Here is a 72,089-nt window from a genome sequence, read left to right as displayed (position 1 = left end):
CGTCGAATCTGCCGGCCAGTCTCAGAGCACCCCTTGTTATAGGTCGACCCCTCTTTGATGTCCGGACTCTGTGCAGGCAGGGGTCTTGTCACCTGGGGGTCGCTTGTCGGGGTTTCCGGCCATTGTCTTTTGATCCTTTCAGGGCCGGGGCGGGAGGAGTCCCAGACACCCAGCAGGCGTGGAGCCAGCCCTTAGGGAGGCTGGAGGGCCGATCGAAACCCATCGTCCCAGGGGAGTCCAGAGGTGCGATAGAAACTGCTCCTCCCTCTCTCATCCCCTGGAAGCGTGATGTCCTCCAGCCGGAGTGGCGCCTCTAGGCCCGGGTCGCGCTGGGGCCGGGCGGCCATCTTGGTGCATGAAGTGGGCACGCGGGCCCGGGGTGGCCGATAGGAGAGAGGCCATGGGCGAGGATGTCCGGGTCGGGTGCGTGTGTTCTGGGGGGAAGGATCGGCTAGGCCGGGGGCTTGGGGCTGCAGGTACCAGGTTAGGTGGTGCGGGGACAAGTAGAGCCACGCTACGAGGCTGGGTCCAACAGTGACCACACTGGATATTCTCAGAAAACAAGCTTTATCAAATAGGTATCACTGCAAATATGTACAAGGTGAGCACGGGCTCAAGAGTCTCGGGAAGGTAGGGGGTAGCGGGACAGTCTCAGGTAACGGTTCAAAGCAGGGACGTATCCGGCGCACAGCTCACAATCCTCGAGCTGGGGGATACGTGGTCGGAGTCGGGGTCCGGCGGGACCGTGAGAGTCTGGGGGGGAGCCGCGAGTCACTCAGCGGGCTCAGGTACAGGTTCGGAGGTCTTACGATCTTCAAGGAGCCGCGAGTCACTCAGCAGGCTTCGGCACAAGTTCGGAGGTGTTACGATCTTCAAGGAGCCGCGAGTCACTCAGCAGGCTTCGGCACAAGTTCGGAGGTGTTACGATCTTCAAGGGGCCGCGAGTCACTCAGCAGGGCCAGGCACAAGTTCGGAGGTCTTACGATCTTCAGGAAGCCGCGAGTCACTCAGCAGGCTTAGGTGTGTTCAGTTCCAGGAGCCACGCACACGTTGCAGGCTCTCGTTGTTCCAGCGTCGAATCTGCCGGACAGTCTCAGAGCACCCCTTGTTATAGGTCGACCCCTCTTTGATGTCCGGAGTCTGTGCAGGCAGGGGTCTCGTCACCTGGGGGCCGCTGGTCGGGGTTTCCTGCTATTGTCTTTTGATCCTTTCAGGGCCGGGTCGGGAGGAGTCCCAGACACCCAGCAGGTATGGAGCCAGCCCGCAGGGGGGCCGGAGGGCCGATCGAAACCCATCGTCCCAAGGGAGTTCAGAGGTGCGATAGAAACTGCTCCTCCCTCTCTCATCCCCTGGAAGCGTGATGTCCTCCAGCCGGAGTGGCGCCTCGAGGCCCGGGTCGCGCTGGGGCCGGGCGGCCATCTTGTTGCATGGAGTGGGCACGCGGGCCCGGGGTGGCCGAAAGGAGAGAGGCCATGGACGGGGATGTCCGGGGTTGGTGCGGTTGTCCTGGTGGGAAGGGTAGGCTGGGCCGTGTGCTGGGGCTGCAGGCACCAGGTTTCGGGGGTGCGGGGGCACGGAGGGCCATTCTACGAGGCCGGGTCCAACAAATACCAGCAGTGGACAGAGACATGTGATGGGTAGGTGCAGAGGAATACCAGCAGTGGACAGAGACATGTGAGGGGTGGGTGCAGAGGAACACCAGCAGTGGACAGAGACATGTGAGGGGTGGGTGCAGAGGAATAGCAGCAGTGGACAGAGACATGTGAGGGGTGGGTGCCTATCACTCCCAGCAGTGGACAGATACATGTGAGTGGTAGGTGCAGAGGAATACCAGCAGTGGACAGAGACATGTGAGGGGTGGGTGCCTATCACTCCCAGCAGTGGACAGAGACATGTGAGGGGTAGGTGCAGAGGAACACCAGCAGTGGACAGAGACATGTGAGGGGTGAGTGCAGAGGAATACCAGCAGTGGACAGAGACATGTGAGGGGTGAGTGCAGAGGAACACCAGTAGTGGACAGAGACATGTGAGGAGTGGGTTCAGAGGAATACCAGCAGTGGACAGAGACATGTGAGGGGTGGGTGCCTATCACTCCCAGCAGTGGACAGAGACATGTGAAGGGTAGGTGCAGAGGAACACCAGCAGTGGACAGAGACATGTGAGGGGTGGGTGCAGAGGAATACCAGCAGTGGACAGAGACATGTGAGGGGTGGGTGCAGAGGAACACCAGCAGTGGACAGGGACATGTGAGGGGCGGGTGCAGAGGAATACCAGCAGTGGGCAGAGACATGTGAGGGGTGTGTACCTATCACTCCCAGAAGTGGACAGAGACATGTGAGGGGTGGGTGCAGAGGAATACCAGCAGTGGACAGAGACATGTGAGGGGTGGGTGCAGAGGAATTACAGCCGTGGACAGAGACATTTGAGGGGTGGGTGCAGAGGAACACCAGCAGTGAACAGAGACATGTGAGGGGTGGGTGCAGAGGAATACCAGCGGTGGGCAGAGACATGTGAGGGGTGGGTGCCTATCACTCCCAGCAGTAGACAGAGACATGTGAGGGGTAGGTACAGAGGAATACCAGCAGTGGACAGAGACATGTGAGGGGTGGGTGCAGAGGAATACCAGCAGTGGACAGAGACATGTGAGGGGTGGGTGCAGAGGAATACCAGCAGTGGACAGAGACATGTGAGGGGTGGGTGCAGAGGAATACCAGCAGTGGCCAGAGTCATGTGAGGGGTGGGTGCAGAGGAATACCAGCAGTGGACAGAGACATGTGAGGGGTGGGTGCCTATCACTCCCAGCAGTGGACAGAGACATGTGAGGGGTAGGTGCAGAGGAATACCAGCAGTGGACAGAGTCATGTGAGGGGTGGGTGCCTATCACTCCCAGCAGTGGACAGAGACATGTGAGGGGTAGGTGCAGAGGAATACCAGCAGTGGACAGAGACATGTGAGGGGTAGGTGCAGAGGAATACCAGCAGTGGACAGAGACATGTGAGGGGTGGGTGCAGAGGAATACCAGCAGTGGACATACACATGTGAGGGGTAGGTGCAGAGGATTACCAGCAGTGGACAGAGACATGTGAGCGGTGGGTGCATATAACTCCCATCAGTGGACAGAGACATGTGAGGGGTTGGTGCAGAGGAATACCAGCAGTGGACAGAGACATGTGAGGGGTGGGCGCAGAGGAATACCAGCACTGGACAGAGACATATGAGGGGTGGGTGCAGAGGAATACTGTTAGACGGCGACCTCAGAGGAGCCCGGAAGGGGGTCCTGACTACCCTGAGACCCACCCTCGTAGTATCGTAGCCGGGCACTGGCGGGAGACTCCCCAGGGGGAGGAATCTCACAGCTAGGATCGTACTTCTGGCACCACACGACACAGAGTAACCACACTGGGTATTCTCAGAAAACAATCTTTATCAAGTAGGTTATCACGGCAAATATGTACAAGGTGAGCACGGGCTCAAGAGTCTCGGGAAGGTAGGGGGGTAGCGGGACAGTCTTTGGCAAAAGTTCAAGCAGGGACGTATCCGGCGCGCAGCTCACAATCCTCGAGCTGGGGGATACGTGGTCGTAGTCGGGGTCCGGCGGGACTGTGAGAGTCTGGGGGAGCCGCGAGTCACTCAGCGGGCTCAGGTACAAGTTCGGAGGTGTACGATCTTCAAGGAGCCGCGAGTCACTCAGCAGGCTTAGGCACAAGTTCGGAGGTGTTACGATCTTCCAGGAGCCGCGAGTCACTCAGCAGGCTTAGGCACAAGTTCGGAGGTGTTACGATCTTCCAGGAGCCGCGAGTCACTCAGCAGGCTTAGGCACAAGTTCGGAGGTGTTACGTTCTTCCAGGAGCCGCGAGTCACTCAGCAGGCTTAGGCACAAGTTCGGAGGTGTTACGATCTTCCAGGAGCCGCGAGTCACTCAGCAGGCTTTCGTTGTTCCAGCGTCGAATCTGCCGGACCGACCCGGAGCACCCCTTGTTATAGGTCGACCCCTCTTTGATGTCCGGAGTCGGTGGAGGCAGGGGTCTTGTCAGCTGGGGGTCGCTTGTCGGGGTTACTGCTATTGTCTTTTGATCTCGTTCAGGGCCGGGGCGGGAGGAGTCCCAGACACCCAGCAGGCGTGGAGCCAGCTCTCAGGGAGGCCGGAGGGCCGATCGAAACCCATCGTCCCAGGGGAGTCCAGAGGTGCGATAGAAACTACTCCTCCCTCTCTCATCCCCTGGAAGTGTGATGTCTTCCAGCCGGAGTGGCGCCTCTAGGTCAGGGTCGCGCTGGGGCCGGGCGGCCATCTTGACGCATGAAGTGGGCATGCGGGCCCGGGGTGGCCGAAAGGAGAGAGGCCATGGACGAGGATGTCCGGGCCGGGTGCGGGTGTTCTGGTAGGAAGGACCGGCTGGGCCGGGTGTTTGGGGCTGCAGGTACCAGGTTTCGGTGGTGCGGGTGCACGGAGGGCCATTCTATGAGGCCGGGTCCAACACGCGTCCCCCCCAGCTGAAAGCCAGAGAGAACTGCCCATCATCTTGGGGGGTTCTCTTCGCTGAGGCGGAAGAACCGGGAGAGGCCGTCAGCGTTGGCGTGGTCCGTACCAGGGCGGTGTTCTACGGTGAAATCCATCCCCTGGAGGGAGATTGACCACCGCAGTAGCTTGGGGTTTTCTCCTCGCATCTGCATGAGCCATCGCAAGGGCCGATGGTCAGTTTGGACTCTGAAGTGCGTGCCGAACAGGTAGGGTCGTAGCTTTTTGAGTGCCCAGACCACGGCAAAGGCTTCGCGCTCTATGGTGCTCCACCTCTGCTCTCGGGGCAGCAGCCGCCGACTGAGGAAGGCGACGGGCTGGTCTAGGCCTTGGTCATTCACTTGGGACAGGACGGCCCCAATGCCATGTTCGGAGGCATCGGTCTGGACTATGAACTCCTTGGCATAGTCGGGAGCCTGGAGGACGGGAGCAGTGCACATGGCCTTTTTTAGAGCATCGAAAGCCTCCTGGCAGGCAGCCGTCCACTGCACCTTCTTTGGCTGTTTTTTAGATGTGAGTTCGGTGAGAGGGCCGACCAGGCTGCCATACCCCCGAATGAATCGTCGGTAGTAGCCTGTGAGTCCCAGGAAGGCTCGGACCTCCGTCTGGGTGATGGGTGGTTCCCAGGCCAGGATGGCGTCGATCTTTGGCTGTAGAGGGGCTACCTGGCCGCTCCCGACCTGGTGCCCCAGGTAGACTACGGAGCCTTGCCCGATCTGGCACTTGCTGGCTTTTACTGTGAGGCCTGCCTGGCGCAGGGCGGTTAGCACCCTCCGGAGGTGCTGGAGGTGCTCACTCCACTCTGAACTGAAGACGGCGATATCGTCTAGATATGCCGCGCTGAACTGTTCCAACCCGGCCAGGACCCTATTCACCAGTCGCTGGAAAGTGGCCGGGGCATTTTTCATCCCGAAGGGCATTACGCGGAAGCGGTAGTGCCCGTCGGGGGTGGAGAAAGCGGACCGCTCCTTGGCCCCTTCGGTGAGCGCAATCTGCCAATATCCGCAGGTGAGGTCGAATGTGCTGAGGAACCGGGCTGCCCCTAGTCGGTCAATGAGTTCGTCGGCTCGTGGAATGGGGTGGGCATCGGCTCGGGTAACGTCATTGAGCCCCCGGTAATCCACGCAGAATCGGAGCTCGGGGGCGACACCGGGGGCCGCTGCCTTCGGGACCAGGACCACGGGGCTGGCCCAGGGACTGTCAGAGGGCTCAATCACCCCCAGGGTCAGCATCTTCGAGACTTCATCTTGAATGCAGGACCGGACCCGGTCAGGAACCCGGTAGGCTCGGTGTCTCACCGGCGGGCTGTCCCCGGTGTCCACGTCATGAACACACCAGTTGGTGACCCGGGGGGTCAGAGAGAAGAGGTCGGCAAATTGTCTTAGGAGCTGGCGGCAGTCCGCTTGTTGCTGGGCAGTGAGGGCTGGGGAGAGGTTCACTCCCTCCACGGAGCCATCCTGCTCCTTGACACACAGGAGGTCCGGGATGGGATCCGACTCATCTTCGGCCCCGTCATCGGTGGCTAGCAGGAGGCTCAGTTCTGGCCGTACGAAGTGAGGCTTGAGGCGGTTCACATGCAGGACCCGGAGGGGGTCCCGAGGCGACTGGACGTCCACCAAGTACGTAACTGGACTCTTCCGCTCAACCACCTTGTAGGGCCCAGTCCATCGGTCCTGGAGGGCGCCAGGCTTCACGGGGGCCATGACCCACACCTGCTGGCCCGGCTGGAACTCAACCAGAGTGGCATTCTGGTCGTACCAGCGTTTCATCTCTTCTTGACTCGCCTCCAGGTTGGCCTCGGCCAGTTCTCGGAACTTCCTGGTCTGGTTCCGGAGGGCCAGGACGTATTGGAACACATCTCGGGGGGTGGTCTGGGGTGCCGCCTCCCACCCTTCCTTAACCAAACTGAGGGGACCTCGGACGGGGTGCCCATAGAGTAACTCAAACGGGCTGAATCCTAGGGACTTCTGGGGGACCTCTCTATACGCGAACAATAGGCAAGGGAGCAGGACGTCCCACTTACGCCGGAGGGGTTCTTCTAGGCCCGCGATCATCCCTTTCAAAGTCCTATTAAACCTTTCTACTAGGCCGTTCCCTTGGGGATGGTACGGGGTTTGTGAACTTATAGGACACCCCACATTGTTGCCACAGGGACGTCATATACCTTGAGATAAAATTAGTGCCGCGATCGCTCACGACCTCGCGGGGAAACCCCACCCTGGAAAAGATCCCCATCAGGGCCCGGCCCACCACAGGGGCCGTAATGGTGCTCAGGGGGATAGCCTCCGGATAGCGGGTGGCGTGGTCCACTAGGACCAGGATAAAACGGTGGCCTTGGGAGGTGGGGGGGTCCAGTGGTCCCACGATGTCGATCCCGATTCGTTCGAAGGGGGTACTGACGACCGGGAAGGGTTGGAGGGGAGCCTTGAGTTTCCCTCCACTCTTTCCACTAGCCTGGCACGTGGGGCAGGACTTGCAATGGGCCTCTACCGCTGCTCTCATCTTAGGCCAATAAAAATGGGTCACAAGACGGTTGTAAGTCTTATCCTGTCCCAGGTGACCGGCGAGGGGGACGTCGTGGGCTAAACCCAGGAGGAAATCTCGGAAGCGGAGGGGTACCACCAGTACCCGTCCGGATCCCAGCTCCACCGCCTTCTGCTCACTGTACAGGATGCTATTCTCCCAATAGATTTGGTGCGTCCCGGTCTGGTCACCTGCGGCTTGGCTCTCGGCTTGGCGCCGCAGCCCGACCAGGGAAGGACAAGTGGCTTGCTCCCTGCAAAACTCTTCCCGGGTGGGTCCGCCCTCGTGGCGCCATTGGGCCAACTCGGGTAGATCGCCTAACTCGGGGACCGGGGCAGGGTCGGATGGTGCGGGTTCATCGCTAGCGACGGACCCTTCTGATGGGGGGACGGAAGGACCCTCGGCGGGGACTGTTCTGGTCTCTTCGATCGGGGTGCTCTCGACTTCCCTCTGGGGAGTGAGTCGGGCGGACATAGATCGGGTGGTGGCGCACACCCACTCGGGGAGTCCCATCATTCCCAGGTGGGCCTTACGCTCTACGTGCTTCCATGGGGAACTCTCTAGGTCGTTCCCTAAAAGGCAGTCGACCGGCTGGGAGGTTCTTACGGCCACCTTGAGTTTGCCTATCACCCCTCCCCACTCAAATGGCACCAGGGCTACCTGGCACAGGCTCTCTCTATTGTCTGCGGATATTACAGGGCAAAAGACGTTGGGGAGGATCTGCTCTTCGGGGACTAGGTGCCTGAGGACACCGGTGATACTGGCCCCGGTGTCTCGCAGGGCCTCTACCTGGTGGCCATTGATTTTGACAAGCTGCCCATACTTCTGGGTGTTGGAGGGGAGGAGGCTACCAGGGATCATCTCCCTATCTCCCAGGGATACTAGGGCCATTGCTGCGGGTTCCCACTCTTCGGCTTCCTCCACCCCCTCCCCCAGGGCTACGTTGGCTATCTGTCTCGTCGGGGGGACTTGGGTGGCCATGGGGCACTCTGGGTCGTTGGCGTAGTGCCCGGGTTTCTGGCAGCGGAAACATGTGATGGTCACCCGGTGTCCCCGTTTCCCAGGGGGCCCGGTCACTGGTGGAGGGGGTGCCGGAAAAGGTGGAGGTGGTGTCTTCGGGGGGCTAGGCTGGGACTCCCTCGGCCCTCCCTGGTTCCCTCCTCCTCTCTGGCGGGGTGGTCCCTGACTGGTTCGGGGGTACTCTCCTACCATGCCCCGGGAGACCCGGGTGTTGGTCCAGCGGTCGGCCTCCACAGCCAGCTTCCGGGGATCTGTGAGCTTGCTGTCCAGCAGATGCTGACGTAGTTCTATGAAGCAGTTCGCAGCTAGATGTTCCCACAACATGAGATCAGTGAGTTCGGCCAGGGTGGTGACCTTGCTGCCCTTGATCCACCCATCGAAGGCCCGACTGAAAAAGTTTACATATTCCACCCATGTGGTGCCCGGGATCTTCCTGCAGTCCCGGAACCGTTGACGGTACATTTCTGGGGTGAGGCCGTATCTTGTGAGTAGAGCCTCTTTCATGTGGCTGTAGGAGGTTTGCAGGGAGAGGGGTAGGTCGAGCAGGGTGTTCCTTCCTTCGCTCAGAAACCGCCCCCACAACCCCGCCCCCCAGTCCTTCTGCGGGATCCGATGGGAGGTCATGGCGACCTCGTAGGCCCGAAACCATTGCTGAATGTCATCGTTTTTATAATATTCCTTGACCACATCCTTCGGGATGTGGACCTTCTGTTCTGCTGGGGAGGCCGTCTCTCGGTTTCCTGAGGGCCTCCCTTCCTCATTTCTGGCCTTGAGCTCGAGTTCCTTCAAGCTGCGTTCGTGCTCCAGTTGGAGCTTCCTTCCTTCGTGCTCCCGTTGGAGCTTTTTCTCCTCCAGTTCGCCTTGTACACGCATTTGCTCTACTGCTAGCTTTTTTTCCGCTAACTTCAATTCGCCCTCAATTTTGAGTTTGGCCAGCTCTAGTTCATGATTGCGGCTTCTCTCTCTGTCCGCGAGTTCTTCTGGGGAATAGCCCCCGTCTGGTACGCCGCCTCCCACCTGATTGCTGCCGCTTTCACTTTGGGGAGGTTCGGTTTCATCGGGGCGCTCTCCCGTGCCTTCCGGGTGGGAGGCCCCGGTCTCCACCCACGTTTTCAGTGCTTTCTGCAAATCATCCTTCGTGTTGAGACCAGTGGTAGCGATTTTAAGTTCTTTGCAAAATTGCTTCAGCTCCTTGTGTGTATATTCTTCTAGATGCTCCACCTGGAACACCCTGTTGGCGTTGGTTTCTGCGGGGCTCATGGCGCTTCCTTCTGCCATCCTTGTCGGTAGTGCGTCCGTTGTTCACGGTACGATCTCTAGGTGATGGGCCCGAATCCCGTCGCTTGCCACCAATGTTAGACGGCGACCTCAGAGGAGCCCGGAAGGGGGTCCTGACTACCCTGAGACCCACCCTCGTAGTATCGTAGCCGGGCACTGGCGGGAGACTCCCCAGGGGGAGGAATCTCGCAGCTAGGATCGTACTTCTGGCACCACACGACACAGAGTAACCACACTGGGTATTCTCAGAAAACAATCTTTATCAAGTAGGTTATCACGGCAAGTATGTACAAGGTGAGCACGGGCTCAAGAGTCTCGGGAAGGTAGGGGGGTAGCGGGACAGTCTTTGGCAAAAGTTCAAGCAGGGACGTATCCGGCGCGCAGCTCACAATCCTCGAGCTGGGGGATACGTGGTCGTAGTCGGGGTCCGGCGGGACCGTGAGAGTCTGGGGGAGCCGCGAGTCACTCAGCGGGCTCAGGTACAAGTTCGGAGGTGTACGATCTTCAAGGAGCCGCGAGTCACTCAGCAGGCTTAGGCACAAGTTCGGAGGTGTTACGATCTTCCAGGAGCCGCGAGTCACTCAGCAGGCTTAGGCACAAGTTCGGAGGTGTTACGATCTTCCAGGAGCCGCGAGTCACTCAGCAGGCTTAGGCACAAGTTCGGAGGTGTTACGATCTTCCAGGAGCCGCGAGTCACTCAGCAGGCTTAGGCACAAGTTCGGAGGTGTTACGTTCTTCCAGGAGCCGCGAGTCACTCAGCAGGCTTTCGTTGTTCCAGCGTCGAATCTGCCGGACCGACCCGGAGCACCCCTTGTTATAGGTCGACCCCTCTTTGATGTCCGGAGTCGGTGGAGGCAGGGGTCTTGTCACCTGGGGGTCGCTTGTCGGGGTTCCTGCTATTGTCTTTTGATCTCGTTCAGGGCCGGGGCGGGAGGAGTCCCAGACACCCAGCAGGCGTGGAGCCAGCTCTCAGGGAGGCCGGAGGGCCGATCGAAACCCATCGTCCCAGGGGAGTCCAGAGGTGCGAAAGAAACTACTCCTCCCTCTCTCATCCCCTGGAAGTGTGATGTCTTCCAGCCGGAGTGGCGCCTCTAGGTCAGGGTCGCGCTGGGGCCGGGCGGCCATCTTGACGCATGAAGTGGGCATGCGGGCCCGGGGTGGCCGAAAGGAGAGAGGCCATGGACGAGGATGTCCGGGCCGGGTGCGGGTGTTCTGGTAGGAAGGACCGGCTGGGCCGGGTGTTTGGGGCTGCAGGTACCAGGTTTCGGTGGTGCGGGTGCACGGAGGGCCATTCTATGAGGCCGGGTCCAACACGCGTCCCCCCCAGCTGAAAGCCGGAGAGAACTGCCCATCATCTTGGGGGGTTCTCTTCGCTGAGGCGGAAGAACCGGGAGAGGCCGTCAGCGTTGGCGTGGTCCGTACCAGGGCGGTGTTCTACGGTGAAATCCATCCCCTGGAGGGAGATTGACCACCGCAGTAGCTTGGGGTTTTCTCCTCGCATCTGCATGAGCCATCGCAAGGGCCGATGGTCAGTTTGGACTCTGAAGTGCGTGCCGAACAGGTAGGGTCGTAGCTTTTTGAGTGCCCAGACCACGGCAAAGGCTTCGCGCTCTATGGTGCTCCACCTCTGCTCTCGGGGCAGCAGCCGCCGACTGAGGAAGGCGACGGGCTGGTCTAGGCCTTGGTCATTCACTTGGGACAGGACGGCCCCAATGCCATGTTCGGAGGCATCGGTCTGGACTATGAACTCCTTGGCATAGTCGGGAGCCTGGAGGACGGGAGCAGTGCACATGGCCTTTTTTAGAGCATCGAAAGCCTCCTGGCAGGCAGCCGTCCACTGCACCTTCTTTGGCTGTTTTTTAGATGTGAGTTCGGTGAGAGGGCCGACCAGGCTGCCATACCCCCGAATGAATCGTCGGTAGTAGCCTGTGAGTCCCAGGAAGGCTCGGACCTCCGTCTGGGTGATGGGTGGTTCCCAGGCCAGGATGGCGTCGATCTTTGGCTGTAGAGGGGCTACCTGGCCGCTCCCGACCTGGTGCCCCAGGTAGACTACGGAGCCTTGCCCGATCTGGCACTTGCTGGCTTTTACTGTGAGGCCTGCCTGGCGCAGGGCGGTTAGCACCCTCCGGAGGTGCTGGAGGTGCTCACTCCACTCTGAACTGAAGACGGCGATATCGTCTAGATATGCCGCGCTGAACTGTTCCAACCCGGCCAGGACCCTATTCACCAGTCGCTGGAAAGTGGCCGGGGCATTTTTCATCCCGAAGGGCATTACGCGGAAGCGGTAGTGCCCGTCGGGGGTGGAGAAAGCGGACCGCTCCTTGGCCCCTTCGGTGAGCGCAATCTGCCAATATCCGCAGGTGAGGTCGAATGTGCTGAGGAACCGGGCTGCCCCTAGTCGGTCAATGAGTTCGTCGGCTCGTGGAATGGGGTGGGCATCGGCTCGGGTAACGTCATTGAGCCCCCGGTAATCCACGCAGAATCGGAGCTCGGGGGCGACACCGGGGGCCGCTGCCTTCGGGACCAGGACCACGGGGCTGGCCCAGGGACTGTCAGAGGGCTCAATCACCCCCAGGGTCAGCATCTTCGAGACTTCATCTTGAATGCAGGACCGGACCCGGTCAGGAACCCGGTAGGCTCGGTGTCTCACCGGCGGGCTGTCCCCGGTGTCCACGTCATGAACACACCAGTTGGTGACCCGGGGGGTCAGAGAGAAGAGGTCGGCAAATTGTCTTAGGAGCTGGCGGCAGTCCGCTTGTTGCTGGGCAGTGAGGGCTGGGGAGAGGTTCACTCCCTCCACGGAGCCATCCTGCTCCTTGACACACAGGAGGTCCGGGATGGGATCCGACTCATCTTCGGCCCCGTCATCGGTGGCTAGCAGGAGGCTCAGTTCTGGCCGTACGAAGTGAGGCTTGAGGCGGTTCACATGCAGGACCCGGAGGGGGTCCCGAGGCGACTGGACGTCCACCAAGTACGTAACTGGACTCTTCCGCTCAACCACCTTGTAGGGCCCAGTCCATCGGTCCTGGAGGGCGCCAGGCTTCACGGGGGCCATGACCCACACCTGCTGGCCCGGCTGGAACTCAACCAGAGTGGCATTCTGGTCGTACCAGCGTTTCATCTCTTCTTGACTCGCCTCCAGGTTGGCCTCGGCCAGTTCTCGGAACTTCCTGGTCTGGTTCCGGAGGGCCAGGACGTATTGGAACACATCTCGGGGGGTGGTCTGGGGTGCCGCCTCCCACCCTTCCTTAACCAAACTGAGGGGACCTCGGACGGGGTGCCCATAGAGTAACTCAAACGGGCTGAATCCTAGGGACTTCTGGGGGACCTCTCTATACGCGAACAATAGGCAAGGGAGCAGGACGTCCCACTTACGCCGGAGGGGTTCTTCTAGGCCCGCGATCATCCCTTTCAAAGTCCTATTAAACCTTTCTACTAGGCCGTTCCCTTGGGGATGGTACGGGGTTTGTGAACTTATAGGACACCCCACATTGTTGCCACAGGGACGTCATATACCTTGAGATAAAATTAGTGCCGCGATCGCTCACGACCTCGCGGGGAAACCCCACCCTGGAAAAGATCCCCATCAGGGCCCGGCCCACCACAGGGGCCGTAATGGTGCTCAGGGGGATAGCCTCCGGATAGCGGGTGGCGTGGTCCACTAGGACCAGGATAAAACGGTGGCCTTGGGAGGTGGGGGGGTCCAGTGGTCCCACGATGTCGATCCCGATTCGTTCGAAGGGGGTACTGACGACCGGGAAGGGTTGGAGGGGAGCCTTGAGTTTCCCTCCACTCTTTCCACTAGCCTGGCACGTGGGGCAGGACTTGCAATGGGCCTCTACCGCTGCTCTCATCTTAGGCCAATAAAAATGGGTCACAAGACGGTTGTAAGTCTTATCCTGTCCCAGGTGACCGGCGAGGGGGACGTCGTGGGCTAAACCCAGGAGGAAATCTCGGAAGCGGAGGGGTACCACCAGTACCCGTCCGGATCCCAGCTCCACCGCCTTCTGCTCACTGTACAGGATGCTATTCTCCCAATAGATTTGGTGCGTCCCGGTCTGGTCACCTGCGGCTTGGCTCTCGGCTTGGCGCCGCAGCCCGACCAGGGAAGGACAAGTGGCTTGCTCCCTGCAAAACTCTTCCCGGGTGGGTCCGCCCTCGTGGCGCCATTGGGCCAACTCGGGTAGATCGCCTAACTCGGGGACCGGGGCAGGGTCGGATGGTGCGGGTTCATCGCTAGCGACGGACCCTTCTGATGGGGGGACGGAAGGACCCTCGGCGGGGACTGTTCTGGTCTCTTCGATCGGGGTGCTCTCGACTTCCCTCTGGGGAGTGAGTCGGGCGGACATAGATCGGGTGGTGGCGCACACCCACTCGGGGAGTCCCATCATTCCCAGGTGGGCCTTACGCTCTACGTGCTTCCATGGGGAACTCTCTAGGTCGTTCCCTAAAAGGCAGTCGACCGGCTGGGAGGTTCTTACGGCCACCTTGAGTTTGCCTATCACCCCTCCCCACTCAAATGGCACCAGGGCTACCTGGCACAGGCTCTCTCTATTGTCTGCGGATATTACAGGGCAAAAGACGTTGGGGAGGATCTGCTCTTCGGGGACTAGGTGCCTGAGGACACCGGTGATACTGGCCCCGGTGTCTCGCAGGGCCTCTACCTGGTGGCCATTGATTTTGACAAGCTGCCCATACTTCTGGGTGTTGGAGGGGAGGAGGCTACCAGGGATCATCTCCCTATCTCCCAGGGATACTAGGGCCATTGCTGCGGGTTCCCACTCTTCGGCTTCCTCCACCCCCTCCCCCAGGGCTACGTTGGCTATCTGTCTCGTCGGGGGGACTTGGGTGGCCATGGGGCACTCTGGGTCGTTGGCGTAGTGCCCGGGTTTCTGGCAGCGGAAACATGTGATGGTCACCCGGTGTCCCCGTTTCCCAGGGGGCCCGGTCACTGGTGGAGGGGGTGCCGGAAAAGGTGGAGGTGGTGTCTTCGGGGGGCTAGGCTGGGACTCCCTCGGCCCTCCCTGGTTCCCTCCTCCTCTCTGGCGGGGTGGTCCCTGACTGGTTCGGGGGTACTCTCCTACCATGCCCCGGGAGACCCGGGTGTTGGTCCAGCGGTCGGCCTCCACAGCCAGCTTCCGGGGATCTGTGAGCTTGCTGTCCAGCAGATGCTGACGTAGTTCTATGAAGCAGTTCGCAGCTAGATGTTCCCACAACATGAGATCAGTGAGTTCGGCCAGGGTGGTGACCTTGCTGCCCTTGATCCACCCATCGAAGGCCCGACTGAAAAAGTTTACATATTCCACCCATGTGGTGCCCGGGATCTTCCTGCAGTCCCGGAACCGTTGACGGTACATTTCTGGGGTGAGGCCGTATCTTGTGAGTAGAGCCTCTTTCATGTGGCTGTAGGAGGTTTGCAGGGAGAGGGGTAGGTCGAGCAGGGTGTTCCTTCCTTCGCTCAGAAACCGCCCCCACAACCCCGCCCCCCAGTCCTTCTGCGGGATCCGATGGGAGGTCATGGCGACCTCGTAGGCCCGAAACCATTGCTGAATGTCATCGTTTTTATAATATTCCTTGACCACATCCTTCGGGATGTGGACCTTCTGTTCTGCTGGGGAGGCCGTCTCTCGGTTTCCTGAGGGCCTCCCTTCCTCATTTCTGGCCTTGAGCTCGAGTTCCTTCAAGCTGCGTTCGTGCTCCAGTTGGAGCTTCCTTCCTTCGTGCTCCCGTTGGAGCTTTTTCTCCTCCAGTTCGCCTTGTACACGCATTTGCTCTACTGCTAGCTTTTTTTCCGCTAACTTCAATTCGCCCTCAATTTTGAGTTTGGCCAGCTCTAGTTCATGATTGCGGCTTCTCTCTCTGTCCGCGAGTTCTTCTGGGGAATAGCCCCCGTCTGGTACGCCGCCTCCCACCTGATTGCTGCCGCTTTCACTTTGGGGAGGTTCGGTTTCATCGGGGCGCTCTCCCGTGCCTTCCGGGTGGGAGGCCCCGGTCTCCACCCACGTTTTCAGTGCTTTCTGCAAATCATCCTTCGTGTTGAGACCAGTGGTAGCGATTTTAAGTTCTTTGCAAAATTGCTTCAGCTCCTTGTGTGTATATTCTTCTAGATGCTCCACCTGGAACACCCTGTTGGCGTTGGTTTCTGCGGGGCTCATGGCGCTTCCTTCTGCCATCCTTGTCGGTAGTGCGTCCGTTGTTCACGGTACGATCTCTAGGTGATGGGCCCGAATCCCGTCGCTTGCCACCAATGTTAGACGGCGACCTCAGAGGAGCCCGGAAGGGGGTCCTGACTACCCTGAGACCCACCCTCGTAGTATCGTAGCCGGGCACTGGCGGGAGACTCCCCAGGGGGAGGAATCTCGCAGCTAGGATCGTACTTCTGGCACCACACGACACAGAGTAACCACACTGGGTATTCTCAGAAAACAATCTTTATCAAGTAGGTTATCACGGCAAGTATGTACAAGGTGAGCACGGGCTCAAGAGTCTCGGGAAGGTAGGGGGGTAGCGGGACAGTCTTTGGCAAAAGTTCAAGCAGGGACGTATCCGGCGCGCAGCTCACAATCCTCGAGCTGGGGGATACGTGGTCGTAGTCGGGGTCCGGCGGGACCGTGAGAGTCTGGGGGAGCCGCGAGTCACTCAGCGGGCTCAGGTACAAGTTCGGAGGTGTACGATCTTCAAGGAGCCGCGAGTCACTCAGCAGGCTTAGGCACAAGTTCGGAGGTGTTACGATCTTCCAGGAGCCGCGAGTCACTCAGCAGGCTTAGGCACAAGTTCGGAGGTGTTACGATCTTCCAGGAGCCGCGAGTCACTCAGCAGGCTTAGGCACAAGTTCGGAGGTGTTACGATCTTCCAGGAGCCGCGAGTCACTCAGCAGGCTTAGGCACAAGTTCGGAGGTGTTACGTTCTTCCAGGAGCCGCGAGTCACTCAGCAGGCTTTCGTTGTTCCAGCGTCGAATCTGCCGGACCGACCCGGAGCACCCCTTGTTATAGGTCGACCCCTCTTTGATGTCCGGAGTCGGTGGAGGCAGGGGTCTTGTCACCTGGGGGTCGCTTGTCGGGGTTCCTGCTATTGTCTTTTGATCTCGTTCAGGGCCGGGGCGGGAGGAGTCCCAGACACCCAGCAGGCGTGGAGCCAGCTCTCAGGGAGGCCGGAGGGCCGATCGAAACCCATCGTCCCAGGGGAGTCCAGAGGTGCGAAAGAAACTACTCCTCCCTCTCTCATCCCCTGGAAGTGTGATGTCTTCCAGCCGGAGTGGCGCCTCTAGGTCAGGGTCGCGCTGGGGCCGGGCGGCCATCTTGACGCATGAAGTGGGCATGCGGGCCCGGGGTGGCCGAAAGGAGAGAGGCCATGGACGAGGATGTCCGGGCCGGGTGCGGGTGTTCTGGTAGGAAGGACCGGCTGGGCCGGGTGTTTGGGGCTGCAGGTACCAGGTTTCGGTGGTGCGGGTGCACGGAGGGCCATTCTATGAGGCCGGGTCCAACACGCGTCCCCCCCAGCTGAAAGCCGGAGAGAACTGCCCATCATCTTGGGGGGTTCTCTTCGCTGAGGCGGAAGAACCGGGAGAGGCCGTCAGCGTTGGCGTGGTCCGTACCAGGGCGGTGTTCTACGGTGAAATCCATCCCCTGGAGGGAGATTGACCACCGCAGTAGCTTGGGGTTTTCTCCTCGCATCTGCATGAGCCATCGCAAGGGCCGATGGTCAGTTTGGACTCTGAAGTGCGTGCCGAACAGGTAGGGTCGTAGCTTTTTGAGTGCCCAGACCACGGCAAAGGCTTCGCGCTCTATGGTGCTCCACCTCTGCTCTCGGGGCAGCAGCCGCCGACTGAGGAAGGCGACGGGCTGGTCTAGGCCTTGGTCATTCACTTGGGACAGGACGGCCCCAATGCCATGTTCGGAGGCATCGGTCTGGACTATGAACTCCTTGGCATAGTCGGGAGCCTGGAGGACGGGAGCAGTGCACATGGCCTTTTTTAGAGCATCGAAAGCCTCCTGGCAGGCAGCCGTCCACTGCACCTTCTTTGGCTGTTTTTTAGATGTGAGTTCGGTGAGAGGGCCGACCAGGCTGCCATACCCCCGAATGAATCGTCGGTAGTAGCCTGTGAGTCCCAGGAAGGCTCGGACCTCCGTCTGGGTGATGGGTGGTTCCCAGGCCAGGATGGCGTCGATCTTTGGCTGTAGAGGGGCTACCTGGCCGCTCCCGACCTGGTGCCCCAGGTAGACTACGGAGCCTTGCCCGATCTGGCACTTGCTGGCTTTTACTGTGAGGCCTGCCTGGCGCAGGGCGGTTAGCACCCTCCGGAGGTGCTGGAGGTGCTCACTCCACTCTGAACTGAAGACGGCGATATCGTCTAGATATGCCGCGCTGAACTGTTCCAACCCGGCCAGGACCCTATTCACCAGTCGCTGGAAAGTGGCCGGGGCATTTTTCATCCCGAAGGGCATTACGCGGAAGCGGTAGTGCCCGTCGGGGGTGGAGAAAGCGGACCGCTCCTTGGCCCCTTCGGTGAGCGCAATCTGCCAATATCCGCAGGTGAGGTCGAATGTGCTGAGGAACCGGGCTGCCCCTAGTCGGTCAATGAGTTCGTCGGCTCGTGGAATGGGGTGGGCATCGGCTCGGGTAACGTCATTGAGCCCCCGGTAATCCACGCAGAATCGGAGCTCGGGGGCGACACCGGGGGCCGCTGCCTTCGGGACCAGGACCACGGGGCTGGCCCAGGGACTGTCAGAGGGCTCAATCACCCCCAGGGTCAGCATCTTCGAGACTTCATCTTGAATGCAGGACCGGACCCGGTCAGGAACCCGGTAGGCTCGGTGTCTCACCGGCGGGCTGTCCCCGGTGTCCACGTCATGAACACACCAGTTGGTGACCCGGGGGGTCAGAGAGAAGAGGTCGGCAAATTGTCTTAGGAGCTGGCGGCAGTCCGCTTGTTGCTGGGCAGTGAGGGCTGGGGAGAGGTTCACTCCCTCCACGGAGCCATCCTGCTCCTTGACACACAGGAGGTCCGGGAGGGGATCCGACTCATCTTCGGCCCCGTCATCGGTGGCTAGCAGGAGGCTCAGTTCTGTCCGTACGAAGTGAGGCTTGAGGCGGTTCACATGCAGGACCCGGAGGGGGTCCCGAGGCGACTGGACGTCCACCAAGTACGTAACTGGACTCTTCCGCTCAACCACCTTGTAGGGCCCAGTCCATCGGTCCTGGAGGGCGCCAGGCTTCACGGGGGCCATGACCCACACCTGCTGGCCCGGCTGGAACTCAACCAGAGTGGCATTCTGGTCGTACCAGCGTTTCATCTCTTCTTGACTCGCCTCCAGGTTGGCCTCGGCCAGTTCTCGGAACTTCCTGGTCTGGTTCCGGAGGGCCAGGATGTATTGGAACACATCTCGGGGGGTGGTCTGGGGTGCCGCCTCCCACTCTTCCTTAACCAAACTGAGGGGACCTCGGACGGGGTGCCCATAGAGTAACTCAAACGGGCTGAATCCTAGGGACTTCTGGGGGACCTCTCTATACGCGAACAATAGGCAAGGGAGCAGGACGTCCCACTTACGCCGGAGGGGTTCTTCTAGGCCCGCGATCATCCCTTTCAAAGTCCTATTAAACCTTTCTACTAGGCCGTTCCCTTGGGGATGGTACGGGGTGGTGAACTTATAGGACACCCCACATTGTTGCCACAGGGACGTCATATACCTTGAGATAAAATTAGTGCCGCGATCGCTCACGACCTCGCGGGGAAACCCCACCCTGGAAAAGATCCCCATCAGGGCCCGGCCCCCCACAGGGGCCGTAATGGTGCGCAGGGGGATAGCCTCCGGATAGCGGGTGGCGTGGTCCACTAGGACCAGGATAAAACGGTGGCCTTGGGAGGTGGGGGGGTCCAGTGGTCCCACGATGTCGATCCCGACTCGTTCGAAGGGGGTACTGACGACCGGGAAGGGTTGGAGGGGAGCCTTGAGTTTCCCTCCACTCTTTCCACTAGCCTGGCACGTGGGGCAGGACTTGCAATGGGCCTCTACCGCTGCTCTCATCTTAGGCCAATAAAAATGGGTCACAAGACGGTTGTAAGTCTTATCCTGTCCCAGGTGACCGGCGAGGGGGACGTCGTGGGCTAAACCCAGGAGGAAATCTCGGAAGCGGAGGGGTACCACCAGTACCCGTCCGGATCCCAGCTCCACCGCCTTCTGCTCACTGTACAGGATGCTATTCTCCCAATAGATTTGGTGCGTCCCGGTCTGGTCACCTGCGGCTTGGCTCTCGGCTTGGCGCCGCAGCCCGACCAGGGAAGGACAAGTGGCTTGCTCCCTGCAAAACTCTTCCCGGGTGGGTCCGCCCTCGTGGCGCCATTGGGCCAACTCGGGTAGATCGCCTAACTCGGGGACCGGGGCAGGGTCGGATGGTGCGGGTTCATCGCTAGCGACGGACCCTTCTGATGGGGGGACGGAAGGACCCTCGGCGGGGACTGTTCTGGTCTCTTCGATCGGGGTGCTCTCGACTTCCCTCTGGGGAGTGAGTCGGGCGGACATAGATCGGGTGGTGGCGCACACCCACTCGGGGAGTCCCATCATTCCCAGGTGGGCCTTACGCTCTACGTGCTTCCATGGGGAACTCTCTAGGTCGTTCCCTAAAAGGCAGTCGACCGGCTGGGAGGTTCTTACGGCCACCTTGAGTTTGCCTATCACCCCTCCCCACTCAAATGGCACCAGGGCTACCTGGCACATGCTCTCTCTATTGTCTGCGGATATTACAGGGCAAAAGACGTTGGGGAGGATCTGCTCTTCGGGGACTAGGTGCCGGAGGACACCGGTGATACTGGCCCCGGTGTCTCGCAGGGCCTCTACCTGGTGGCCATTGATTTTGACAAGCTGCCCATACTTCTGGGTGTTGGAGGGGAGGAGGCTACCAGGGATCATCTCCCTATCTCCCAGGGATACTAGGGCCATTGCTGCGGGTTCCCACTCTTCGGCTTCCTCCACCCCCTCCCCCAGGGCTACGTTGGCTATCTGTCTCGTCGGGGGGACTTGGGTGGCCATGGGGCACTCTGGGTCGTTGGCGTAGTGCCCGGGTTTCTGGCAGCGGAAACATGTGACGGTCACCCGGTGTCCCCGTTTCCCAGGGGGCCCGGTCACTGGTGGAGGGGGTGCCGGAAAAGGTGGAGGTGGTGTCTTCGGGGGGCTAGGCTGGGACTCCCTCGGCCCTCCCTGGTTCCCTCCTCCTCTCTGGCGGGGTGGTCCCTGACTGGTTCGGGGGTACTCTCCTACCATGCCCCGGGAGACCCGGGTGTTGGTCCAGCGGTCGGCCTCCACAGCCAGCTTCCGGGGATCTGTGAGCTTGCTGTCCAGCAGATGCTGACGTAGTTCTATGAAGCAGTTCGCAGCTAGATGTTCCCACAACATGAGATCAGTGAGTTCGGCCAGGGTGGTGACCTTGCTGCCCTTGATCCACCCATCGAAGGCCCGACTGAAAAAGTTTACATATTCCACCCATGTGGTGCCCGGGATCTTCCTGCAGTCCCGGAACCGTTGACGGTACATTTCTGGGGTGAGGCCGTATCTTGTGAGTAGAGCCTCTTTCATGTGGCTGTAGGAGGTTTGCAGGGAGAGGGGTAGGTCGAGCAGGGTGTCCCTTCCTTCGCTCAGAAACCGCCCCCACAACCCCGCCCCCCCAGTCCTTCTGCGGGATCCGATGGGAGGTCATGGCAACCTCGTAGGCCCGAAACCATTGCTGAATGTCATCGTTTTTATAATATTCCTTGACCACATCCTTCGGGATGTGGACCTTCTGTTCTGCTGGGGAGGCCGTCTCTCGGTTTCCTGAGGGCCTCCCTTCCTCATTTCTGGCCTTGAGCTCGAGTTCCTTCAAGCTGCGTTCGTGCTCCAGTTGGAGCTTCCTTCCTTCGTGCTCCCGTTGGAGCTTTTTCTCCTCCAGTTCGCCTTGTACACGCATTTGCTCTACTGCTAGCTTTTTTTCCGCTAACTTCAATTCGCCCTCAATTTTGAGTTTGGCCAGCTCTAGTTCATGATTGCGGCTTCTCTCTCTGTCCGCGAGTTCTTCTGGGGAATAGCCCCCGTCTGGTACGCCGCCTCGCACCTGATTGCTGCCGCTTTCACTTTGGGGAGGTTCGGTTTCGTCGGGGCGCTCTCCCGTGCCTTCCGGGTGGGAGGCCCCGGTCTCCACCCACGTTTTCAGTGCTTTCTGCAAATCATCCTTCGTGTTGAGACCAGTGGTAGCGATTTTAAGTTCTTTGCAAAATTGCTTCAGCTCCTTGTGTGTATATTCTTCTAGATGCTCCACCTGGAACACCCTGTTGGCGTTGGTTTCTGCGGGGCTCATGGCGCTTCCTTCTGCCATCCTTGTCGGTAGTGCGTCCGTTGTTCACGGTACGATCTCTAGGTGATGGGCCCGAATCCCGTCGCTTGCCACCAATGTTAGACGGCGACCTCAGAGGAGCCCGGAAGGGGGTCCTGACTACCCTGAGACCCACCCTCGTAGTATCGTAGCCGGGCACTGGCAGGAGACTCCCCAGGGGGAGGAATCTCGCAGCTAGGATCGTACTTCTGGCACCACACGACACAGAGTAACCACACTGGGTATTCTCAGAAAACAATCTTTATCAAGTAGGTTATCACGGCAAGTATGTACAAGGTGAGCACGGGCTCAAGAGTCTCGGGAAGGTAGGGGGGTAGCGGGACAGTCTTTGGCAAAAGTTCAAGCAGGGACGTATCCGGCGCGCAGCTCACAATCCTCGAGCTGGGGGATACGTGGTCGTAGTCGGGGTCCGGCGGGACTGTGAGAGTCTGGGGGAGCCGCGAGTCACTCAGCGGGCTCAGGTACAAGTTCGGAGGTGTACGATCTTCAAGGAGCCGCGAGTCACTCAGCAGGCTTAGGCACAAGTTCGGAGGTGTTACGATCTTCCAGGAGCCGCGAGTCACTCAGCAGGCTTAGGCACAAGTTCGGAGGTGTTACGATCTTCCAGGAGCCGCGAGTCACTCAGCAGGCTTAGGCACAAGTTCGGAGGTGTTACGTTCTTCCAGGAGCCGCGAGTCACTCAGCAGGCTTAGGCACAAGTTCGGAGGTGTTACGATCATCCAGGAGCCGCGAGTCACTCAGCAGGCTTTCGTTGTTCCAGCGTCGAATCTGCCGGACCGACCCGGAGCACCCCTTGTTATAGGTCGACCCCTCTTTGATGTCCGGAGTCGGTGGAGGCAGGGGTCTTGTCACCTGGGGGTCGCTTGTCGGGGTTCCTGCTATTGTCTTTTGATCTCGTTCAGGGCCGGGGCGGGAGGAGTCCCAGACACCCAGCAGGCGTGGAGCCAGCTCTCAGGGAGGCCGGAGGGCCGATCGAAACCCATCGTCCCAGGGGAGTCCAGAGGTGCGATAGAAACTACTCCTCCCTCTCTCATCCCCTGGAAGTGTGATGTCTTCCAGCCGGAGTGGCGCCTCTAGGTCAGGGTCGCGCTGGGGCCGGGCGGCCATCTTGACGCATGAAGTGGGCATGCGGGCCCGGGGTGGCCGAAAGGAGAGAGGCCATGGACGAGGATGTCCGGGCCGGGTGCGGGTGTTCTGGTAGGAAGGACCGGCTGGGCCGGGTGTTTGGGGCTGCAGGTACCAGGTTTCGGTGGTGCGGGTGCACGGAGGGCCATTCTATGAGGCCGGGTCCAACAAATACCAGCAGTGGACAGAGACATGTGAGTGGTGGGTGCCTATCACTCCCAGCAGTGGACAGAGACATGTGAGTGGTAGGTGCAGAGGAATACCAGCAGTGGACAGAGACATGTGAGGGGTGGGTGCATAGGAACACCAGCAGTGGACAGAGACATGTGAGGGGTGGGTGCAGAGGAATACCAGCAGTGGACAGAGACATGTGAGGGGTGGGTGCCTATCACTCCCAGCAGTGGACAGAGACATGTGAGGGGTAGGTGCAGAGGAATACCAGCAGTGGACAGAGACATTTGAGAGGTGGGTGCAGAGGAATACCAGCAGTGGACAGAGACATGTGAGGGGTGGGTGCAGAGGAATACCAGCAGTGGATAGAGACATATGAGGGGTGGGCGCAGAGGAATACCAGCAGTGGACAGAGACATGTGAGGGGTGCGTGCCTATCACTCCCAGCAGTAGACAGAGACATGTGAGTGGTAGGTGCAGAGGAATACCAGCAGTGGACAGAGACATGTGAGGGGTGGGTGCAGAGGAACACCAGCAGTGGACAGAGACATGTGAGGAGTGGGTGCAGAGGAATACCAGCAGTGGACAGAGACATGTGAGGGGTGGGTGCCTATCACTCCCAGCAGTGGACAGAGACATGTGAGGGGTAGGTGCAGAGGAACACCAGCAGTGGACAGAGACATGTGAGGGGTGGGTGCAGAGGAGTACCAGCAGTGGACAGAGACATGTGAGGGGTGGGTGCAGAGGAACACCAGCAGTGGACAGAGACATGTGAGGGGTGGGTGCAGAGGAATACCAGCAGTCGGCAGAGACATGTGAGGGGTGTGTACCTATCACTCCCAGAAGTGGACAGAGACATGTGAGGGGTGGGTGCAGAGGAATACCAGAAGTGGACAGAGACATATGAGGGGTGGGTGCAGAGGAATTACAGCAGTGGACAGAGACATTTGAGGGGTGGGTGCAGAAGAAAACCAGCAGTGGACAGAGACATGTGAGGGGTGGGTGCAGAGGAATACTAGCGGTGGGCAGAGACATGTGAGGGGTGGGTGCCTATCACTCCCAGCAGTAGACAGAGACATGTGAGGGGTAGGTACAGAGGAATACCAGCAGTGGACAGAGACATGTGAGGGGTGGGTGCAGAGGAATACCAGCAGTGGACAGAGACATGTGAGGGGTGGGTGCAGGGGAATACCAGCAGTGGACAGAGACAAGTGAGGGGTGGGTGCAGAGGAATACCAGCAGTGGCCAGAGTCATGTGAGGGGTGGGTGCAGAGGAATACCAGCAGTGGACAGAGACATGTGAGGGGTGGGTGACTATCACTCCCAGCAGTGGACAGAGACATGTGAGGGGTAGGTATAGAGGAATACCAGCAGTGGACAGAGTCATGTGAGGGGTGGGTGCCTATCACTCCCAGCAGTGGACAGAGACATGTGAGGGGTAGGTGCAGAGGAATACCAGCAGTGGACAGAGACATGTGAGGGGTAGGTGCAGAGGAATACCAGCAGTGGACAGAGACATGTGAGGGGTGGGTGCAGAGGAATACCAGCAGTGGACAGAGACATGTGAGGGGTGGGTGCAGAGGAATACCAGCAGTGGACATATACATGTGAGGGGTAGGTGCAGAGGATTACCAGCAGTGGACAGAGACATGTGAGCGGTGGGTGCATATCACTCCCAGCAGTGGACAGAGACATGTGAGGGGTTGGTGCAGAGGAATACCAGCAGTGGACAGAGACATGTGAGGGGTGGGTGCAGAGGAATACCAGCAGTGGACAGAGACATATGAGGGGTTGGTGCAGAGGAATACCAGCAGTGGAGAGACATGTGAGTGGTGGGTGCCTATCACTCCCAGCAGTGGACAGAGACATGTGAGTGGTAGGTGCAGAGGAATACCAGCAGTGGACAGAGACATGTGAGGGGTGGGTGCATAGGAACACCAGCAGTGGACAGAGACATGTGAGGGGTGGGTGCAGAGGAATACCAGCAGTGGACAGAGACATGTGAGGGGTGGGTGCCTATCACTCCCAGCAGTGGACAGAGACATGTGAGGGGTAGGTGCAGAGGAATACCAGCAGTGGACAGAGACATGTGAGAGGTGGGTGCAGAGGAATACCAGCAGTGGACAGAGACATGTGAGGGGTGGGTGCAGAGGAATACCAGCAGTGGATAGAGACATATGAGGGGTGGGCGCAGAGGAATACCAGCAGTGGACAGAGACATGTGAGGGGTGCGTGCCTATCACTCCCAGCAGTAGACAGAGACATTTGAGTGGTAGGTGCAGAGGAATACCAGCAGTGGACAGAGACATGTGAGGGGTGGGTGCAGAGGAACACCAGCAGTGGACAGAGACATGTGAGGAGTGGGTGCAGAGGAATACCAGCAGTGGACAGAGACATGTGAGGGGTGGGTGCCTATCACTCCCAGCAGTGGACAGAGACATGTGAGGGGTAGGTGCAGAGGAACACCAGCAGTGGACAGAGACATGTGAGGGGTGGGTGCAGAGGAGTACCAGCAGTGGACAGAGACATGTGAGGGGTGGGTGCAGAGGAACACCAGCAGTGGACAGAGACATGTGAGGGGTGGGTGCAGAGGAATACCAGCAGTCGGCAGAGACATGTGAGGGGTGTGTACCTATCACTCCCAGAAGTGGACAGAGACATGTGAGGGGTGGGTGCAGAGGAATACCAGAAGTGGACAGAGACATGTGAGGGGTGGGTGCAGAGGAATTACAGCAGTGGACAGAGACATTTGAGGGGTGGGTGCAGAAGAAAACCAGCAGTGGACAGAGACATGTGAGGGGTGGGTGCAGAGGAATACTAGCGGTGGGCAGAGACATGTGAGGGGTGGGTGCCTATCACTCCCAGCAGTAGACAGAGACATGTGAGGGGTAGGTACAGAGGAATACCAGCAGTGGACAGAGACATGTGAGGGGTGGGTGCAGAGGAATACCAGCAGTGGACAGAGACATGTGAGGGGTGGGTGCAGGGGAATACCAGCAGTGGACAGAGACAAGTGAGGGGTGGGTGCAGAGGAATACCAGCAGTGGCCAGAGTCATGTGAGGGGTGGGTGCAGAGGAATACCAGCAGTGGACAGAGACATGTGAGGGGTGGGTGACTATCACTCCCAGCAGTGGACAGAGACATGTGAGGGGTAGGTATAGAGGAATACCAGCAGTGGACAGAGTCATGTGAGGGATGGGTGCCTATCACTCCCAGCAGTGGACAGAGACATGTGAGGGGTAGGTGCAGAGGAATACCAGCAGTGGACAGAGACATGTGAGGGGTAGGTGCAGAGGAATACCAGCAGTGGACAGAGACATGTGAGGGGTGGGTGCAGAGGAATACCAGCAGTGGACAGAGACATGTGAGGGGTGGGTGCAGTGGAATACCAGCAGTGGACATATACATGTGAGGGGTAGGTGCAGAGGATTACCAGCAGTGGACAGAGACATGTGAGCGGTGGGTGCATATCACTCCCAGCAGTGGACAGAGACATGTGAGGGGTTGGTGCAGAGGAATACCAGCAGTGGACAGAGACATGTGAGGGGTGGGTGCAGAGGAATACCAGCAGTGGACAGAGACATATGAGGGGTTGGTGCAGAGGAATACCAGCAGTGGAGAGACATGTGAGTGGTGGGTGCCTATCACTCCCAGCAGTGGACAGAGACATGTGAGTGGTAGGTGCAGAGGAATACCAGCAGTGGACAGAGACATGTGAGGGGTGGGTGCATAGGAACACCAGCAGTGGACAGAGACATGTGAGGGGTGGGTGCAGAGGAATACCAGCAGTGGACAGAGACATGTGAGGGGTGGGTGCCTATCACTCCCAGCAGTGGACAGAGACATGTGAGGGGTAGGTGCAGAGGAATACCAGCAGTAGACAGAGACATGTGAGGGGTGGGTGCAGAGGAATACCAGCAGTGGACAGAGACATGTGAGGGGTGGGTGCAGAGGAACACCAGCAGTGGACAGAGACATGTGAGGGGTGGGTGCAGAGGAATACCAGCAGTGGACAGAGACATGTGAGGGGTGGGTACAGAGGAATACCAGCAGTGGACAGAGATATGTGAGGGATAGGTGCAGAGGAATACCAGCAGTGGCCAGAGTCACGGGGATGTGTACATCATGATCAGATGAGCACAACTCCATGGGTGTATGTACGCATCCCTAATGTTCGACTATGTTGATAGTGCCATAACAACACATCACTGACAGCAGTGTCCCACTCCCATGAGGATGGATGTCCTTCCCCCACTGCATGACACAACACATGTGGGTGTGAGGAGAAATGACACATGCATACCCACCCCTGGCGGATACAGCACAATTCACACACAGAGATCATGCCACAAGACTGTATACTCATGTCAATGCCCACTACACTAAGAGAGCCAAAGGTAACACACACTGTCACGCACATCTCAGGACTGATAGGAATGTACAGGTGCTGGGACAGGCACCAAGATGTTGCCTCTCATGGAAGGAATAGGGTGGACTTCCCACAGATACAATGCCCACAATTGTCAGTCAGGTGCTCACATACCCTGCAGAACAAGTACCAATTGTGTGCTAGGCTGGGATAACACACATGCATAGTGCGGAAAATGCTGAATGTCGCCATTAAGGCATGACAACATACTCAATACACAAGTACAGTGACTAGCAAGGATGACACAGACGATGCAGCCGGAGACATTGCTGAGCAGGCATGGCCATAGTTGAAGGGATCCGTCATCAACAAAGGAAATGTAGACCTAGGTCAGCACTACAAAAGTGCAACTCCCTGCAGGGTAGATGTCAGGTGCCACAGAGGAAGGAACACTCCTTGGGACAATGTCTCCAAACACAAATAGCACACACGAGCAAAGATACTTTGCAGAGACATTGTGATGGCTCGCAGATACCATGGTCAACCCCATGAGCATCAGACTACAACTTCTTCCAGAAACATAACACATTACCACAGCCCCAACTCCGGGACCATCAGCACCCACATCAATACATGAAATGCAATTGTGTTCAAAGTGAAAAGAAAATGCTTTATTCAGCATTAAATGAAAATGTATAAAAGGACACTATTTACAAAGGCACATGGCCAGTCCAGATCAGAAGTCCTTGGGGGGGACACATGGCCACGCGTCTCCCCTAGCTTGCCTGCACATTAGAACCCTAAGGTTCGTCGACTGGGTGGGTGGGCATCACGTGGGGAAGGACCAGGCACCGCAGGGACAGGAGGTGTAAGGGTAGGTGTGTTATGTTATGATATGTTATAGGGTATTTATTAAGCGCGCAGCTACTCCAAGGAGTGTCCCGGCGCTGATTTAACCCCAACACAGATAGCAAAACTAGCATACACTACCATTCTAGTCTTGAAAAAGCCAAGTTTTCACGCCCTTATGAAAATTTAAAAGGTCACATTCCTGTCGCAGCTTGAGAGGGAGGCTATTCCATACCTTTGCTGTGCCCACCTGAAAGGAGCGACCACCCTTATGAGAAAGGAGAAATTTGGGCACATTTATTAATTGTTGTGAGGACGAACGTAGTGTTCTGAAGGGTTTATAGAGCTGAATCTTATTTCTAAGATATGGTGCTCCAATCTTATTGATGGCTTTAAACGTTAAAACCAAGGATTTAAAACATAACCTTTGTCTTACTGGCAGCCAGTGTAAGGTACTCAGATTGGAGGACATATGGTCTCTAGGCCCCACTGTCAAAACTGCCCTGGCCACAGCATTTTGAACCACCTGCAAATGATTCAACAGGTAGTCTGGAAGACCCAGATACAGTACGTTAACATAGTCCAGTCTGGACATGATCAAAGCCTGGACCACTGTTTTCTTATGTGCAATTGGGAGAAGAGGGAGGAAATTTCTCATAGTTTTCAGCAGTCCAAAACATGTACCAGCCGTAGATTGGACCTGGGTTTTCATCGTCAAATCGGAATCAATTTTTATTCCTAAATTTTTTACCGTGCAGGCCGGCTTTGCTGGGGGGGTGCAATTTTTTGCCCACCATTGGTGCCATTCATTGTCTGGGGTGTGTCCAAAGAAGATGATTTCAGATTTATCTGAATTACAGAGTAACTGGTTTTGGCTGAACCAGTTGAACACCTCAGTCAGACAGATGTTAATTTTATTTCCATCGAACGTCTCCTTCTTTCCACAAGTAAAAATCAATTGTGTATCGTCAGCATACGATATAATTTTTGCCCCATATTTTTCGGCCAATAGGCCTAAAGGGGTCATATAAATATTAAAGAGGGTAGGGCTCAACACCGAGCCCTGTGGAACCCCTACATTTAAGGCTTGAATGGGACTAGAAAAAAGCGGGGCCCAAATTGTCTGCTGACGATTACTTAAGAAGGAGGAGAACCATCTAAGAACCATGCCCCCGATATTACTCTCCCTCAACCTAAGAAGGAGCCTATCATGGGGCATGGTATCAAAGGCCGCTGATAAATCCAGTAATATCAGTACTGCTTTGCCTCCGGTGTCAAGTGATTTTTTAATGGTTTCAACAACTTCTAACAGGGCAATTTCAGTACTGAAATTCGCCCTGAAGCCTGATTGACTCGGGTGGAGCATCTGGTTTTCTTCGATAAAATCAGTCAGGGTTGCGTTTACATACTTCTCCACCACTTTAGAAAAAAACAGTAAGAGAGATATCGGCCTGTAATTGCTGACTACCAACGGATCCACAGTTGTTTTTTTTTTAAAAGAGGGAGAATTTTTCCGTGTTTCCAAATTTCAGGAAGACTTCCCTCAGATAATGACATATTTTATTCACAGCAGGATATATGACTTCGGCAATTGTTGCCAATATTTTTGCCGTAATAGGGTCAGTAGGTGATCCAGATTTTAAAACTGACATAATCTTTAGGGAGGCTTCCTTAGTCATAGGAACAAACTCCGACAAAGTATTCCCACTAGAAGGATTCATAGGAGAAGAGCTAGGCATGCTACTAGTCCCGGGACTCCCGAACGAATCTTGGATTTTTTGGATTTTATTGTAAAAGAATTGGGCCATTTCATTTGCCCAGGTGGCCGTGGGAGAGAAAGGGCTCTTTGAGGCAGGGGGAACCGTGAAGTCTTTAACAATTTTGAACAGTTCCTTCGCACAGTTCTCTGCTTGTTCAATTTTCCTGGCCAGGAATTGTTTTTTACCATCACGGACTTTTGCATAATAAGCCTTCAAAGCACCTTTATATGTTATTTTTTCCTCTGGGTCGAAGTTCCTTCTCCATCGCCTTTCTAAGATCTTACACGCACTTCTACTCTTTCTCAGAGACTCTGGTCTAGGATATGAAAAAATCTGGTCTAGGATATGGCCTTTTTCATGCGTGGGGTGTATTACATAAGGAGCCAGCATAAAAATGTTAAATAACTCCTGAAGTTTTACTGAATCTGCATCCATGACTTGGTCAAAATGAATGTTGAAGTCCCCTAATATCAGACATTGTCCAAATTTGGACATAATTGGTGTGATAGCAGTACCAATTGATTCTAGAAAACTTATGGCCGGCCCAGGTGGGCGGTAAATCAAGACCCCAGCAACCGTTTGATGGGGAAACACTGTTAAGCTAAATCCAAGACACTCGGCTCCTATAGGTTCTGTTAACGATATCTGTTGACAAACCAGAGGCTATTTATAAACAACCGCAACCTGTTAGAAAAGGCAGACGGACCGGGAGGGTCGGCCGGGGTCAAGAGGAGAGGTCTCCGGGAGAGCCGTCTCCAGCGATCGTACAGACAAGTAACTTCCCCCCCCACAGACGGATATCACACACGGATAAGGTTCAGTGTTCTTTATAAGCACTTATTTAAGGTACGGTTGAATAGTACAAGGAGGTCTGGACTCAGGGGTCCCCTCGATTAGAGTCTCGCAAGGTAGGGAAGGGGGTAGCGGGACAGTCTATTTACCAATCAGGTAGTTCGGATGGGAAGATGATGAGCTCACAATCCTCGAGCTTGGTGGTTAGGTGGTACGGGCCGCGGCAGCGCCAGCAGGTCCCGGTGTGGATGGTCGTTACAACGGGCCGCGGCAGCGCCAGCAGGTCCCAGGAAGATGACTGTTGCAGAAGGCCGCGGCAGCGCCCGCAGGTCCCGGTGATGATGGTCGTTACAACGGGCCGCGGCAGCGCCAGCAGGTCCCAGGAAGATGAACGGTCCGCGGCAGCGCCAGCAGGTCCCGGTGAGGATGGTCGTTACAACGGGCCGCGGCAGCGCCAGCAGGTCCCAGGCAGATGAACGGTCCGCGGCAGCGCCAGCAGGTCCCGGTGAGGATGGTCGTTACAACGGGCCGCGGCAGCGCCAGCAGGTCCCAGGAAGATGAATGTTGCAGAAGGCCGCGGCAGCGCCAGCAGGCAGGACGATGGTTCACAAGAGCGGGCTACGGCAGCGCCAGTAGACCGTCAAGGTTGAGTTCACTCGGTGTCTCTCGACTCCAGGATACAACTGCCTTCCTGCTCCGGAGCTGCCCCAGTTATAGGGCTGGTGCCCTTTGATGTCCGGACCCTCGCACTTGGAGGTCGGAGGGTCCGGGATGAAGGTGTCCAGACACCCAGCAGGGGGTGGAGCCAGTGCCTGGGGGAGCTGGGGGCGATCGGCACCTGGCGGGGGGAGAGGCCTTGACACTTCGTTCTCCCATTGATCTGCCAAGTGGTCCGCTCACCTCCTGGGTGGATGGTGGTGCCGGGATGTCGGGGCCGGCCAGGCCCGGGGTTAGGGTCGAGGGAAGGCCATGCGGCCGCGTGGTGCAGGGCCCAAGATGGCGGCTTGACCCGGCCGGGGGAGCCGGTGGGGCTGGACCCCGTGATGAGTAGAGGTCCGAGGGCAGAGGGTCCGTCGGGAGACGGAGTACAGGTGCTGGTCGCGGGGGTATGCCTGGTGGGCCGGGGCTCGGGCCCTGTCGTGCGGGGAGGGAGCAAGCCCTCTGTGTGGCCTGTCCAACATGCGTCCCCCCCAGCTGAAGGCGGGGAGAGTCACCCATCTCCTTGGGGACTCTCTTCGTCGAGGCGGAAAAAGCGGGACAGGCCATCCGCGTTGGCGTGGTCTTGGCCTGGGCGGTGCTCCACAGTGAAGTCCATTCCCTGCAGGGAAATGGACCAGCGCAAGAGTTTTGGGTTCTCCCCCCGCATCTGCATCAGCCATTGCAGGGGTCGATGGTTGGTTTGTACCCGGAAGTGGGTACCGAAGAGGTAGGGTCGGAGCTTTTTGAGGGCCCATACTACTGCAAAGGCCTCCCTCTCGATGGTGCTCCAACGCTGTTCTCGGGCCAGGAGACGTCGACTGATGAAGGCCACCGGCTGGTCATGACCTTCGGGGTTCAACTGGGAGAGGACGGCCCCGATGCCGTGGTCGGAGGCGTCGGTCTGCACCACAAATTCTCGACTGTAATCGGGGGCCTGGAGTACCGGGGCGGTGCACAGGGCGGCCTTCAGCTCCTCGAAGGCCGCTTGACAATCAGGAGTCCAATTGACCCGCTTCGGTTGATTCTTGGATGTGAGACCCGTGAGGGGCCCCACGATGCTGCCGTAGTCCTTCACGAACCGCCGGTAGTAGCCGGTGAGCCCCAAGAAGGCTCGGACCTCAGTCTGGGTGACGGGGGGCTGCCAGGACTGGATGGCAGCAATCTTAAGTTGTAGTGGGGCCACCAGCCCGCTCCCCACTTGGTGCCCAAGGTAGGTCACAGACCCTTGGCCAATCTGGCACTTGCCGGCCTTAATGGTGAGGCCGGCCCGCTGGAGGGCTTGTAGGACCTCTTGGAGGTGTCGGAGGTGGTCGGACCAGTGGCAGCTGTATACAGCGATATCGTCCAGGTAAGCAGCGCTGAATTCCTCAAGCCCCGCCAAGACCTGGTTCACAAGGCGTTGGAACGTGGCGGGGGCATTCTTCATGCCAAAGGGCATGACCTTAAACTGATAGTGGCCATCGGGGGTGGAGAAGGCTGACCGTTCCTGAGCCCTGGGTGTGAGGCCGATCTGCCAGTAGCCCGCCATTAGGTCGAAGATACTAAGGTAGCGTGCAGCCCCCAGCCGGTCGATCAGCTCGTCTGCTCGGGGAATGGGATGAGCGTCGGTCCGGGTGACAGCGTTCAAGCCCCGGTAGTCGACGCAGAATCTCAGTTCAGGGGCGGCGCCGGGGGCAGCGGCCTTGGGAACTAGTACGACCGGGCTGGCCCAGGGACTGTCTAAGGGCTCGATGACCCCGATCGTGAGCATTTTGGCCACTTCCTCCTGTATGCAGGCCCGTACCCGATCTGGTACGCGGTAGGCCCGGTGCCGGACAGGGGGACTGTCCCCGGTGTCTACGTCGTGCAAACACCAGGGGGTGACCCCGGGGGTGAGGGAGAACAGGGCAGCGAACTGCAGCAGGAGGTCCCGGCAGTCCTGGCGTTGCTCCGGAGTGAGGGCGTCAGAGAGCCGGACCCCGTCCACGGAGCCGTCCTTCTCCTGAGTCTTCAGGAGATCCGGGAGGGGCTCGGAGTCTTCTTCTGTGCCACTGTCTGTAGCCATCAAGAGGCTTAGTTCGGAACGCACAAAGTGTGGTTTGAGCCGGTTGGTGTGGAGGACCCGAAGGGGGTTCCGGGAAGACCCCATGTCGATGAGGTAAGTGACGGGGCTTTTGCGCTCGACCACCTTGAAGGGCCCTGTCCACTTATCTTGCAGGGCACATGGTTCGGTGGGGGACATCACCCATACTTGCTGCCCAGGCTCGAATTCAACGGAGGAGGCATTGTGGTCATACCACCTCTTCATGTCCTCCTGGCTGGCCTCGAGGTTCGCCTTGGCCATCTCCCTGAAACGCCGGGTCTGGTTTCGCAAGGCCAGGATGTATTTGAAGACGTCTGGAGGGGTCGTTAGGGGGGCCATCTCCCAACCTTCCTTGACTAGGCTGAGGGGCCCTCGCACAGGGTGCCCATATAGGAGTTCGAAGGGGCTAAAACCGAGGGACTTCTGGGGAACTTCCCGGTAGGCGAAGAGGAGGCACGGGAGCAGTACATCCCACTGGCGACGGAGAGGCTCTTCCAATCCCCCAATCATCCCCTTGAGGGTGCGGTTAAAACGCTCCACTAGTCCGTTCCCTTGGGGGTGATAGGGGGTCGTGAATCTGTAGGTGACCCCGCATTGCTGCCAGAGGGACTTCATGTATTTAGATATGAAATTCGTGCCTCGGTCGCTGACGACTTCTCGGGGGAAGCCTACCCGGGAGAAGATCCCCATCAGGGCCCGGCCAACCACCGGAGCGGTCACTGTCCGTAGGGGCACCGCCTCGGGGTAGCGGGTGGCATGGTCCACTAGTACCAAAATAAACCTGTGTCCTTGTGCCGTGCGGGGGTCCAGAGGTCCCACAATGTCTATCCCCACCCTCTCGAACGGGGTGGTGACCACAGGGAAGGGCTGTAGAGGGGCCTTCAGCTTCCGGCCACTCTTCCCGCTGGCTTGGCATGTGGGGCATGATCGGCAGTGGTTCAGGACGTCATTCCTCATTTTCGGCCAGAAAAAGTGGGTCACCAGGCGACTGTACGTTTTGTCCTGGCCCAGGTGTCCAGCCAGGGGGACATCATGGGCCAGGTTGAGCAGAAAGTCTCGGAAGCGGAGTGGTACCACCAGAACTCGACCGGCCCCCAGCTCGGCGATTCTTTGCTCGCTGTAGAGTAGGTCGTTATCCCAGTAGACCCAGTGGGTTCCGGTGGTGTCCCCGGCGTTTTGGGTGCTGGCTTGTTGGCGGAGTCCCTCGAGGGAGGGACAGGCCTTTTGTTCCTGGCGGAACTGTTCTTGTGTGGGCCCCCCTTCTTGCCGCCACTGAGCCAGCTCCGGAAGGTCCTGGTGTTGCGGGTCTCCTTCGGTAGTCGGGTCCGGGAGGTCGGACTCGCCGTTGTCCTCTACGGGGGCAACCGGGGGCGGAGGCGCTGGCCATTCGGTTTCTTCTGATCGGGGGGCGGCACGGGCGGCCATGGATCGGGTGGTTATGCAGGCCCAGTCTGGGAGGCCCAGCATCCCCAAGTGCTCTCTTCTCTCGACGGTGGCCCACGGGGAACTCTCGAGGTCATTCCCCAGGAGGCAGTCCACGGGGGCATCGTCCCGGACCGTCACCTTCAGTAGGCCGGAGACCCCTCCCCATTCAAACGGGACGCAGGCTATCTTACACATGCTCTCTGAGTTGTCTGCCGAGCGGACGGGGCAGAGAATGTTCGGTAGGATCTGCTCGGGCTTCACCAGGTGACAGCGGACGGCCGTCACGCTGGCGCCGGTGTCGCGCAAGGCCTCGGCTCTCTGTCCATTAATGGTCACCCACTGACCGTATTTTCTGGTGTTGGCGGGTAGGGGAGCCCGCGGAACCATGTCTCTTCCCCCTAAGCAGGCCAGGACCATGGCGGCCGGTTCCCACCCTTGCTGGGCCGGCTCATACTCCTCGGGTCCCTCTGATGATGGCTCTTCCCCTAGGGCAGCGGCAGCTACCTGGCGGGGCTCGGTCGTTTGGTTTAGCGGGCAGTTCGGATCATTGGCGTAGTGGCCTAGTCGCTGGCACCGGTGGCACGTGACGTTGGCTCGGTACCCAGGCCGCAACGGGGGGTTGCCCCGGCCGGCCGGGGGCGGGGTGCTGGCCACGGGTGTTGCTGGTAAGGCTTCTCTCCCTCGCCCCTGGCCCCCTCCTCCTCCCCGAGGACGGTGCTGGCCTTGGTTGCTTCTGTTCTGGTCGGGTGGCCCTTTCCGGCCCACTCGGGTGCTTTCCCACCTGTCAGCTTCGGCGGCGAGCTGCCGGGGGTCAGTCAGCTTACTGTCGAGTAGGTGTTGCCTGAGCTCGATGAAACAGTTGTTTGACAGGTGCTCCCATACCATCAGGTTGAAGAGTTGTTCGTAGGTGGTGACCTGACTTCCCTTGATCCAACCCTCGAAGGCCCGACTGAAATAGTTCACGTATTCCACCCAAGTTGTACCTGGGATCCGGGTGCAATCTCGGAACCTCTGGCGGTACATCTCGGGCGTGAGGCCGTAGCGGGTGAGGAGGGCAGCCTTCATGTGGTCGTAGGACGACATTTGGTGATCGAGGAGCTGCAGCAGGGCATCGCGACCCTCGTTGATAAATCTCCCCCAAAGCCCGGCTCCCCAATCACTCCGGTCGATCCGGTGGGAGGTCATTGCGATCTCATAGGCCTTAAACCACTGTTGTATGTCGTCTTCTCGGACATACTCGCGGACCACATCTTTGGGGATGTGAACTTTTTTCTCAATCGGCCCCGGGGTATGTGGTCGTTCAGGCACCCCCAGTTCCTTATTCTGTTTGCGCAGTTCTATTTCCGCCAGTCGGCGTTCGTGCTCGAGCGTTATTTTTTTCTCTTCCAGCTCTCTCTGTCTCTGCTTTTCCTCTCGTTCCTCTCGAAGTCGCATATGCTCGAGGTTGAGTTTCTGTTCGGCTAACTTGAGTTCTCCATCCATCTTGAGTCGTGCCATCTCTAATTCGTGTAATCTGACTCTGTCTCTTTCTCGTATCTCCTCCTGCGAGAGGCCCGTTCCCCGCTCCTCGGGAGCCGTGGTGTTCCCCTCTGGTGTGATGCCGTTTTGGTCTGGTGTGACGCTGCTTTGGTCGGAGGGTCCTGCGACCCCAGTTTCTGTCCATGACTCAAGAGCGCGTTTTAGATCATCCTTGGTACTCAGGCCGGTGGTAGCAATGCCAAGTTCTATGCAAAATTGTCTCAGTTCGCGGTGGTTGTATTCTTCTAATTTCTCCATTTGGAACTTCTCGGTGGAGCTGCTATCTTTGGTCGACATCGTGCTTTGTCGTGGGGTGAGCTACTCTCTGTACGATTACGCGTTGATTCGGATCGCGCCGCTGGCCACCAATGTTAGAAAAGGCAGACGGACCGGGAGGGTCGGCCGGGGTCAAGAGGAGAGGTCTCCGGGGAGAGCCGTCTCCAGCGATCGTACAGACAAGTAACTTCCCCCCCCACAGACGGATATCACACACGGATAAGGTTCAGTGTTCTTTATAAGCACTTATTTAAGGTACGGTTGAATAGTACAAGGAGGTCTGGACTCAGGGGTCCCCTCGATTAGAGTCTCGCAAGGTAGGGAAGGGGGTAGCGGGACAGTCTATTTACCAATCAGGTAGTTCGGATGGGAAGATGATGAGCTCACAATCCTCGAGCTTGGTGGTTAGGTGGTACGGGCCGCGGCAGCGCCAGCAGGTCCCGGTGTGGATGGTCGTTACAACGGGCCGCGGCAGCGCCAGCAGGTCCCAGGAAGATGACTGTTGCAGAAAGCCGCGGCAGCGCCCGCAGGTCCCGGTGATGATGGTCGTTACAACGGGCCGCGGCAGCGCCAGCAGGTCCCAGGAAGATGAACGGTCCGCGGCAGCGCCAGCAGGTCCCGGTGAGGATGGTCGTTACAACGGGCCGCGGCAGCGCCAGCAGGTCCCAGGCAGATGAACGGTCCGCGGCAGCGCCAGCAGGTCCCGGTGAGGATGGTCGTTACAACGGGCCGCGGCAGCGCCAGCAGGTCCCAGGAAGATGAATGTTGCAGAAGGCCGCGGCAGCGCCAGCAGGCAGGACGATGGTTCACAAGAGCGGGCTACGGCAGCGCCAGTAGACCGTCAAGGTTGAGTTCACTCGGTGTCTCTCGACTCCAGGATACAACTGCCTTCCTGCTCCGGAGCTGCCCCAGTTATAGGGCTGGTGCCCTTTGATGTCCGGACCCTCGCACTTGGAGGTCGGAGGGTCCGGGATGAAGGTGTCCAGACACCCAGCAGGGGGTGGAGCCAGTGCCTGGGGGAGCTGGGGGCGATCGGCACCTGGCGGGGGGAGAGGCCTTGACACTTCGTTCTCCCATTGATCTGCCAAGTGGTCCGCTCACCTCCTGGGTGGATGGTGGTGCCGGGATGTCGGGGCCGGCCAGGCCCGGGGTTAGGGTTGAGGGAAGGCCATGCGGCCGCGTGGTGCAGGGCCCAAGATGGCGGCTTGACCCGGCCGGGGGAGCCGGTGGGGCTGGACCCCGTGATGAGTAGAGGTCCGAGGGCAGAGGGTCCGTCGGGAGACGGAGTACAGGTGCTGGTTGCGGGGGTATGCCTGGTGGGCCGGGGCTCTGGCCCTGTCGTGCGGGGAGGGAGCAAGCCCTCTGTGTGGCCTGTCCAACACAACCCCTCCACCTCTGCCTCCCTCTCTGTCCTTCCTCAGTGTCCTATAGTCAGGGGGGAGAGCCCCAGCAACGGTAGGGTTCGATCCTTCATTTAACCATGTTTCGGTGAGAAACATTATCTCTGGCTGACTCTCTAGTGGGAGATCATACAGCTGAAGTTCGTGTTTTTTCATCGACCTTACATTCAGTAAAGCAATTTTTAATTTATCTTTCATTTGTTCAGTCTCACCTGGCTCACCAACACACTCCTTCCCGAGTTGGTAAACCTGGTCACTAGGCTGCACACTAAAATTCCGAAGGCAGTTGTTGCAAAACAATTTACTCAGGTCAGCCGCTAAACAGTGGCGGGGACATTGACATCCCTCCTTGTCCAGCTCCCTCAGTTGCTGCCTACTGTACGCTAGTACGCGATGACAGTTCGCAGCGTTAACTGAATATAAACCGGCATTTTTTCTGGCTCTGGTCTCTCCCGGGTCGCGGACGGGTGCCGACGGGCTTGCCTTGAGCGCGCGTCCCTTTTTATATGTGCCAGCTTGTGTAACGACTAGACCGCTCCCCGCTCCAAAATGGCAGCCAGGGAAAGCGCGTCAGAGCACAGAGACCTTTTCCAAACTTCCCGCTTCCTACTTCCCTTACAGCGCTTCGTTCAGGTATCAGCAGTTTAAAAACAGAATCACCACACAGTATTAAAACAGAGTTTCTAACACCCCAGTGACCAATTTAAAAACATCGATCTAAAATCAAGTAGCAGCAGTAGTTCCTCACAAAAGGATTTTAGGCTAAAAAATTAGCACCAACCACATATCACATAAAACGATGTGCAAATACGCAGTTGTGTGGTGGGTGCAGGGACGGACGCCTCCACCACCGGGGGTGGGGCAGCGCCAAAGGAGGAGGTCAGCTCGACGCTGCACACTGCTGCTAGGTCGTCCAGCATCTCCCCTTTACCCGAAGAAAACACAGGCTCAAAGGAGGGGGGGGTCGGAGTGATGGGGTGCAGCGCTACTGGGGGAGGGGGTCAGGGGGGGACTCAACTCCCCTACCCGTGGAGTGCCGTTCCCGTTTGCGGGCTGGAGAGCCAGAGGGGCTGAGGCCCAGCACAGCCAAGTAGGCCTCCTTGTCAGGTTGTGTGGTAGGGGAGCCGAGGGGAGTGCCTTTGGAGGGACTGGTAAGTGCGGTATGCGGCCTCGGACTGTGGATGTGTGTATGCCTGTGTGCCCCAGACCCAGTGGGTGTGCCTTCATCACCCTGAGTGTGCGTGCCAGGAGGAGTGCGCTTGCCCTTACGTGGTGGTGTGCTGCCTGTGCCTGGTGGGGTGCGTGCTTGGGAATGTCTGTGTGTGCTTGGGACAGGTATGGGAGTGTGAAGTGTGGATGGTGCAGGGGTAGGGGGGGACAAAGCGCTGCAGGAGACTCACTGCTGCTGTCAGTGAAGAGTCCATGGATCTCAGCAACATCCGTTGGTCAGACATCGCTGATGACATGCCCTCCATGTACGACACCATCAGTGTCATCATTCGGGTGTGGCCATGGAGGAAATTCAGCATCGATGTCTGGCCAACCTGCAACTGCCGCAGAATGTCCACAGACTCTGCAGTGAGGGCAGCAGGGGGGACAGGGGCAGGGGGCGCGGTGCCTGGCACGAAGGAGACACAGTGTTGCCTAGCACGGACAGAAGGGACCGGAGCAACTGGGAGGGCGGTGATGGGAATGGAGGGGGCGGTGACAGATGAGGTGCTGCTGCCAGGTGTCGTAGCAGCCTCCGCCCCCTTGAGGAGTTCAGCCTCGGACCCGTCAGCGTCGTAGTCAGTGATGTCACTAGACAGGTCCTCCAACTGACTCCCCTCGCCCTCCGTGCCACTTGCTCCCGCAGACTTGGCCGCAGTGGTGGCAGCGGTGCTGGATCTCTCTTCCACGTCCATGTAGGTGTCTCCCTCGGTGTCCTCCGATGATGCTGTGGGCAAGGTGAAGAGACAGAAAATAATCAGTCACCTGTATTCAACAGACACATGAGTCCAAACAAAAATGTCACAGTGCACATCAGGAAATGCATCATGAGTAACATCTAGAATAGTCCGCACATATGTAACCCTGCACTCCCCAGTTGGTTGACCCCCCATGCCACTTGGAAACAATGGAGATTATGAAACAACAGCAAATAACTTGATATTGAATTATACTGAGAAGCTAGTGTGTGGGGACAGTTGATCACAGCAAGACTATGAAGGCATGCCACCTCTTGTTCACTGTGAACGAAACAGTATTGGTGTACCCAAGGCCAAATAACACACCTCAATGCTGAAGGTGTCCCCACACTCTGAGACCTGTGAGTACTTTGGAAACCATAGCCAAAAACATTGTGATCCCTTGGGACTCACAACACTTTACACAATGTACATGTTTAGAATGTGTAAATGTGCCTCTTTGTGAACAGAAGACACATCTGCCTGTATGACAGAAGTCACACAATGAGGTGCACACAAAACTACATTTACACAGTCATTGTATGAGCTGCCAGCCGAATTCTAATAAGCCACTGTAAAGAAGAAATGGGGTATCAGTAAGTACATATACATGGCACCACGGTGGTCTGGATGACTTGACACTCGTAAGTAGGTATCAGCAACAACCAAGGACTTACACACATGCAAACACACTATGTGAACATGGATATGTATAATCAGAAAACAAGTGGTAATCAAACAGTGCCTTTCAGTAAAATGTGCCAGCGTGTCCATGGAAAGTGTAAAAGTACTTTCTTTTGCACTTCCCTGGGAGACATCTGTCATGCAAGCACATTATTGTCCTTCACAACCAACTAGCAAAATGAAGCATATCAAAAATTGAGACATGTTTACAAGTGTAGTGAGTGCCAAGGTACAATACTTCTTGACTAAAAACTTGAATCATGCCACCTGCCACATGGCTATCCGTACCATGATGACACAGTTGGCAACACATCTGACCCACTGCCTATCATGTAGAGTGGCACACATGTCCAAACACAGGACAATGCATTAGCTAATGGGCCTGCAATGTGTTGGGATAAGGAGCACCTGCACTGAGGAGACACCCTCATGGCAAGCAAGAATGTCCACACAGATGTCAGCACACACAGACAAAACTACGAAGCATCTCGACCACACACTGGTGGCAAAAATGGATGAGCATGAGCCATGTATTTGCATTTTTGACACATGCTGCAAAGCACAAACATTAAACCCAGCACAACATGACTGGCTCCCTGCATGTTGAGTGTCTGTCCAGACAATTATCACACACAGGCAAGGAGACATAAGGTTTGGACATTTAGGCCTTGCCCGCACAAACCCCCCATACCTGAGACAATGTTATTGAGACAAATCCAGAAGTTACACCTCTTAATCTGGGTTTACTCAAATGTGCATCAAGAAATCCTAAATGTACTCCACATCACCTCGTGAGGCTGCCAACTCATATTTGTGACAAACAACCATCAACAGATAGTTGTACATAGACACACAGGCACTGCCCAGTGTGAGGATGCACAAGCAAAATGGGGTCAGCCTGTACAATGGGCACATGTAGCACACTTTAGATAAATACAAATGAGGGCAGGGAACAATGCCACAGAGGCCAAACTATGCTGAACACACAGAGAATGGGCACAGTGTTGGATGACACACATGAGTCCGAGGCAAGGGTGTCTTAGGGGACTGTAATGGGAACACTGCTCCATGGTCCTGGAATTATCTGACTGTAACATGAGCTACCGTCCCGTCACTATGCATATCTCCCACTCATGCACATCATGTCAGAGGCCACAACATCAGTCATGCATGCGGCAAGTCTGTTCATTAGAAAACTCACACTCCTATGTGGAGACTCAGCATCAGTGCCAACTAATATGGACCCCCAAATGACTGAACAGGACAGGGCACAGGCAAGGTAACAACACATGTCTCAGACCTCCCCCACATGATGCGAAAGCAATGTGCACTTGGATTAACTGCCAGCCTAGATGACCATGTGCAATAGTGATTACACACAGACCAGGGAACACATGTCAAGGAGGGGAAGGGAGGAAGAACAGCACCGTTTGACTTTGGAGAACAGGATATGCACTGCACAAATTAACCCTCGCTGTGTATTCAGGCGACTGAGCACTTTCAAAAGCTGGTGACACACAACAAACATACATGTACCTACCCCCTTCCTGCTGCTGCAACTCCTGTATCCGCCTAGCCAAGTCAGGGTAGACCACCGCCAGGACATGCTTCATCTGGTGGGTCAGGCGTCGGCCCCTGCCGTGCTTGCGTGGAGGTGAGTCCTTCAGCTGCCACCGGGCGATCGTCCGGGTCCACCACCGGATGTCCTGCCAGCGTTTCCTCACCTGGGCTAGGTGCCGAATGCGACCCTCCACCGATCTCACAGCCCTGACGGCCCGCTTCCATATCTCCCCCTTGGTGTAGGCAGTTACCTGTGAGGATGACAAAGTGAGACAACATCACTACACCTGCTCCATGTCACAGAGACACACATTTGAACAATTTTGATATGTTGAACAGGGCATAGTATGCTGGCAACAAATAGCACCTTTGTCATAGGGATATTAGCCTCTGTGGAAGCCCCAATGCACAACATGGCATTGAAAGTACACAGGTGGCATGAGGGGTGCAACACACTCCCTGATCATAGCACACGCTGTGCATCACATGCAACACCAGGCTGATGGACAGCACCTCCAAGCAGTCACATGCCCCAGGCCACTGACGCAACCTCAGCAGAGTACACAGACACACACAGGCACAGATCAATCACCTGCCATTGGCAACAGCGGATACAAACCTCACTCTGCACATGTGCCACTTGCCTGTGGGGTGTCACAGGTGTGGTGCTAGCTCAGCAAGTCAGATACTCCACACAGCTTACTTCTCACATCAGATGGGTGGAGCTGTTGCCTCCTCCATGCAGCTGTAGTGCAACACTCCACATAGACACTCACCCACATGACAAGGAACATTCACACACATCAATGTCCAGGGGGCGTACATATCATTTGGACACTCTCGCCACAGCTCCACTCAACTCACACATATCTGTGGGTACAGGGACCTGTCACACCGGGGGGTCCAGGGAATCACCTCAGGACTATGGGACAAAAATTGCCCAAAGGATTGGGCAGGCTGAATGTGCAATGCACTATGCAGTGAATGTCACAGTAAGCGCAATGCAAGTGAGGAGTGCACACAGGAACTACATCATGCTCTGCATGGGAGACATAAGCCATTCCCCCCCCCCTGGGACCCACACTAAACAACATTACATGTCTGTCACACCTGGACACAATGCCAGAAGTGACACTCACAAAAAAGGTACACAGTCAAAGCTAGTGGAGTTAGCACTCGCCTGCTCCCCTGGTCTCCCATAAAGGCTGGGGTACTGTGGGAGGATGACATCAAGCAATGCCTCATTCTCCTCATGGGTGAAAGGCTGGGCCCTCTCCACAGACCTTGACATGGTGCCAGAGAAAGCACAAGCAGCAGCAGTGGTGTCGAGTGAAAGGTAGTGCAGGCAAGTGCCCTCTCATGGGTTCTGTCCGACTTATATCTGCCTTGCTGGGCTGTTTCATTTACAGGAGTACAGAGTGATTGGTCAGTCTCATTTGCATCCTACGTTTCCTCCAATCCCTTTAAACATACACCAGTGAGTGCCTTTGCATGGTTCAAAATTTGAGCATAATGTGAAGTCAACAACCGCTTAGCAACATTGTATTTAGTTACCAACTGCCTTTTCCAGGCCACATGATTGAAAATGTGAACTTGAAAATCGGTATCCATGACAACCAGCATGCATTTAGGCCCTAATACTTGTCCCTCATGTGTCCCTATGAAATTTAGCCATCCACACACAGGTACGGTGCGTTTCACACGTACCCCTACCGCACCAGTTGCACAGTGCGTTTGACACGTACGTGTACGAGCAGTGTGTACACGTACGTGTACGAGCAGTGTGTACATGTACGTGTACGACCAGTGTGGACATGTACGTGTACGACCAGTGTGTACAAAAGTACACGTACGGGTATGACCAGTGTGTACACCTACGTGTACTTCGGCAGTGTTCACACTGGTCATACACGTACGTGTACACACTGCTCGTACACGTACGTGTACACACTGCTCGTACACGTACGTGTATGACCAGTGTGGACAAGTACGTGTACGAGCAGTGTCTACACGTATGTGTACACACTGGTCGTACACGTACATGTACACACTGGTAGTACACATACATGTGTACGGTCCATACACACACCCGTACTCCGGCAGGAACACCAATGTGATGATACGGACCGTTCACACGCCCTCAGAGTGTGTGTACGGTACGTTTCACAGCTTACACAGGTGATAGGAGGCGCACACGAATGGAATGGAGGTGTCAGACTCGTGCACGGCTGTACATCAAGTCATAGTCATTGCAGTCCTTCATGTGCAGGGCCTAGGTGTGTCGGGCAGTGATATGGCACATGTCTCCTCATGTTTTAGCACAATAGATGTGTGATGACCTGTGTCATGTGTGATGGGGCAGTATGTGGCACACTTCCCCTTCCCACTTTGCACATGTGTGCATGTAGTACAAACGTGTCAAGCACTGCATCACCGGTATGGCACAGTCACCAACACCCACAAATGTCCCCTGATAACAGGGACAGGGACATCTAAGTACCAGCGTGCCCCGATGTGACTATGTCCTTTGTGTGTCATGTTTTCCCATGAGCTTGCTGTTCGTGTTCCGACAACTGCATCTGCTGTTGCTGCATCCAACATGTGTCTGTGTGTAGATGGGCATGGCACACATATACGCACACCATGCCACATGTGGATTTACACGTTACGTGTGTCTGGATGCTTCAAAGATGATTTTATGACATGAGGACATATCTGCGCCGTATCCATGTCTGTGTTTTCGTTTTTCACGTGTACCCCTTCATCGCTATGTGTATGATCTGTATATTTCCAATGACCTGTGCGTCTAGCTTGCCACCAGCAGTCTGTCTGAGATGACATCCTTCAAATGCAGATATGTGGATGTATGTCACTCCTGTGATGTCTCTGGCTGTTCACTTACACTGGCCCACAGCTGGTTTCGTGCCATGTCATGTAGAACTTGACTATCAACGGGTGTAGCTGGCTTGTCGTAGGAGTATCACTTGGCTGGCATACGTGTCCTGGATGTATTGCACAGACCTGACTCGGTATTTAGCAGATGTGTAGTAGCAGTTGAGCATGTGCTCAGTTCATTGACATTGATGTTGTTATGTACTAACTCTTCGTTATTCCTTCCAATTTTCTGCAGGGCACCTCCTCTCCCCCGACCAATGCCTGACTTGGGTGCCATGAGGGAACGTGACTGCATAAGACGTTACCGCTTCTCGCAACAGTTGATTGAGAACTTGACCGCAAAGCTTGAACAACACCTCCAACCGCGACACAGGTATCCTACTGCCCTGACCCCCAAGATGAAGGCAGCCCTACATTTTTTTTGCCATCGGTACGTTTCAATTCACCATAGCTGATGTGGGTGGCATGTCACAGACCATGTTCAGCCGTGTCCTGCATGATTTTTTAGAAGCCATGTTGGAGCACCTGGATGAATTCATCCATTTTCCAACTCGTGAGCAGTTGACAGGTGTCAAGGGTGAGTTCTATGCCCTGGGAGGGATGCCCCATGTAATTGGGTCTATTGATGGGACACATGTGGCTTTGGTACCACCACAGGCACAGGAGGTGGCGTATCGCAACCGTAAAGATTACCACTCTATAAATGCCCTTGTGGTGTGTCTTGCTAACATGCTGATTTCCCATGTCTGTGCTCATTTTCCAGGGTCAGCACACGATGCCTACATCATGAGGCGTAGCAGGGTGCCAGAAATGATGCTGGGGCTGCACAACAAACGAGCATGTCTTGTTGGTGGGTATACTCTGTTTGTCCTTTGTTTATGGCTGATGACGCCCCTCCGCAACCCCAGAACAGCTGCAGATCACCGTTACAACAACGCACATGGGCAGACCAGGCGAGTGATTGAGAGGACGTTTGGCCTCCTGAAGAGCAGATTCCGGTGCCTTCACAAGACAGGCAGGTCCCTCCCATATGCACCTGTGAAGGCCTGCAAGATCTTCCTCGTGTGCTGCATGCTGCACAACATGGCAGTGGAGAAGGCTGTGCCACTCATCTTGGATCCAGATGAGCAGGATCTTCCACCCGTGGAGGATGAAGGGCTTGGTCACGAGGCAAGTGAGGATGAGGAGGAGGAGGAGGACGACGACATCCGGAGTTAGCTCATACGCAACTTCTTCTCATAATGGTGAGTCCATGGGTCTGAGTGTGCACGCCTGGAGCCTTGTGTGGCATGTGTTGCAATGTGTGTGTCCAGCTGACTGTATGCTAAGTGACTTAGATGTGTGTTCAGATGTGTCACTCGAGTGATGATGTCCTTCCACACATTTTAGCTTAGACACTCAATTTTAATATAGCATGGTTAACACACTTATTCCTGTAGAGTAAATGACCATGCATGCGGATGACAATCTTTTCCCTGACTTCTTGTGTGTCTGTCATCCCCAGGTAGTTTTGCATGCTGTCTGCTCGTGTCATCGTTGGCCTCCCGCTATTCCTCATGAGTATTGCAACGTGTGCTGAATCAGCATCCCTTGCACGGACACGGTGAAAAGTCTTTTTGGTTAAGGATTGCTGCATGGCATTTTGGTGTTGGTAGGTGTTTGGAATGTGTGGGCACTGCTCCTGTGCATGTTGTGTTACTATACATACATGTCGACTCACCATGGGGCACATGACATGTTGCATGACTCCCATGTATTGATAGTCACCCTTCGTAACAGTCAACTGTGATGGGACTGTGGATTCTGATGAAGGCATCAATGTGTGCACAACTTCCCTCTGAAACATACGGGATTCTACGGGTGGACATAGTGTGGGACATCCCCATGAGAGGATAAATGGGGAATTGCAGCCCCTCCGTGTGCAGCAGGAGGTGTTTGGCTCACACCCTTCACTTGTGTGCCAGTTCAATGGATTTACAGCATCTGTGTTGTGAAGGGGGTGTCCAGTGTAGGTCCCACATGTTCTGCCAAATGACCTGTGAGTCTGTTCATATTGATGCATTTCGCCAGGTGTGAACCTGAGTAATAAAGGTGTTCCTCACCCTCCAAGGTGCCTCATCTCTGTCAATGCTGGTCTCTTCCCACTTTGCATGCGGCATCTCTGGCATAGTTGTCAAAGATTGTGCATATGAGTCTATGTGTAGTTTAGCAACATGCATGCAGTTCTTCAGGGATTTGAATATCTATTGGGCATGATGTCCATGGCTGTGTATGTATTTGGGCATGTTGGTGACCACAACAGACCGTCAACACCTGCTGAGGGTGTATCCTGTGCGCAGCTCGTCCTTCAGTTTCATGATCCGGTGTCAGTCATCTTTGGTGATTGTGCATCCATTGTCTCTGGGTGTGCCATGGGAAAACGGACACTCCTTCCTTTACATACGCCTGTTGCAGTAGTCCTTTCTGACATCCTTGTCTTTGTGTGCAACTAGTGGCATAGTTTCCAGGACATGCCGCCTGCTGCTGCGGCCCCTGCAGCAAGGGCACAGAAAGTTTACAGATTCGGCAACACACACACCTCAAAGATGCTCCTCCCTTCCTCCCTCCACCCATTCATTTGGCTGGCATCAGCTTGTCTGTGCCACTGTTGCGCCCATGCAGTGCCAAAGGCTGGACCATCAGCGCATGCAACGAGCACATTGCACGACCCTCATGTCCTTACATGACCCACATCACACTACAGTCTGATGTTGCATCCACCCTCCAAGCATTGTCCATCCAAGGAGCTACCGCCTGCTCTCAGGCATACCCTAGGAGCACACACAACACCTTTGCATGATGAGTGTGCAACTCCAACTGCCTACACAGCGCTGCCCCACCTTCCAGGCCCTGTCACACCAACCAGGTAATGTCCCTCCTACTCCCCAACGGCTCCGTACACCAGCAAGGCCATGGGAGTGGGACTCAAGCCTTCAGCATGTAGTATAGTGGCATCATCTGGCGCATGGCCCAGGTATCATCTCTCAGCGTGTCAATCTTCAATGTGTCCAGGTCCCCCTCACCGGCATCACATGCACAAAGCACCTCATCATCAGCTCGTATGCCATTGACAGCCAGGTGCTCCTCACCCTCACAAAAGACACAGCCATTGGCAGTTGCAACATTCCAGAAGGCATGAGATCCATTGATGAATGGCTGAACATCAGCCACCTGAGGCTGGACTTGTTTAGGACTGAGGTAATCATCAAAGGATTGTCCCCTTACAGGAGGGTCAACCGCTTGTGTCCCACCCACAAGAGCCCTGCACATGCACCCAGTGGCCACGCACACAAGATGGTGTGCATCATGGATTTGTCACTCACATTTGCCATGCTAATCACCAGCATCTGTACCTCAGGGTTCAACACCCTCTGCATGATGCACATGATCCACAGATAGATCCACTCCAGGGAAAGACAGACCATGCCCCAGTCCCACAACACCAGCCGTGTCAACTACGGCCCCGCCCTCTACGGAGCAAGTACATCCTGAATCCCGGGAAACCAGTCCACATCCAGGCTGCATGTGCACACCTCAGCTTCAATATCCTGCGCCCCAGCCACATCACCGTCCACCAGAGATAGCTGCAATGGATCACTGTGTGCTGCAGGATGACCTTCAGACTCCTCACCCACACTCAGGAGGCAGGCCACAACCCCAGACCCCACACCAACCTTGGCCGTCTGTCATCCGAGACCCCGTTGTGCCAACTCCGTGCATCCAACCTTTCCCTAGCCACCATTCTTCACATCCATCATACTCCAGCATGCAGGACATAGTTCTCCCACCTGGCAAGACATACCTGCTACTCCCTCCCCGGCAACATCCACATGAGCCATGACCTCTACGCCTTCAGGATACTCTTCCCAATTGGTCTGTCCGCACAGTAATGCATGCCCCCCCTCAGCAGCTTGAGGCCATCACGGCTGAGTATTGTGCTCCATGTCTGTATAGTATGATACATTGTGACCCATGTGTGTCCTGTCCCAGACTCAGATTCCAGGGTATGGATGGCTGGAGTTAGTTCAACACTCATGCATAGTTTGACATTTCCCCACACGTAGGTTGTGTACTCATGCAAAATGAATGCAACATGTAATAGTAGAAAATGAGATTTATTCTCGGTGGGGGGCCTGTTTAGTGTGGACAAATAGGTGCTATACAGTGTGCATGGAATCCAAAGTTCACAGGGGGAGATGGCATCCTTGTCAGTTGGAGTCATCAGAATCCAGATCACAGTGTTGGTCATCATTGGTCAGACTGTGACCAGCAAGTCAATGTGGCAGAGAATGTCATTGGATGAGGTGCTGCTGTTGGAAATATGGATTTTTATGATCAGTTATGTCCCCTATCTTGGACCCCAACGGTTCTATGTGCATGTTACAAGTACATGTATGTTCCCTCCAGTTCCAGTTATGAAGACGCAAATACATGTGCGTCCACCGTCAACATGTCCTCTTTCAGATCCGCCATGAATGGGCTGGATATTCGATTCCTAAGTACGAAAGGCCACCAACTTTATATGGCTCAGTTACTCCATTTTTGCAGTTCAGGCGAGTAGGCCCTGATTCTGCCATCAAGCCTTTCCCTGCTTTCTGCCTCTGACAGCTTCGGCTTGAGCTCACATCTGTATCCATGAACTTTGTCCTACTCCCTGTGCGGCTAACGGTGCCTGACTCGGCCGATCTGCCTGCCTGCCAAAAACTGTATTTCACCTTCAAGTTATCTGCTTCGCTCCTCAGCCGATGCATTCCTGTCTAGTAGTTTAAGTAAACATTTCCTTCAGCTACTGAGCAAAGGGCCCGGCTTCTCTGTCCTCATGCAAGTAATTCATAGCCCCGTTACCATGGAAGGTTTCTGCCCCTTGCATCTCATGTAGACACTTAGACACTTGTGCACGCACACACAGTCAGTATAGAATAGATTTTTGTCCAAGAGTCCTTCCTTTGTGGATAACATAGTTCTTTAAACATAGGATGTTAGATATGATTTGGGATTAGGTTGACTTGACCCCTCAGACTTCTTGTCTCCACATGTAGAGCTAAATGTCAAGTCCCCTTCACCCCCTAGTTGCACGTCAATTACACGTCATGCTGCTGCGCGCGCATCTCTACCAAGTATTTCTGCTGACATTGCGAAATTATTTCATAGATCCACCCTGTGTGACATCACAACCAATGACGTTCCTTTGTTACGCCCAATTACGCCCATTTTCATTACGCATGTATGATGTTATCTTCCTTATCAATTGTTACGCCTCCTGCATTTGTTTCATTGTAATGTCTGTTCTATAAAAATGATTACTTGTCAATAAAGTATTGTACTTCACTTCCAGAACCCCCGTGGTGATGGAACTTGGAGGCCACGATTCGAATCGTCCATTGGAATAAAGCCCATTCTGAACCTCTTATACCACGGATTCTGCCTCTTATTTTACTGAGCTATTTTATTAAGATTCTGTATCAAATTAAGTCCCGGTAATTAAATTATTTACCACATGATTGGCGCCCGAACAGGGACACTTTCTCATCTCACGCGCCGGTGGTGCGTTGCAGGCCCGGTCTCCTGCCACAGCTGGACGGACAATAACGCGTACCAGCAGGATTTCCTGTATCTCCCTCCGGTCAAGCGGGGGCGACTGAGGCTGCGATCAACACCCAGACGAGGCGGTGAGAAGTGCGAAGTATCCCGACCAGAGCCTAGCTGAGAGAGCAAGATCCGAGGTATACAGAGGCCCACCAGGTTCCGAAGTCCCGAAGTTCCGAGGTTTCCGATGCTCCGAAGTTCCGAAGTTTTTCGAGTCCAGTCCAGTTCAGTTCAGTTCCGTTCCGAGGCCTTCCGTTCCGAGCTACCCGGTGAGTACCATTGCTGGGGAGGCGTTCTGACGTGCACATAGGTTGTGCCGGTCAAGACGGGTTTGGGTACACAAATCCGGTCTGCACTGTTTCAGCAGTGTATATGTACTGTTTAGCAGTATATCAAGTATTCCGAAGCATCTAGTTATTGTCGAGCATTGTGCTTAGTGACTAGTTTTTAGACTCTCATCACTTTTTGTTCGTTCAAATGCTAAATGTTAAATGTGCCAATACGTCCTGCATATTGTGGTGTGAATGACTGTTCATTATTGTGCTTTTATATTAAGTGTGTTTAAGAATAAGTATCAGATCAGTTGTCAATATGCCGCTCTTTTCGAAATTAAGACAGAGCACAACTAGAAAAGGGGTACTCGACGAAGCTGTTCCTATTCCTCTTAGGGACACTCCAGGGCACTTCATGTATCACAAACATGGCTTAGACGCCATATTATTTCTTGATTTATGGGTGGACTACACCAAGGAATTACCAGAAAGTCAGAGGTGGCCCGCAGCTGGGACCTGGGATGCAGAGTGCATCATGAAAGTAGAGGAAGAGTTATGGAAAAGGAAAGCTAGACAGTCACAGAAAGACGCCGTTGAGTTATGGCGTAAAGAATCTCATAGACGTACCGAAAAAGCACTAAGACAGGAGGAGAAAAGTAAGGAAAATTCAAATAAAGTTCGAGAAAATCTATTGATTGAAGAAGGTACACGAGTAAAATCAGAACAAATAGATAGACAAAGAAATGCCCTTATGAATGGTATGTATCCCCTTCTGGCCGAAGGATTACCTAAGGCTACTCCGGAGATACCAAAAGACTTGCCACCACCATTGTTTCCGATAAAAGCACATCCAAAGGGGCATCCCAGAACCGCAGAAGATGTTTTTCTTTCCTCATATTTAGATGACGCAGCTCCCGAGTATGCTAACCCCGCACCACATAGACCGTCTGCTGGGGGGTTTCAACGTCAAGACCATGTGTCAGTACCTTTGCAACAACAAACTCCGACACAAGTTCCGGCAAGCACATCTGTTTCTACATCTGTTCCCACAGCCGTTTCTACAGCTGTGCCCACACCTATAGTTGCTGTATCACGATCAACGAATCCTTTCGCGCCCAGTACCCCAGATGGGGCTACCGGAGGTGCTACCAGCGTTTATTCTACGCCACCCAGAATAAATAAGCTTACCTTTCAAGAATCGGCACACCCACGTACGCCCAAACTTATAAATACCCGCACGCTTAAGGAACTTCTAGTAGATTGTAGATATGACCCTGTGCCCGGCAAAGAGGACGAAATGGTCCTGGCATCATTACGTATCAGACGAGCTGCGATGTTTTTAGGGAAGCTACCAGGAATGACTATGCATCTAGATAACATATATCATTTTGTCCAAACAGGGCGAGATTCTGAATGTATTAACAGAGCTATGGAATACCAGAAAGTGGAGATACAGGGGGAATTGTTACGTTTCCTCATAAATTGTGTGATCAGAAATCAAGATCGACCGGGGGTGAACCCGGAAGTAATGCAAATTCTTACGAGATGGAGCCAGAATATATCAGACGGGAAACATGATAGGCAAGCATGTATAGTAGCTATGTGCCGAAAGATCCGTAAAGAAGTAGAACGAATACATGAAGAGAGATTGGCAGTAGACCAGTTTGAACAAAACGAAGAGGGAGAATTAGAATTTCCCGCAAGACAGTCAGAAACTATAGCCTATGTAGGTAGAGGAAGATCTTGTAATAATACTAGATGTTTTACTGATCCGATACGTCCGATATGTCCAGATAATAACAGAACTTATCCAACGCCTATGATAAATATAAGGTCTCCCGAACATTCGTTCCAAGCCGCTGACAAAGTACTCCGAGAACGAAGGGGTTATCACCTACTTGATTCCATGGATGAACAAGAATTAGCCAGGTCAGCCGTTCACTGGATTGACAGTCCCGGAAAATATGGTGATGAAACAGTAGCACACACGTTTTTGAACCTCAGCCCAGATGAACAGCGTTTAGCTGGGATTTATATGATTCAACAACTTCTTATCTTATATAAGAACCAACATTCCGATCCTGGTCCCTTACCTGATATATTGACTGAATTACTCACGAATAGATGGAGAGGTTCAGGTACTAAGTTAATTAGAGAAATACTAGAATCCAGAAAGCAGTACATTCTTTTTGTATGCCCAGAACATGTCTCACTGCCCATCAAGGAAAGAACGCCGTATTACATAGATAGACAGAATCCCTTGCGAGAAGTGCACCCGATAAAAGGCGAGGACAATCAGTTTAAACGCGTATTTGTATATACGCCCATATCTAAAATAGAATTGTTAGAAATGAAGAAAGTAGTACCCAGTCATGACAAAGACCCAGCGGGTTTTCACCGAGAAATTAAAGACATGTTACTCATGGGAGAATATACCTATCCTGACATTATGACAATATTAAAGGTATTAATGCCTGCTGGCATTTATGAAAAACTTAAGGAAAAAGAGTGGGAAGTGGGAGACCAAAAGATAGACTGGACAGCATTAGAAGCAGAAGAAAAGGCCCGAACCGCAGGAGCAGGGCTCGGGGATAAAGTTAAAGCACTACCAGGTTTACTAGTACAGGTACTGCCACGTTTATTAACTACGAAAAAGGAAGACTGGGGTGCAATCTCAGCCTGTAAACAAAAACAAGACGAAGACACCAGTGATTTCTATGCCCGATTCGAGAAATGTTTTGGTATAAATAGTGGCATAAAAGCAAGTAGTGAGTCATATCCACATCTGTTTGTGACAAAATTAGTTGAAAATTCCTTGCCCCAAGTGAAGAATAGAGTATTGAAATTCGAGAGTACCTGGCAAGGCAACACCCCATCACAAATGTTACAAATGTTACAGTACCATCACAATAGAATTAGAGAAGAACAAGAACATGAACAAAGACGTATGAAAGACACAAAAATGAAAATGTTAGTCTCCCAGACAGTTCCAACTGACGGTCACAAAAAGGGTGTGACACATTCCGGAGATTCAGCAGTTCCTGTAAAAGGGACATGCAATTATTGCAAACAGCCAGGTCATTATGTACACGATTGTCCAGTCCTGAAACGTAATATCGCCGTAGGTCTTGCAAAGGAAAGACCACGACCACCTAGACAGGATCAGAATGAACAAGGAGCCCCGCAGCATGCACAGTCCATGCCAGCTCCGCAACAGTCTATACAGTTTGTGCCAGCTGCACCAGCGCTGCCTGTTGCTGCCACACAAACCACGACACGACAAATGTATCAGACCGCACAGTATGAATATCCTGAGTATCAACGATACGCATGAACCAGCCTAGAGAGGGAAGTTGACTTACCCCTTATCGAGGTCCCTGTAGATCAAGAAGGACCTTATGTGCACAGTGAATTATTGGGTCAAGATAGAAAATTTTTACTTGATACAGGGGCAAGTCGAACAACAATAAAACGTAGTGAAGTTCCAGGGGCACCCCTCTCAGGCTCACAGAATATTTCCCTTGGTTTTTCAGGAAAACCTATTGTTAATGAAGTATCACAGCCTCTTCCACTTACGATTGGACCCTTGACACGAACTACAGATTTATTGCTTACTAACTCATGTCCAGAAAACTTGTTAGGTATAAAAACTTTGAAAGCTCTAGGAGCGATAATATGTTGTTCTCCGGAAGGAGTAAGATTGTTTTTACGAGATTTTAAAGGTCACTATGTATCCCGAGACATGGATCACCGACTGCAGACTTTACCCACACATTTATGGGCACAAGGCCCTACAGATGTTGGTTGCATGAACATTACACCATATCGAGTCACACTAAAGGCAGGAGTGGTACTACCACGAATACGACAATACAAGTTACCACCAGATGCTGTAGTGGCCTTACTGCAAATCATTGACGAGCTTATTGCCCAAGGAGTGGTTGTGGAAACCGACTCCAATGTATGTAATTCCCCGATAATTCCGATTCTTAAACGAACTGATCCAAAGGCCCCGCCAGTATATCGATTGGTTATTGATCTGCGCGAATTAAACAAATGCATTGTGCCACAATTTCCTGTGGTCCCCGATATCTCGTCATTACTGACAGCCATTGATTCACAAGCAACGTTCTTTACTGTAATTGATCTCAAGAATGCCTTTTTCAGCGTCCCAATAGATCCGGAAAGCCAATACTTGTTCGGATTTAGTTTAAATGGACGAAGTTTTAAATTCACACGCGCACCTCAAGGATTTACAGAAAGCCCCAGCATCTATAGCCAAGCACTGAAACGAGAACTTGACAGTATACACATGCCAGTTAACACTGCACTGCTTCAGTATGTCGATGATCTGCTGATCACCGCCCGAAGCGAACCTGAATGTGAAAAAGCATCACTGACGGTTTTACAATTTCTAGCCGAAAAGGGGCACAAGGTGTCCCCTTCTAAGCTGCAATTCTGTGTCCAGCGACTTGTTTATCTTGGACACTCGCTGTCCAAGGAGGGAAGGCAGCTTACACCCGACCGCATTCAGTTAATTGCTAATATGCCAATACCCAAGACACAAAAGGAGGTGCGGGCTTTCATAGGCCTCACTTCATATTGTAGGCAGTGGATCCCTCAATATGCATTTTTAGCAAAATCACTCATTCAGTTGACAACACAGGAGGCGGCCACATCGACCGTCCTCCCTTGGACTCAGGAACACACACTAGCTTTTGAAAGCTTAAAGAAAGCTCTATGTCAAGCACCTGTTTTAGCGACACCATGTTACAGGAAACATTTTACACTCTTTGTTACAGAACGCGAAGGTACTGCCTTGTCAGTACTCACTCAGGAACAAGCAGGATCACGCAAACCATGTGCCTATTTCTCGAGTACATTAGATCCCGTAGCCCAGGCTTTGCCTGCGTGCCTGAAATCAGTGGCAGCAACAGCTTTAGCAATCAGACAAAGCGATGCCATAGTGTTAGGACATCCATTGACAGTACAAGTACCGCATGCAGTAGAGGTTCTTGTGAACCGAACGCAAACACAACACTTGACCATAGCAAGACTTACAGGGTACGAATTAACATTGTTTCAGCCACATATAGAAATCAAACGCTGTAATACATTGAATCCTGCCACACTTTTACCTGTAATCGGAACAGACCCACTAGCTCATGATTGTATTGAAGTTATTACAATAACGACGAAACCCAGACAAGACTTGACAGATGTCCCATTGTTAGATCCAGACCTGACGTTGTATGTAGACGGTTCATGTATGAGAACAAGTACAGGAGATTTAGTGGCCGCATATGCAGTCACAACAGATATTGAAGTCATTGAAACAAACTGTATAAATACTTTGTCAGCTCAAGCAGCAGAGCTTATTGCTCTGACACAAGCCTGTATTCAAGCCACGAATAAGAAAGCCAACATATACACTGACTCACGTTATGCATTCGGAGTTGTACATGACTTCGGCGTGCTGTGGCGAGAGAGAGGTTATTTAACTTCTCACGGTACCCACATTCAGCACGGATCCCTCATTCATGCTCTGTTAGATGCAATACATTTACACACTGCAATATCGATTATGAAATGCAAAGCTCATACGAAAGTTACTGATATCATTTCTCAAGGCAATGATTTAGCTGACAGAACAGCTAAACAGACTGCTCAGACTCGCACATCCGACATGACAAAGACAATAGTCCAGACACCAACACATTGTATGACGATTAAGGATCCCGCTCTTGATGTAATTGACATACAGACACATGCTACACCAGACGAAATAAAGAAATGGACGGAATTAGGAGGGATCCAAACGGACCAGGGATGGATGACGAAGGAGAAATCTGTATGGTTTCTTCCTGACTCTATGGTCCAAGCTATCATAAATACAATACACAGTCCAGCGCATCTAGGAGAGAAAGCTATGCTAGACAGTATTCAACACATTTGGTTCAACAAACATTTACGAGCAGCAGCTAAGCAAAAAGTCCGTACCTGTATGATATGTTGTCAGTTTAACCCAGGTAAAAGCATCCCCGTAGAGCAGGGTGGATTTCAGCCTCCTGATCACCCTTTTGAAGTCCTCCAGATGGATTATATCCAGATGGAACGATGTCGAGGATTCAAATATGTTCTCGTAGTTGTCTGCGCTCTTTCCCGCTGGACCGAAGCTTACCCAGTATCAGATTACACTGCCCCGACCACTGCCAAGCAGCTAGTTCGAGAATTCTTCCCACGGTACGGTTTACCACGTGTTGTCTATTCAGATAACGGCCAGCCGTTCTCATCCGAACTGATGAAACATGTTTCACTTTTGCTAGGATATCAGTGGAAGTTTCATTGTGTCCGACACCCCGAGGCAGCAGGTCTCGTGGAACGACACAATCAAACTTTGAAAATCAGATTGTCCAAAATATGTAGAGAGAAAGGTGTCGATTGGGTAGTAGCTTTACCAGTTGCACTCTTTTACATGAGAATGGTAGCACACTCTCGAACAGGGCTATCCCCTTATGAGGTGATCTTTGGCAGACCACCGAATATGTGGGGGACGCCTATACCCCGTAAAATAACTGATGTTGACTGTAATATGCTGACAGATTACTTGGCTTCCTTGATGTCTGCACTACAATCTTGTCGTTCACAGGTAGCTGCAGCCTTTCCTGACAACACTGAGGTGAAACCCCATGACGTAGTTCCGGGGGATCTAGTTTTAGTGAGGAACTTTGATCGGAAGACTCAGCTGGATCCTAGGTGGAAGTCGCCGCAATTGGTCCTGCTCACCACAAGGACAGCCGTGAAGATCGAGGGCAGAAAAGGCTGGGTACATTCAAGTCATATCAAGAAATTTCATGGACTACCATCGGATGTAAATACCACACCTCGTGTGTCTTCACCCATTGACTCAAAGCTCCCTTTGGTTGAACTCAGTAGCCAGGAACAATATAAACTAAAACTCAGGTCTACTAAGTCAGACAATTTGATTGTTTAAGTCCTCTCCAAGGTGAAGCGGTTGAATTTGTCTCTGACATTTATCCCTTAGACCTGAATAGAGGAGAAACCCGAAAAATGTTGAAACGACATGCGTACTGTAAATCACTGCGTAGTCATTGTATAGTGACGTTATTAATTTTGTTTTTCTTGAGTCTTATAATAATCACTGCAAGTATATTGTTGCACATATATTATCCTATTTCTAAACATGTCTATAATGTTACTGCTGAACATTCTTTTAGTGACCTACCCCCGCATGAATTGTCCTATAGATTTGCGCTGCGCAATAACACTTTCATTAGTATGTTACATCATTCCCATCAGACTAGTAATGCTACCAATTGTTGGATATGTGGTCGACTCCCTCCCTATCAGAATTATAAGGGAGTTCTGCCCCTCTTTCCATATCCGTTTACACACAATGGCTCCTGTGGAGCATGGTTTAGTTTAATCAATTCCTTAGATTCAAACACAGCAGTTTATCAAGACAATTGGGTATGGGGAAATCTGAACTTAGTTTTACTCAAAGTCTGCTACCCTGACAAGGAGGGTCGTCCCAAGAGAACAGGAACTGATCTAGAAAATGAAGTATATGGATTAAGTAATTTTACACTTAATCTCATGATCCTGAATGTCGAATCCGAAGTTGCACCAATTTTGCCTGCCATGTCAGTGTTCCCAGCTAAGGGTGAATTGTGTGTAAGAAAGAATGGTTCTATACATATGGGCCATAGTAGATGCACTACTGTAATAGAATTCAGTGATCAAGGCAAGTCTTCATTTAGAGCTTCTCGCCATTCCTACTTTATATGTGGTCAGACTGCATATATGCGTCTGCCTCTAGATTGGGATGGTACCTGTTACATTGCATTTCTTTTGCCACCTGTTTTCCTAGCTCCCCCTGATTACCACAGAAATATTCATTTAGTACACAATAGAGAACGGAGAGATCTCCCAATTGTCGATTACACTGAGACGGCATTGGAAAAGTATGTAGATTTTAATAAAGGCCTCTTTCCCTATATGGGTACAGTTACCAATAGTAAGCTAATACGTAGATTAACTAGGACTCTTGAAGCCGTAGTGAATGAAACTATTTCCGCCCTAGGCAACTTGACAGAGGAGCAGTCTGCGATGAGGATTGTTGTTCTTCAAAATCGTCTTGTCCTTGACGTCATCCTGGCCGATAGGGGCAGAGCTTGTAGGGTCATCGGATCAAGCTGCTGCGTATTCATACCAGAAAATTTGCCATCTGTATATAAAGCTATAACCCGCCTTCATAAGATTGTGAGCCAGATACACCAGAATCCAGGCACTTGGACTTGGTCCGGGTGGTTTTGGAGCGTGTTATCAGCCTGGGGATGGAGAGTTCTATCCTTCCTAGGTATTGGCCTTCTTATACTATTCAGTTGCTGCTTATGCCTGCAATGTGGACCAGCGATTTGTGGTCTGTGTGCCACTTCGTGTATTCCACATCAAGATTTTCATTCAAGATCCCGAAAGAAGAAAGAAGAACAAATGATGCTATATGAACAGATCAATGGATTAATGAAGATTGATATCTCTTGAAGGGCAAGTAGGGGACAAGGAGGGAATGTGGAAATATGGATTTTTATGATCAGTTATGTCCCCTATCTTGGACCCCAACGGTTCTATGTGCATGTTACAAGTACATGTATGTTCCCTCCAGTTCCAGTTATGAAGACGCAAATACATGTGCGTCCACCGTCAACATGTCCTCTTTCAGATCCGCCATGAATGGGCTGGATATTCGATTCCTAAGTACGAAAGGCCACCGACTTTATATGGCTCAGTTACTCCATTTTTGCAGTTCAGGCGAGTAGGCCCTGATTCTGCCATCAAGCCTTTCCCTGCTTTCTGCCTCTGACAGCTTCGGCTTGAGCTCACATCTGTATCCATGAACTTTGTCCTACTCCCTGTGCGGCTAACGGTGCCTGACTCGGCCGATCTGCCTGCCTGCCAAAAACTGTATTTCACCTTCAAGTTATCTGCTTCGCTCCTCAGCCGATGCATTCCTGTCTAGTAGTTTAAGTAAACATTTCCTTCAGCTACTGAGCAAAGGGCCCGGCTTCTCTGTCCTCATGCAAGTAATTCATAGCCCCGTTACCATGGAAGGTTTCTGCCCCTTGCATCTCATGTAGACACTTAGACGCTTGTGCACGCACACACAGTCAGTATAGAATAGATTTTTGTCCAAGAGTCCTTCCTTTGTGGATAACATAGTTCTTTAAACATAGGATGTTAGATATGATTTGGGATTGGGTTGACTTGACCCCTCAGACTTCTTGTCTCCACATGTAGAGCTAAATGTCAAGTCCCCTTCACCCCCTAGTTGCACGTCAATTACACGTCATGCTGCTGCGCGCGCATCTCTACCAAGTATTTCTGCTGACATTGCGAAATTATTTCATAGATCCACCCTGTGTGACATCACAACCAATGACGTTCCTTTGTTACGCCCAATTACGCCCATTTTCATTACGCATGTATGATGTTATCTTCCTTATCAATTGTTACGCCTCCTGCATTTGTTTCATTGTAATGTCTGTTCTATAAAAATGATTACTTGTCAATAAAGTATTGTACTTCACTTCCTGAACCCCCGTGGTGATGGAACTTGGAGGCCACGATTCGAATCGTCCATTGGAATAAAGCCCATTCTGAACCTCTTATACCACGGATTCTGCCTCTTATTTTACTGAGCTATTTTATTAAGATTCTGTATCAAATTAAGTCCCGGTAATTAAATTATTTACCACAGGGAGATGGCATCCTTGTCAGTTGGAGTCATCAGAATCCAGATCACAGTGTTGGTCATCATTGGTCAGACTGTGACCAGCAAGTCAATGTGGCAGAGAATGTCATTGGATGAGGTGCTGCTGTTGCGCATGAGGGCCAGGTGCCAGGCCAGGTGACATGGGAGATGTGGATGGTCCGCTGCCTCTCACGGTCTTTTCCGTGGACGACCCACCTTCCTTGCGGGACCCTCAGATGCAGGCCTTGACGATGCTTGGGACGCTCCGTCGGACGAATCCTCCTCCTCCCTCCCTGTGGCTGGTGCTGGTCTTCGCCTGGTGGCACAGGGAGGGTTGGCCATGTTGTCGGCGATCCGACGGAGTGAACGGCTTATGTCCGTTTGCACCGCCAGGAGCTCAGCCAGTCTTGCCTCCATCCGTCCTTGGTGTTGTTGTTGACTGGCGTGTTGCTCAGCCTGCTGGTTCTTAATCTCGTTGAGGGTCCCCACTACCAGGCTGATGCCCCTGGTGTCACGCCGGTATGTCTCCAAGATGTGGCGTATGTGTGACATACCGATTCCCTCAGCTGGCTGGTCAGGTTCGCGCCTCCGCCTGCCTCCACTCCCAACACCCCTTTCCACACGAGCCTGGCCTGCCATTGTGGGCACATCGGGTCAACGGGACCCCTGAGGGATGGCATTTGCAGGGTTGTCTGCCTCCTCCTGGGTGGCCGGAGAACCTTGTCCCTCCAGGTCAGACTGGCTCAGTTGTTAGGTGCGGGCAGGGCTCCTGGGTGTCTCCTGGGTTGTGGCAAGAATGGGGGTGGTGGTTGGCACAGATGTACCTGACGCAGGTGCTGCAGGGGCTGGGGCACCAGAGGGTCCAGGTTGGATGGGGTCATCCACAGAGTGCTGAGAGTCGTCGCTGCCGGTGGGATCATCTTCCTGCCGAGCCTGGGCCTGTGATTGTTCCCCCCCAGTGTTGGGGGGAGATCCATGACGTTGCCCTGTGTGTGAGAGAGAAACAATGTTAATGCTGTTTCATGCAACATCCATGTTTCATACATGTTCTGGTTGCCACAGTTCCTCCAGGTAGTTGTATGTGCCTAGCATTCACATCAATGTTCACTTGTAGATGGGTATGTTGCAGGGGGCTGATTGTAATGTTCTCCAGGGTGTTTGACATGTCGCATTTGGCCTTGGATGCTTTTTTGGCAGTGGCTTGAACTTGTTGTGTCACATGTCCATTGTGAGAGTGTGTGACTCCATTGGCTGCCCCGGGGGTGTGTGCTTGTGTGAGGGGTGAGTGATCATCACTCAGCCCGATGCTGTTTAACATCCACATGGCCCCCTCACACAAGTGGCCCGCCACCACAACCTCTAAGACATCTCCTACGCCGACGACACCCAGCTCATCCTCTCCCTCACACCGACAACACAAACATCCACAGGGGCATCGCCGACTGGATGCGGAGCGGCCATCTGAAACTGAACTCGGACAAGATGGAGGTCCTCATCCTGGGACCCACACCCTCACCCTGGGACGACTCCTGCATCCTCCCTCTCCATGTCCAAGCAGGTCAATGGCGTCTCCTCCTCCTGCTATGACACCCTACGCAGGCTCCGCCAGATCTACTGGTGGATCCCGACTTAAACAAGTAGAACAGTGACACAGGCCCTCGTCAGCAGCTGACTGGACTACGCCACTGCACTCTATGCAGGACTCCCATCCACACACCAACGGCAGCTACAACGCTTCTGAAACACCTCGGCACAACTGATCGTCAACGCCCCCTTCCACTGCCACATCACCCCCCTCCTGAGAGACCTGCACTGGGTCCACATCGACAAGAGGATCACCTGTAGGCTCCTCAGCCACGCACACCAAGGCACTCCACAGTGCTGGACAAGCCTACCTGCACATCAGACCCAGCTTCTACACCCCCACCCGCCAGCTCCGCTCCGGAATCCTCACCCTTGCAGCTGTCCCCCGCATCCAACGTGCGCCCGCCTGCAGCAGATCCTTCTCCTACCTCACCGCCAAGACCTGGAAAACCCTCCAAACCCACCTACGACTGACCCAAGACCTACTTGCCTTCAGGAGACTCCTCAAGGCCTGCCTCTTCGGGCATTGGTAGAACCCCCAACCCTCTGCGCCTTGAGACCCTGACAGGTAAATTGGGCGCCTTACAAGTACCCTGATCGATTGTTGATTGATTGACGCTGCCTGCTGGTGGGTGTGGTGTGATTTGGCTGTGGGTCTCCCAGGTGATGTATCTGTCCCACCATGGCGCATGCTGCCATGTCAGTGTGTGTGAGTTCCTGCCCTAGATTTCTGAGCTTGTTGTGTTTGTGTTAGAGTTTGTAGTTGTCACAGGAGGGCCTTGTGCTGCCTACAGCAGGGCCAAGTGTCAGCTACCTTGTCAGTACTTTGCCAGTCCCTGTGCATTGCGCATGGTGCATGGGTATGTACCTGGGCCATATGGGCTGAGGGCAATGGTGTCTGTTTCTGAGTTGTACAATATGTTTAGTGATCCCCACCCTACCAGCATCCCAGACATCCTGTCTTGGGTTTGTGGTTTGTGTAGGCTGGGACATGGCATGGCCTTGCTTTGTGAATGGGGCATACTCATGTTAGTGGCCTGAGCGTTGTTTATAGTGTGGTTGTGTCAGGTGAGGGCTTGGGGGTAGGTGAGTGCATTTGTTGTAGTTGGGGTGTGGATGCCATTCCCCCATGTTACGTGAGTTGTTTGTGTACTCACCAGGCTCTCGAACTCCTTCGACTCCGTGTACTCCCACCAGCGGAAGCAGGGCCATCACCTTCTCCTCCCAGGGATGGTAATGTACCGGTCTGTGGGTCAGCCCACCTCCTGTGATGTTACTCTGGGTGTATTCCTCATTCATTTTGCGCTTGACTGCCCTGCGCAGATCGTACCACCTGGCTTGACATTCATTCCTGGTCCTTCTGATGGGCGCAACAGCATTCACCCAATCGACAATCCTCTGCCACAGGCTAGTTTTTTGGGATATGCTGGTCTGTCTGACCAATGTTCCAAAGAGCTGTGGCTCAACTCTGATGATTTTGTTGACAAGGATGTCCAGCTCCTCCGTTGTGAACTTTGGATTCTTGTCTGTGGGCATGGTGTGGGGTGTGTTTGTGGATGGTTGTGGGTGTGTGGGTGTGAATGTGTAGGTGTGTGTGTATGTGTATGTGTAGAGGGGGTCTGTGTGAAGGAGGTTGTGTGAAGGTGTGTAAGTTAAGGTGTATGGGTGCAGTTGTTTGTGTGTGATGTCTGTCAGCAGTGGGTCTGTTGCAAAGGCTCATGGGTTGTGATTGTGGGCCCTTTTTATTGGTTCATTTGTGGGTGTGGCTGTGTTTGAACTTTTGGTGGGTGTGTTATAGGAGGTGGTTGTGAGTTTGGGCCTCTGTTTGCCTGTTTGGATGTACCAGGTCAGTCTTTTAGTTGTTTTTTGTCCTGTAGATGTGTTTGTGCGAGTCTAATTGACGGTCCTTGTGCTGTTTTACAGTGTCCTGGTTCAGTACAAGTCTTTTTCGCGTAGGTAAGGGACGTCCATGGCTATGTTGTTGTATAGTGATCACATGTGCAATGGTGGGGTACGGTGCGTCCAAATACGGGGCTGGGGTGGGGGCTACAGGGCGTACATACGCGGGTGCTGTGGTGGGGGTACAGCACTTACATACGCGTGTGCTGGGGTACGGCGCGAACATGTGCGGGTGCTGTGGTGGGGGTGTACGGCGCAGACATACGCGTGTGCTGGGCTACGGCGCGTACATATGCAGGTGCTGGGGTGGGGGGTACGGCACGGACATACGCGGGTGCTGGGGTACGGCGCGTACATATGTGGGTGCTGGGGTGGGGGGGTACGGTGCGCACATGCGCGGGTGCTGTGGTGGGGGTACAGCACTTACATATGCAGGTGCTGGGCTACAGCCCGTACATGCGCGGGTGCTGGGGTGGGGTTCCGGCACGTTCATACACGGGTGCTGGGGTACGGCGCGTACATGCGCGGGTGGGTCCGTACGACTCGTACCCCGGGCCCAAGTGTACCCGGGGTAGTGGTTGTACAAAGTTCGCTCCGTACGGGACGTTTTCCATACGCTTGTGTATTCGGGATGCCGGTACGGATCGGACTTGTGCGCTCGGACTTCAGTTTTATGACTCGTACGTAAATCTGTCCGGGGACGTCTCGTAGACTTTTCCCGAAGCAATTCGTATGTATTTTTACGGTATGAATCGTACTTCGCCGTTAGTACGGGACTTGTACGACTCGTACGTAAAAAAATACGGATACGAGTCGTACAGGAACATTTTTTACCCGATCGGAATCGGCACCTTAGTGTAAAGTAACCCTGGGCATAGTTTACAGAACTATGCAGAGCTACGCGAGTGGTGGAGTGCGATAGAAAAATGCCGTTCGCTGTGAATGCACAGTGCCAGATGCTTGTCCACACTGTGCAATCATTGCGAACGGCACCATGCTCAGTGCAAGCGGTCCCTGCTTTCCTTATCTGCTGCTCGAGTAGATTTTTAATCTTGCGGCTGCTTTCTCAAAGTGAACAGGCAGTTTCTCAACACGAGCTGTCACGAGCATACACGACCACTCGCAATGAGAAACCTGACCCCCCTGCGTTGAGAAATCTCACCAGGATGTTGATTTTCCACACTTGCGCTCATCAACTTGATGTTGACGATAGCAAATGAGGAAAAATCTCGAAGGGAGGTTGATTTTCCTCGCTCGCGGTCACCAACTTGATGTTGATGAACAACAGCGAGGAAAAAAACTACGCTACGCAACGCGATAGGGGAGGTTTTCGGAACTCTGAGATCTCTGTGTAACACGGTGTGCAGGAAACTCCGTAAACTCCACAAGCGGAGCGGAGTTCATCTCCATGCATAGTGTAAAGTGGAATCATGCATTTTCATTGTTTGTTTACATTAGTAGTTTTTAGTTGCATTATATATTTGTTATGGTTGTCTATCATGGGGATTTTGGTTTATGTTTAAAGTAGATATGCTTATTTGCCAGTCCAAATGTTGTTGTCATTTTATTATTGTTGTTTGTTTACAAATTAATTAGTTTTATGTCACATGTCCAAAAACTGTTGAGTCATTTAAATGCTGTGGAAGGTTTAGTAAATGGTGCTATGGGTAAAGTTATTGATTTCATTAATTTTCCAAATAGGGAAGAGGTTGAATACTTAGCCATAAAACTTGATCAGATTGATGGCATGAAGCAGATTGGCTAATGTGTTGTATATTTTTTGTTTGTAAAGGACTTAAATGTCCAGCGGCAGCAGTTCCCAGTGTCTCTAGCATATGCTGTAACTATCCATAAATCTCAAGGTTTAAGTGTAGATGCGGCTTTTATTAATATTGGTCGTACTGTATTTAAAGAAGGTATCTCATATGTTGCATTGTCTTGAGTAAGCACATTGTCCAGTTTGTTTTTGCTTGAATTTGGTGACAGGAAAGTTAATGCTGAGGAAATTGTGACAGAGAGTCAGTTAAGAAGTGTACTCACTCCTCATTTAGGACAGGATTCCGTTTAGGAAAAATGGACAATCGGTCCAAAGTGGAAACTCTCAAAATAATCTATGAATGTTGCTGGAAAGAAGGAAAGGAGTAGAAGAAGGAAGCTGTTAAGAAGAAAAAACTGTGGAATGAAGGGGCCATTGTAGGTCACTAGGTGTCAAACACTTCTGGTGTCAGCTGCAATGCAAATGCTGTTCTCAATGTACTGTTTCATTTTCCACATCTTATAAATGCAATTGAATAGAAACCACAGAGGAAATCATGTTCTGCAGTGTGTGGTTTGCTGCAATGCTTACATAGTGATTGGATAGTAATACATTCTGATTCAGGCACTTAATATCTATTGGATATATGTAGTGAGTCATTACTACTTACTTAGAACACTAAATAAGTTGCAAAGAGCTTATAATGGTCATGCTTGGAGTTTAAAAAAAAAGAAGAAATCATTTCTGATGATGTATTTAGACTGAGTTACACATGGAACCATGAATGTGATTATTGCTCTTTCATGTCCACCACTCAAATACATTCTGACAGATGTCTGTACTTAACACTACCATATTCCAAAACTATGCCATTTTACAGATTGATTAAAAATGGAAACCAAAATATGACCTGCACAAATTGTAGATCAGTTGTTATGTCTACATGGCACATGCAAAAACGGGGAAAATACCTTATGTTAATGTTACAACGATGCAGAGCAGATGGATCTTAATTGGAAACCAAAATTAAAAACATCAAAGCTGGGCAAATATCAATTTCTGGAAGAACTTATACTATTATAGCTGTCATCTTTCACTAAAGAGCTAATGTAACACCTTGACAATACACTGTCTTAATAAAGAGTGAAACTGGATGGACAAAATGCAATTACAGCAATCTTACATTGAAACCAAAGGAATTTCTCACCTTTTGTTTCTTCAACCAAAGTTTTAAGCATTGTTTCTGGTAAAAAGTAATGTGCAGTGTTTGTTCTTCGTAGATAATCAGTGTTTTAGACATCAATCGGCTTATCAGGGGTGATGTCCTTAAAAAGTTCTCCGAAATTCAAAAGTCCTTTATCTTCCACAAAGAAATTAATATAACATCTGATGACTACAATATATAATTAAAGAGTGAAACTGGATGGACACAATGTAATCACAGCAACCTTAAATTGAAACAAAAACTGCTTTTCAAACTACAAAGTTGCCACATTTTGTTTCTTCAAGCAAAATTATATATACTATTTCTGGAAAAAAGTAATATATGATACTTTTGTCCACATAGACCATTAGCGTTTTAGACCTCATTTGGCTTACTAGGGTTGATGTCTTCAAAAAGGTCTCCAAAATATAATTAGGGCTGGGCGTAGTTCGCGAAGTAGCACTTTGCGAAGCTACGCAAAGTGAAGTTCGCACTACGCGAGCTACGCGTAGCACTACGCGAACTGCGTAGTACCTTGTTCGCACTGTGCCAGATGTCGTTTTCAATGATTGCACAGTACGGACAAGCAACCGGCACTGTGCAATCATTGAAAATGGCATCTTGCACAGTGCGAGCTGTAGTTTTCTGCTGCTCGAGTAGATTTTTACTCGAGCTTCAGCTTTCTCAACGCGAACTGGTAGTTTCTCATCGCGAGCGGTCGCGAGCATACGCGACCACTCGCAATGAGAAACCTGACCTCCTCGCGTTGGGAATCTCGCCGGGAGGTTTATTTTCCATGCTCGCGATTGCCAACTTGAAGTTGCTGATCGCGAACAAGGAAAAAGTCTTGCCGGGATGTCATTTTGCTTGCTCGCGGTCACCAACTTGACGTTGAGGACCGCGAGCAAGCAAAAAATGACCGCAGCACTACGCAACACTACGCTACGCGTGTTCGCACTGTGCTACGTGCAGTTCGCGTAGTGCGAAGTAGCGCGAACTTTGCAAACTACGCGAGCGTAGCGTAGTGCTTCGCCCAGGCTTAAATATAATGCTCCTTTTTAGGTCTCGGCTAGGCAGCGCATGCACTGTCTCGTCGAGAGATGCTGTATACAGTATAGTGGGGGAGGCTCCGCCCACTTTCCAGGCTTATTTGTGATTGGCTTGCATCATATTTTCAGCATTGTGATTGGTGCTTGGCTTGGTAATCCCGCCTCCTGACGGGCATGTCGTAATTTTTTCCCTTCCTCTGCTATCAGCCCCTTTACTTCCTAAACAGTTTTGCTCCCCTGCCTCTCCCCGTTCACTCCAATACTCCATGACTTCCTCGACCACCAACACCTTCCCACCCCCTCCTGTTCGTGCCTTCTTTTACATCTGCACTTTTGTTGAAAATGCAATAGGACGCCCGTAAATACGTGTCCTATTGCATTTTCAGTGCTTGTTTGCTTTTTGATTGGTGGAAGCATTCGCACTATTTGTCTTGCATGCGCGCGATGCCTTACATCGCACGCATGCGTGACAAAACACCACACGCATTTACTGCTTGCCATAGACTGGGGAACATTATAAGCATTGGAAGAAGGAGGCACTTTTTGTTATTTTCGGGGCAGTCTCCTCATGCCGCCAAGTTCACACGTCTGCAGTCTGTCCTTGTATTCACTCTCATCACGCCTGTGCCCTCATGTCAGCCATTTCGCAGGTGTGTTTCTTGTACTCTTTCCTCAGGTGTCCGTTCTTATCACAGGTGTCTCGTCCTTTATATTAATCTGCTTTGTTTCCACTCCTTCCTTCGCCCCTACCTCCAGTAACAGGTGCCCCTCTCCCTGTTCAAAGGTGTCGGCCATGGTCCTATCCTCTCACTGGTGTCTCTTTAGCCCCTCCCTCTCGTCACAGGTACTCGCCCTCTTCACAGCTGCACCTCCCTTCCTGCTCTACGGTATGCCTCGGTACCCACTCCTTCGACGCTCATCTGCTTCCTCATTTTGTCCGCAGGGTGCTCTGTGACCTGTAGGAGGCGGAGAGGGGAAGAGCCGGCAGCAGCCCCCGCCCCCCCCAGCGACAGCTCCCGGTAGAAAGCACACTGCGGGGTCGAGCCATGACGCAGCAAGACCGAGAGCCGGAGGGCGGCGACCATCAGGGCCCAGGTGAGACACTTGGAGTGGACACCACCATCCTTCCCTCTGTCCCTGGTGCCAGGATCCCTCCTCACTTCATGGGCTGGAGGTCGAGGCTGTCACTTTCACAGTTGCTTGATGGAGGTTGATTTTGGAGCTCTAAGGTGTGAGGTAGGGAATTCGCAGTATGGACATGTGACACACAGTAGTACATACCAGCACCATCGTGCACCAAGAACAGTTTAAATAAAGAAGTGGCACCGGCCACCTAACTTCACCTTTAGGCTTAACGTAACTAAGTGAATAAATTAAGTAGGGAGCATTGCCCTGGTTAGGGTTAAATACATTATTTAAACTAAGATTAGATCTGCCAGTCTGGTAATACCTTCATAGTTTAGCCTGCCTGCACTTTTAGTCGGTCAACTGATAACAAAGGACAGCCTTGAATGTTAAGGCTTTGAAAATCTTATCAACAAGATAGAGGTTCATGTGTCAGTCTCGGAGAGCAAACACTGTAATTTGTTTTGGATGTCTTTTATATGTGCCTAATGTAGGCGGTGGCTTTTACCAATACGTTTAACATTAACTACATACACTATATGAACAATACAGCGTTTCTGGTTTGTGGGGGCCTGGGTTATTTGCATCCACAGAACCAAGCTGTTGCTAACATTCATCTGTTTTAGAGTAGAAAAAAGGGGGCATATTTATAATAACTGACGCATCCCTGCATATCAGCAGGGATGCACCAGTTATTGTGCGCCCCAGCTCCGCCATCATGGATGCGCCGCATTTATAATGCGGCACACCATGGGGCAAAAATGGCACAGATGCGTCACGCATCTGTGCCGTAAAAGTGGCGCATTGCTGGAGTTGCGTCGCAAGCGTGACGCAGCTCCAGCAAGGCTCGGGGGTGCCCTATCTGCACAATGCTGCGTCAATCCTTACGCCTGCTTCAAGCAGGCGCAGGGTTTTGACGCAGCATGGGCTCAAAAGTGACTGAGTGAAATCTTGTAGATTTCACTCAGCCACTTTTAGGAGGCGTTCCTGCGCCGGAACGCCCCACCTGCCCTGGAACGCCTACATGTGGCGCAGGGCTTTACAACGTGACGCATCTCCCAGATGCGTCACGTTATAAATACCCCGCACCATGGCGCAGGATTTGCGCCGCTGCTGCGTCACAAAAGTGACGCAACGGCAGCGTAAATGAGGCACAAGGGCTTCATAAATCTACCCCAATGTATTTTGTTGACTGAGTGAATGAATTCTCTTGCGATTCTGTAATTTTGTTTGCCTTCCAAGTTACTTAGGTGGTCCAGTACATCAAATTTGTAATGAGCCATCAGAAACTTGAAGGTTTCATGTTTCATGATCAATTCTAAGTTCCTAAATCAGCAGATAGTTGCAGCTTCTGCATGACAGTCCTCACTTAGTACTAGCATGTAAAGGAACTATACATAATGGGCTTCTTCAGTTCACCAGTTTAAAGCCTCCACCGCAGTATTGATCAGTAATCCTAGCACTGGTCCCAGAATACCGTGTGAAGTCATTTTGAGCTTTTTAAGGTGGTCCCTGGTGGCAATATGCATGTTTAAACGGCTCCTAGAAGAACTGGGTGTTGATCAATATCAGGCTAATGTTTTACAGCAAGCTCTTGCTGTAACCATCTTTAGGTGCTTAGTCCAATGTAAAGAGATGTCTAGTTCTGACATGCCCCGGCAGTACTTCTCCCACTAGTGGCTATCAAGAACCAATTTATTTTTGCTTCTACTTAAAAACTCTTATAAGTTAAGGGACAGTACACATGTAGGCTACACAGTTGCTTTGGCAGTCCATTATTCCTATCCTGGCAATAGTTAGACTGCACTTGGTTCTAGATGGTTAAAGGACCGCCAGATATTCACAAAATGGAAGGGAAGCGGTGTACAGTTCTCTGTGTGCTGACAACCCCCTCCAAAGGGAGATTCCTGACATGAAGCTTGTGAGAGTGGTTAAACAATCATCAATAAATGGATAAGTAACTTAGACCAGAGAGTAGGTTTTTGTAACACTATCAAATGCAGCATGAAATTGTCAAAACCTGGTTCACCCTTTTATGGGATTATAGACAAAGCCTGGAAATCACACTTGTGGATTTCCAGGGTGCATTCAAGAGAACAAAACAGTAACTCAGAGTCCCACCACATGCCCTCCACTCTACCTGAACCGGGCGATAAGGGACAAAAATATTTGGCAGAAATTGTTCATGACATGTCTATTAGCAAAGGCCAGTCCTTTTAGTACCCTTCTTTAATGTGACGACAACTATTGCCTAGTCACAAATGTTGTCTTTATCATAGATTAGATTGGTAAGTTAATTCGTGAATTCTCAAGGTGACCCTATGCTGTCTTTTCTCCAGCTTTGTCATCCAGCAAGCAGGATCTGACATTACTCATGTGCTGAAGCTAATAAAAGGCAATAACTTTAGGGAGGGAGAGTTAGCCCCACATCATTTGAAAGACTTGCAATAACTTTTATGAGAACATTAAATTGTTATAAAAGGCCCTCGCAATGCTGGAGTTGGCTTTTAATACCCAGGAAAGCCCACTACGGCGGGTTCTAAGGCTATATTAGCACATTGGATGGTTGA

The sequence above is a fragment of the Triturus cristatus genome, chromosome 8 (genome assembly GCF_964204655.1).
Source record: "Triturus cristatus chromosome 8, aTriCri1.1, whole genome shotgun sequence".
Lineage (NCBI taxonomy): Eukaryota > Metazoa > Chordata > Amphibia > Caudata > Salamandridae > Triturus > Triturus cristatus.
Note: the sequence above shows the minus strand (reverse complement) of the source record.